The sequence below is a fragment of the Hyaena hyaena genome, unplaced genomic scaffold (genome assembly GCF_003009895.1).
Source record: "Hyaena hyaena isolate Hyena2069 unplaced genomic scaffold, ASM300989v1 scaffold_805, whole genome shotgun sequence".
Taxonomy (NCBI): domain Eukaryota; kingdom Metazoa; phylum Chordata; class Mammalia; order Carnivora; family Hyaenidae; genus Hyaena; species Hyaena hyaena.
Window position 1 is genome coordinate 388433 of NW_024081439.1, and position 50532 is coordinate 438964.

Sequence of the window (50532 nt, forward strand, 5' to 3'; positions counted from 1 at the left end):
TGTAGAGTATCATGTCATCTGCGAAGAGTGAAAGTTTGACTTCCTCTTTGCCAATTCTGATGCCTTTGATTTCCTTTTGTTGTCTGATGGCTGATGCGAGGATGTCCAGCACTATGTTAAACAACAGTGGTGAGAGTGGACATCCCTGTTGTGTTCCTGATCTCAGGGGGAAAGCTCTCAGTTTTTCCCCGTTGAGGATGATGTTAGCTGAATTGATGTCCAGTTCTTGAAAACCACTGCTCCATGAATTTTGTCTATTTTTTGGTTGTACCAAATGGGAGATTAAATTTGATTCCTGTTACTCCATCTTGACCAGATGCAGAAATCATATGAATTCTTTTCTGTAATCATCTTAAAATTTACTTTCTGCCTAATTCACTTCCTATTTACTGTTATATTTTGAGTATTTTTAAAATCAATAGTTTTTATTTCATTTTTAAAAAATTTTTAAAAATGTTTTATTTATTTCTGAGAGAGAGACACAGCGTGAGCAGGGGAGGGTCAGAGAGAGACGGAGACACAGAATCCAAAACAGCCTCCAGGCTCTCAGCTAACTGTCAGCACAGAGCCCTACGCGGGGCTCGAACCCATGAACTGTGAGATCATAACCTGAGCTGAAGTCGGATGCTTAACCGACTGAGCCACCCAGGTGCCCCAACAGTTTTATTTTAAATTTGTTCATTTATTTTGAGAGAGACAAAGACAGCATGAGTGGTGGAGGGACAGAGAGAGAGAGAGGGAGAAAGAATCACATGCAGGCTCTGCACTTTCAGCACAGAGCCTGATGCAGGGCTTGAACCCACAAAATCATGAGATCAAGACCTGAGCCAAAACCAAGAGTCAGACACTTAACTGACTGAACCAGCCAGGTGCCCCAATAGTTTTTAGTTTTTATATATTAGATCTATTGTTCTCATTTTTAGAACTCACTCTCATTGATTTTAAATTGGAGAGTTGTTTCTACAATCCCAATAAATCAGATCTTTTTCTTTTTTCTTTTGACATTTTGTTTCATATTTAATTCTGGAATTAATTTTAGTATAAGATGTGAGCCTCTAATTCTATTTTTCTCTGTAAATTATTAATTTACTGAAATAAGTGTTGACTAATGCCCATTTTTTTAATTCATGATGCTTCCTGTATAATATTTTATTTTTATATATTCTAGAATGTATTTCATTTACACTTGTTTTTTCTTTTGTTTTGTATATTTTAATTAGCATACACTTATATTCTAATATCTAAAAAGGGAAGCTACACCTCAAGTCTCCCTTTTTAAGGAATATTATTTTCATTTACTTATTTTGAACGTTAGAATTATTTTATCAAGACATCACCCTCTGCCTCTTCTCTCTCAAAATCTATTCAAGTGGGATTTTGGTTGGTATAAATAAATAACTTCAGAACACTTGATCTCTCCTTTAGGAGCATGGTATATCATCTCAGTTTTTAAAAACTTTCCTTGATATCTCTCATTAAAGTGACACATCAGTTAAATTTTGTGATTTCTTTTCCTTTGGGATCATAGTAGAATGTAACATCAGTGACAAGCGGTTCTTTGGGGAAATATATCTCACTGTGCTCTTCGTTCTCCTAACTCTCAATCCTGATCCCTCTTTCTTGTGCCTTTCCAATAGCAATGCTGATATTCACCACGATATCTTCTTTCTGTTTACGGTCTCCCTTCATAGATTTTTCTCTGTGTAGAGAACTCATGGACTCTCACTTATCTAGAATCTCTTTCCAGAGCCGCTGTCCAATCCTTTTTGCATTCAGACCTTGCCAGACAGCAGCACCCCCTGCTCTGGGTACACTGTGCAATTACTCTTCCCTCTTTTCTGTTCCATGTTCCTCAGTTTAGAGGGCTTCAGTGTACTCACATCAGCCACGCTGGAGCAAATTCCCTGGGGGAAATCATTTTATCTGTTATCTTCCTCTAAACATTGGTGTTTTAACAAGGAATCTCTCTTTTAATTCCTCTGATTATTCCAAAAATGAGTAGCCCTCTGTGGAACCTTCTAATAGTGCCGAGGGCAGACAGGGACAGTATGTGGGTGCTGCTAATATTTTCATCACATCACCCATTCTAGCTTTACATCAGTCAGGGCCAATCAGGAGATGGAGACTATTTAGTAATTTGAATAGGAATGTTTAATAGAAAGAAGAGTTAACTATAACAGAGCATTGGAGTAACAAGGGACTGGCTAGTCAGAAAGGAAGAGAACTCTAAGGGGTAGAGTAACCGCAGATAAGAGGAAGAGAGAATGCCACCTGAGCTGAAATAAAGCACCCGAGGAAGACGTCCCTCCCCAAACTCACACACATAACTGACACTCAGATCTTGTTGGAAAGGGCATAGCAGTGGCTCACTGGTGCTAAGCCAGAAAAACTTGCTGGAAATCTACCCTCCCGAACTTTCTAGAAATTGATGCCCCTTAAGGTGCCAGAGAAAATTATTCATGGGGGGCTGTTCTGCTGGAAGTGTTCCGCTGTGTGATGCCAAAGGGTGTTGGCCAGGGAAAGCTGCTGGCCACTAGGTGCCACTGACCAGTGCGCACTGCAGAAACCAGATGCTGGAGAAGCTACCGGTACTGCAGCAGTTTGGGGAAAGAAAAGCTAAGGCGAGAGTCTGAAGGACGAATCATACTGGACCCGCGAAGAGGGCTCCTTCTTCTTATAATGTCATTCTAGTGCCCTCTACTGACAAAGCTTAACATCTCCTGGTAGGCAACAGAAAAATAGTTCAAGGATCTGCCTATTTTTTCAGAGAGCAGCCAAAAAGGGTGAATGGGGCACTGAGAGGTAATAAACAGACAACTACCACGGGTACGTTTGTACAAATGCTCGTGTAAGTATATAGGTGACTTCAGCCATTTCCACCATACAATGGACATTCTATTTGCAAGCCTTTCAATGATCTTAGTTCATTGTAAGGGCTGAGATTTGTTGGTTTTAAGTCTATGAATTCTAGTGCTTGCCAGAATTTCCATTGCCTGTTCTCAATACATTCTTGTTAAATGCTCAAGTGCAACAGTCTGAGTAGACAATATAGCTCCGTGGTTGAACAGACCCTGGGGCAGACTTCTTGGGTTTAAATGTGATGCGGCCACTTACTGGCAGTATAACCTTGAGCAATCATTTAATCTCTGTGCCTCAGTTTCCTCTTGTTCTTTAAAACAAGAACAACGATACCTAGCTCACTGGTTCATTATGAAGATTTTTAATACAGGAATCTCCCACTTAACAGTAGTAATCCCTTTCTGAAAATCACATTTCTGCAGGAGAATCTGGAGCCTGTTTTGTGTTACTTTTTAAAAAAGAAAAATTTGAATGAATAACGATCAATCAATTCTAACCCCCAAGCAATTTCTGAAGTTGCAGCTAAACATAGTAAATCCCTACTTATAAATAAACCATCACATTAAGATGTAAAATGCTCAAAACCCCACTGCTGATCTTCAACAATATTGGCAGATGGTACCTGTTATGCCACACGGCCTCCTTCGCACTGTAATCATCTTTGTCTCTCAGGTTTGCTTCCTTCTCTACAATTTTCTTCAAGGCTTTCCCAACGTTGTTTAGAACTCAGTGTAGAACACTAGGCAAAAACAAGGGTTAAGTATGAAAGTCAGCAGGTCACAGGTGAGTGGCACTGAGCGGCAGTGAAGATGGACGCTGAGCAGGACTGGGAGAACTTCCCCGCCCCAGCAATCTCCTAAGGGGTTGTGCTTCTCCAGTTGACGGTAACTGCACTTTTCAAAAGATTTACTCTGGAATTTTATTTATTTTATTTTTTTGCCAATTGTATTTGGACTATAACACTTCCTGTACTGTTAAAAACAAAACAGCATTTTATTTTAAAACGTATTGAGTTTGGGGTTACGTAAATATAATCTCCCCCCCCCACCCCCACACCATCTGGAATGTGTGGAAATGAGAAATCCGAACTCCTTTACAGATTTTACGTATTAAAAACCAAGAAGCCTTCTATCAGGAAAACGCTAAGCTTAGGGAAAGACTTTATTTATTTAGAATATACCTGGTCTACAGAACAGGATACAAAGTTTTAGTGTATTTTTTTTTACAGTGGTTTTCCTCATATTTTATTTTATTTTTATTATTTTTTTACAAATAGTTTATTGTCAAGTTGGTTTCCATATAACAACCAGGGCTCATCCCCACAAGTGCCCCCCTCCATGCCCATCCCCCCCTTCCCCCCAACACCCATCACTGTATTGTTAGTCTGACTAATCAAGTTTGTCAGTAGTTGCATTGTCATTCATTAATTCACCCCTTCCAAAAGTGTACTTTGATCTCCTGCCCTGGGTCAGCTTTGCTAGCCTGAGGGATACAATGGTGAGTGAGCTATGGTCCCTACTTCGAAGGAGCCAACAATTTAGGTGGGGTGGGGGAGGGGGCGGCAGGGGCAGATTGCAGTAGCCGCCCGGAGGCGCCGCCCCGGCAGAGGCTGGCCTCGGGGACAGGCTGGCCTCGGGGACAGGCTGGCCGGGGACGGAGGCAGGAGCACAGCGCGTCCGCCCGGGGCCGTGGGAGCCAGAGCTAGGCCCGCGGGAGAGGCCCGAACCCAGGGGAGGAACGCGACGCTCTATTCGTTTTGCGATTGGAAGCCACGTGAAGGGTTAATCAGAGGGAGACTGTGTGACAACGTTTTTGAGGAAGATGTGGTGCGTGGCGTCGTGACTCCGACGCCGGTGCCTGGGGAGAGGGGACGGTGCTCTCAGACTCTAATTAGCGCCGCCGAGCGCGCTCTCCTGCTGCCCAGCCGCGGGCGCGGTTAGGAGGCCCGGAGGGACGCTGGAGGAACCCCCGAAACCAACTTTCCATAAAGCCGCACTGAAGGGAATTGGTGCAGGGAGGGAGTCAAGGTGGACTGCTCCCGGCTGCGGCAGCGGTCCGAGGCAAGGGCGAGCTGGTCAGGGAGGCGGCTGGGAACGCGCATCGCCCGATGGTCCCCATCACCCGAGCGGACTTCAACCAGACACTCACCAATTCCCCAGCTGAGGCCCCGCCCCGGAACTTCCGGCGAGAGGGCCCCGCCCCGGAACCTTGTGTCCCCGGAACTAAATGCCGAAGTTCTTTTTGTTACCACCGGTCGCGATTTTCTCACTGGTCGCTTCCGGTGAGGAAAGATGGCTGCGGCCGTGAGGGACTCACGTGTGGGTGCGGGGAAAAAGCTGAAAAATTCTCTAAAGAAGAAAAAGAAGATGAAAATGGTAGCCAGGGCAGTCGCTTCGGAGTTGGAAGAGGAGGGCAAAGACGCTACCGACAGTGGAGGTAATGCTCTAGGGTTGAACTGTGGGCTGCTGAAAAGAAAGGCCCGGTTGAAACTTGGGGCAAGCAGGGGATGCGAGTGGCTTTGCTGCTAGTTTTATCTCGGCGTGGCATCGGAGGGGAGATTTGGGCCCAGTGAGAAGACTAGGTAGCGGACGCTTTGAAACTCCACATCCTTTTACTAGATATTTCCACTGTCACTGTTACTAATTAAAGCGTATGCAACTGGTGCTGACAGCAGCAGAAAGGTTACAATGACAGTAGGCAAAGGGAAGGGGGGTTATTTTAAATTACGAGTGGGATAGGTTTCGCTCCTTCGTAGGGAAGGAGCGAAAGGCCAAAGAAGTTAGAGAGAGATAAGTGGTACTTGACTTCTGTGGTCGGTGCGTCACCCGGGAGTTCGAGACCTGATAGCAATGAATGAAACAAGAGTACTTGGTTAAAGTAGAATAAATAAAAGTATCAGTTGAACTCTCAGAGACGCTTGCTATTGAAAGAGAAGAAAGGTACTTTGAGGCCTTCAGCCCTCAGGTTGACCATGCTGCACCTCTTTAAGACCATCATTCTTGGCATTAACTTCTTTGGTTACAAGAAATTGCGACGGTCCCTGACCTTCTGTCCAGTTATTGCTCCTTCCTACTAGCTGGAGCTTTGTAATAGCCGGAGCTCTTCCTTTATAATGTACAGATTACGTGAGTTATCTCCTCACGATGGTTCATTGGGTCCCCATCTCAGAATAACATAATTTCCTACTCTCCTCCCTACAACTACTAACTGTAATCTAGCTACATTGATATCCTTGTGACTTAACACATCAAACAGGCTCCCACACCAGGGTTTCAGTACTTGCTGGGACTTCACTACCTAGAGTATTTTTCAAATGCTTGTGTGTTTCTCCCTCACTTCCTCTATCTCTGATCCAGTGTTTTATCTGCAAGACTGGTCTCTGATCCCCTTCCACAATGTACCGCCACTACTCTTCCTTCATCTTGTCTCCCTGCCTTCACTTTTTGACTTCTCATGCTTTTTCTCAGTGTTTTCCCAATCATTTGACATATTGTGTAATTGTTGTGCGTCTCTCCCAGCTGGAATGTAAGTTCCCTAAGAGTAGAGATTGCTCTTTCCCAGTACCTAAAACATGTCTGCTGCGGAGTGTGTTTTTCACAGAAATTTAAGTAATTGATAAGCCTGGATTTCCAAGACCAAGAAGATGAAATGGTCACTGTAGTCTCTAGGTAATTACACTCCTCATCTCCTTCCAAAGGAGTTGAGGAGAAGAGTCAATTTGTTGAGCAGCAATAAGAACTTGTGGTTCTGACCCTTCCTGTACTATAGACTAGTTCATGTGGGGTTGTCAGAGAAAGAAACACTACCTTTGAAGCAAAATATCAGTACTGCTTACAAATTCAGATGGAAATTAGTCTGTTCAAGTACTGAATAATTCCAAGTTAGAGCTGTTCTGACCTTTCAGTGTAGTATTGTCAATGCCAGTTAGGTTCTGAGGTTCTCTTGCTACTGTAGATCAGTTACTTTGTGGATTAAGAAAGGTTTGGGGTAATGTGGAAACCTAATTTTCTAATGTAGTTGGATAACTTACTCCATGTTGAGGATACAAAGGTTGAAAAATTTCTGCCGTAGAATTACAGTCTTAACGGAGATAGATATTAAACAAGACTGTAATACGATGTTTTGAGTATTATTAAAAGGAAGTGGTAGAGGTAGTTATTACAGTCATGATCCAATTAAAATGGTAAGGATGGAAAGAGAGAACCCCATATCCTGCAGAACCCAGCTTAGGCATTGCTTTCTGTCTTATACATATTACTCATAGTATGCTCTGTTATTATCTTAGCATGTCTTTCTCCTTACAGATATAGGTTCCCCAAATGCTGGAACTGTGTGCTATGTATCTTTATTTTCAAAGGGCCTTCCTTGCACATTTTAGTATTAAGTAGATTTTCGTTTTGAAGAAATGAATATGTGGCCTTTCATGTAGGCCTTAGAAGGATGAATAAATTTCTGTCTGGGGGTGGAGACGACAGTTTCCTCAGACATACAGGAAAAGTATGTACCATGGCACACAGTCTCTTAAAGTGCATGGGCTATTTGGGACACAATGAATTGTCTGCTATGACTCCAGCTATTCAAAGAAGTTATACTAGTGAAACTGGGAACAGAGGGTGAAGAGCCTTGTGGGTCATATGAAGGAAATTGGACTCTCCATTTGCAGGCAGTAGGGAGCTACTGAGAACATGTAAGGAAGAAAATGTCACATGTTTATAAATATGCTGCCGGCTCTGTGGCGACTGACGTGGAGTGCCAGAACCACTGATGAGCAGTTGCAAACCTGTGTCAGGTTTGCATGAGGACAGGCCTGTGAAGAGAGAGAAGGGACCTACCTGAAATGTTTCTCAGAAGGAAAACATTCAGTTTTCCAAATAACCAACCTGCCAAAAAACTCATAGCACCATAAATTTTGGGTGTACTCTACTGGTAGAGGAATTACATAGTAACAGCTTTATTTTTTGAGCATTTCTATGTACTGTTCTAAGTTCCTCATAGGTGTATCATTTCAATTAATTCTGACAACAAACCTATGAAATAGATAATATTATTCTTATTTTACTTACGGGAAACTGAGGCCCAGAGAAGTTCTAACTTGTTCATCCCAATACATAAGCTGATGGCTTTAGCGCCTACACTCTTGACCACTACACTTTCTCTGCACTTTCTTGTTCTGTACCCTTTAGATTTTGACTTTGTTGACTCCATCAGGACTTCCTTCAGGATTTAGACTGTACCTTTTACAGAGGTAAATTTAAAAGGCCTCTTATTTAATACATTCAGTAATGTAGGTCCATTGGTCATAAGATGGGACATCCTCCTTTTGTCTAATTCAGAATTTGTTATTTAATATAAGTATTTGCTATTTTCCTCTCATGAAATCAGTTACTTCTGGAAAGGTGACCCATCTTTTGTAGTTCAGATATTTATGTATGTGTGGCCTTGGCAGAACTAGTAAGTTTTCAAAAATTTCAGCTAATGGATGCTGAGAAACTTTAAAGGCAGAAGATTGAATTTGGCTTCAGACACATCACTGAATCAGGGTGCAAATTATAGGCTTATTATTAAAGTGAAGTGTACCGACTCATTTTATCAGGAATTGAATCAGAGGCTTCTCTTTGAATTTTAATTGGATCCTAAAAATTGATAAAGATGTGCCTTATCATGAATATTTGAAAGCAAATTCTTTTAGTAAGATGCCACTTAAATTTAGTAGAAAACACACAGGTATAACCCATGCATTGTTTGAACTTTTCCTTCTGGCCTTAATTTGTTTTGGCACATTATGTAAGAAAGGTAAAAGCTATCTATATATGCTTTTACCATTGTAAAACTCTTAAGTATTGTTTGTCAGACTTTGCAGAAGTTTCCTCGTTCTGATAAGAGTTTGTCAGCTTTAATAACAGCTGTATATGAGTTTGGCATACAACTTGATATATAGTACTCAATATCCATTTAGTTAGTCACTGAATAAATTGGAAGTTTCCCTTAATGTGATTTTTACACTTTTCTCTTGTACTAGTATTGCTGAGGGTAAAATGAACAGAAATTGTATATAATGTAAGTTTACATGACAGCAAAATGATTCAGACTGAATTTTAGTAAATTGTAATACTTTTCAGTAGGGTTTGGAAGTTGATCATAGTAGTATCACAAGTGATTACAAATCAGAGACATGTGAAAGGTAAAATATCAAGCATTATAAAGGGGATGATGACACCCTGATCTGAGTTAACCTTGAACTGCTCAGATTTATTGAACTGATACCTTGTTGCAGGTTCTGATACAAAATATAGTTGGTTCTTACCTTTGTATTCTTTTTTTTTTTTTACAAATAGTTTATTGTCAAATTAGTTTCCACATAACATCTTTGTATTCTTAAAACACACACAGGCACACGTAGCCTCCCTAGTTAGTAAATCAAGTGAGGTGAAGAAGTAAAAACAGAGGTTGATGGTATCAAGTATTATGAAGGGGAGTTTGATAACCTCTACCTCTGAGTTATCCTTGAACTACACAGATTTATTGAATTGATGCAGTGTTGGAGGTTGAGACACAATGCTAACTTTATTCTTATGCTTGTAGTCTTTAAAAAAAAAAAAAAAAAAAGATCCTGTAGTCAGTAAATCAACCCAGGTGAAAAAGAAACCTTGGTCATTATCCAGCGCCATGATGTGATCAACCCCTCCCTCATAACATGGGCTCATGTGACTATAACTTGGTAGAGAAGAATGTCCATTCCATATTTTCTGAGTTTTTCTGGTCACATATATGAAAAATGGCCATATGTGTCTAACAGAAGCCTTGATAACAATCCAGTTTAGAAGGTCCTAGGAGTTATTGCTTCATTTTTGATAAGCATAAAGCTGTATTTTAGATATAATAACCTAGCAGATAAATGTGCATTTCATCAAACTGTAGCTTACAGCCTCCTTAATCATGTAAGTTACTTAAAATAGCAAAGGAACATGTCTAAGAAATGAAATATATCATAGTCCTACTTGAGTAGTTTAGCAATTTATAGGACAGACTCAGGAAACAGACTGCACCCAGGTTCTGTGCTTCGGCTTGCCTAGATAGCGCATATAATCACATCTTTTAATTTGTCTTATAGTAGAACTTTAATTTTAATTTCCATATTTTTATGGAAATTTGGGATGACTTCATTTTTTTCCAAAGATAAGTGCTTTAAAATTTTTTTTAGATATCAATTTTGAAAACTCTAAATTTAGTAATGCAGGAAAGATCATGTGGCTTGAGCAGAACGAATGATTCACAGCTAGAATGGGGAGAGGTAGTTTCAAAGCTCTTGATAACTGGGGCAGTGTGCGTTCTTAGGAAGACTCAGAATGGGGATGACGAAGAGGCTCTTCTGGGTAGCTGAGGCTTAGAAACAGATTTTCTTAATGTTGATTTATTTTGAGAGAGAGAGTGCGTGTGTACAGGGGAGGGTCACAGAAAGAGGGAGAGAGAATGCCAAGCAGGGCAAGAGCCCAACGGAGGCCTAATCTTAAGACTGCGAGGTCACGATCTGAGCCGAGGTCAAGAGTCAGACGCGTAACCAACTGGGCCACCCAGGCACCCCTATCTTTTTAATTCAAGTTTTCTTAAACTATTTAATGAATATTTTCTGCTTTAACTCAGTACAGGTTAGTCTGGGTTGAATCTTAGGTTCAAAGCTTTCTAGTGCCTCAGGAGTCAAACAGTTGTATTGCTCTATCCGGTTAACTTTATAACTTCAGACAAAATTTTAACTTTTCTAAGCTTTGGAATCATCCCCTGTGTAAACAGAAGAATAAGAGCAACTCAGAGTGTTATGAGGATTAAATGGTAATCATAAAAATTGTTTTTAATAGTATCTTGCTCTGGGTGGCTCAGTGAGTTAAGTATCCAGCTCTTGGTTTTGACTCAGATCATGATTTCAGTTTGAGATCAAGCCCTGCATCAGGCTCTGTGCTGACATCAAGGAGTTTGCTTGGATTCTCTTTCTCTGCCCCTCACCATCTCTCTCTCTCTCTCTCTCTCTCTCTCTCTCTCTCTTTCTCAAAATAAATAAACGTTAAAAGGAATTTTAAAAAATAGCATCAAGCTCTAAATACATGTTAGCTGTTAGTATTGTCAATATTTTAGAGTACTTGAAAAGTTGTGGGACTTGGTGCAGCTGGCTAGCTCAGTTGGTAGAGCATTTAACTCTTGATCTTGGGGTCATGAGTTCAAGCCCCACTTTGGGCATAGAGCTTACTTGAAAAAAAAAAAAAAAAGGCATGGGACAGTGATGTTGATCACTTCTAAAATAAAGTCATAGGTAGTCTGCACTTGAAAATTCCCTGGCATGTGCCTTATAGGCTATAACGGAGACTGTAGGTAGAATTATAATGGAAGTAAAATTCGTCTTACCCTTTGTTTTTTGGCATCCTTTTTAAAGCTTTTGTGATCTTCCATCTCGGGTCTGTCTTCAAGGTTTTCAGTATTCTTGTTTGTCCTCTGTTACTCTCTATTATTTATTTCACACTGACTGTGTACCAGGGCTGTGTTAAGTTTTTTTCATGTGTTATCTCATTTAATCAACATAACAAATGAATGCTCTGTAGATCCTGTTTTCATGCCTATTTTGTTATAAAGAAACTGAGAAAAAGAGGAAATAATACTGTTGGAAAGTAGTGAAATCAGGACTTAATGCCAAGTCTGTCTCATTTTATAATCTGAGCTCTTCACTCTTGTGCTAGACAACTAGCTGGTCGTCTGAAGCTTCCCATTCAGCGTTTCACACATCTTGTAGATTGCAGCTACCAGAGGTGTTCCTTGCTTACTCATTTCTCCTTCTCCGCCACCACATTAAAATTCTTACCATGTGTGTCTATGTGTGTGGTAAATAAGCAACACTTAAATGTTAACTCTGGGCTAGGCACTCTTTTAAGAATTTTATATATATTAACTCTTAATTGTCATAAAACTGTACTAGATACTGAAGTAGATACGGTTTTATTGCCATTTTTACAGATGAGGACACTAAGGCAAAGAACTTAATAACCATCAGAAAAGTCACATAGATTTGTGTCTGGAGTTGAGGTTGAATTCAGGTAGCCAGACTTCTGTTTTCATACTCTTAACTACCACTAGCTGATCTCTACCAAGTTTTTATGAGGAATTCTGTTTGATTTAGAGTAAATTCTAAAGGTGTGAAGTAAGTTAAATGTTAATCAGTAGCCTTAATGCTCCCAGATGGTATTGGTATTTTCAATGAACAACCTTCTTGATCCAGTAGAGGAACTGTTTAAAAGTAAAGGCCTCAGGTAGGTACCAAGAGAAAAAAACAGGAGCAGTTTGGCCTCTTACTGGAAACACACACGTACAGTGCTGTAATTTTAAACCACTTGGTTTTAATTTGGGGGTTAATGTGCATATTTTATTTCTTGGATCGTAAATCAGACCTGCTTTTTTATAAACCAGCCAGCTTTTTATACTCAGTCCTTACTATCCAGTTCCTAGATCCGGTTTCATGCAGTCTGAACTTCTTGTCATTTCATAAACATTTCACCTTCTTTCACATTCCCATGCTTTTGGACATGCTGGTTTATGCTGCCTGGAACGCCCATAATAATGATGATTATAATAATTTGAGTTTTTATACTGGGCATTGACTTAGATCTAGGAAGTTTTTGGTTCTAGATTTAGTGATCCTACCTCTTTCAGTTCTGGTGGGTTGTGGAGTCTTACTTCCCTTGCCTCCTTCCTTCTCTTGTCATTCAAACCCTTGCTTAGAAGTGACTTTAATATCATCTTCGTAAAAGATACCCCCAAACAGTCACCCTTTTCCTCATTACCTTTTCTTTTTTAAAAGAACACTTATGAATTTTACAAGTTGTAAAACAAAATTTTGCAGTTCGTTAATGGATTTATTGACCCTACTAAACATATGACTTTTTCAAGGAGAGGAACCTAGTTTCAACTTTTCTCTTTCCCTTTCCTTCTCCATCAGTCATGAATGCCCAGGAAATATTGAAGGGCTGAGTCTTCTTAAAACTTTATCTCACTTTCTGGGCCAACAGCTAACTAAATGTGGGATCAGGGACAGATGGCAGATTTGAAAGGGAGCTGGAAGTTGGGGAGAAAGGCAGCAGCAGACGGGAATGCCCATGTCTACCGCGGCACTGCAGGGCTCTAACTCACTAGCCACACGTGGCTTTTTACATGTAAAAGAATTAAAATTAAAAATTCAGTTGCTCAATTGTACTGGCCTCATTGGAAGCACTTGACTAGACTCTAATGCCTAGTGGTTAGTGGGCAGCTCTGGTAATAGAATATTTCCATGAATGCAGAAAGTTACATTGGAACCTTTAGTTATTGCTTCCAGTAAGCATTCTTTGTAGTCCTTAACTTCCAGATTTTAAGAATAGGGTGTGAACTTAGAGTTAATGTTTAAGATAGCACTCAAGGCTTCAAAAGAAGTTTTTACTTATATGGTGCTGTGGATATAGTCACTTAACTTCTGTTGGTAAAGATCAGTTAGTAGAAAATTTTTTTAAAAAATCTCATCTTCATAGGGTACAGTGAAATTTTAAGACCCAGTTCTACTTTCTGATTTACTTTATCTTTGGTATCCTTGAAGTAAATCCTTTTTTTTTTTTTTTTATGATGGAGGAGCTCATTACATTGTCATTTTTTATTTTTATATAACCTGATCATTTCCATTTTTGCAGTCAATGCCTGACACCTCTGAGCTAGAACTTCTTTTAAAAAATCAAAAATTATGAATTAAGTGGATTCTTTTGGGATTGTTAAGTGGTTTATATAGGTTGTATAAAATGGTGTTATAAAACCTTTCATGGATTTATTGTGTGCCTAGAATATGCATATTGTGATAGTCTGGGTAAGAAACACCAAGAAAAATTGCTAAAGTTTAGAAGTAGAGAAATGTAGTAGCTTATACAGTTGTAAAGTCTTTTGGCTGCTTTCACAGTGCAACTGAAAATATGATATTTGTTGCAGTTTTTGCGTGAATTCATCAGCACAAAACACTAGATGTCAGTATTGTAGTTTTGACATTTTACCAGAAGCTGGTACAGACTTCTGTTTTTCATCACCCAGGTATTCTTCACTGACACAAACTTTTAAGCCACTATGCCTCTTTATATTTAGATAAATGTCTTACTAGAAGAAGCACTTGTCACAGAATTGGTTATTTTGTAATTAATATCTGTGCAGTGCTACTAACTCAGGAATAAAACCTGTATTTTTTTCATCCAGTTACATTCTCTAAACTTTGTTTCTCCGTGTGCTTTCCCGGGAACACTGGTCCTAGGGGATGCTTCTGAGGGAAAAACTCTGCGACACTGAAAACTGAGATCTAGCAGACACTCAGATTCATCAAATTGAATGATACTGCTAAAAGCTTGTGTTTGGCGAAATCTGAGTCCTTTTTAAAATATTTTATAAATAATACAATTCTTAAATCACCTGTATTTGTATGTCAAAGCTTAGAATCACACATCCAGCCTGCAGGATACAGAGAAGGCTTCAAATTAAATATGTGGCAAATGAGTTTCTACCTAAAAAAAATTTTTTTCCGGATAAAGAAATGTGTAGAGTGTCCTGACTCCTTATTTCAGCTCATGATCTCAAGGTTGTGTCGGGCGCCGCACTGGTCTCTGTGCCTGCTTAAGATTCTCTCTTGCTTGCTTGAGCGCTTTCACTCTCTCTCAAAAAAAAAAAAAAAAAAAAGTCCAGCATAGCATAGTATGGCAGTAGAATTATTAGCAATTTCTTCCATTGTCTCCTTTACTTTTTGATAACATTGATGCACTGTTATCACACTTTGAAGATACTTTATTTTTACTTATATGCTTGAGGTTCATTTTTTCCATATGTGTAAAATGTCTTAAATGTTTTTATTTTCCATTTTCTAATGTTAGAAATTTTCATCTGAACCATATTAAATAATTTAGTTTTATATCTTTTTTTTTTTTAAATATTTTTTTATTTATTTCTAGGAGAGAGAGAGAGAGAAAACAGTGTGAGCAGGGGAGGGTCAGAGAGAGAGGGAGTCACAGACTGAAACAGGCTCCAGGCTCTGAGCTGGCAGTCAGCACAGAGCCCGACGCGGGGCTCGAACCAACGAACCGCGAGATCATGACCTAAGCGAAAGTCGCCCCAAGTTTTATATCTTTTTCATTTCATGATTTCCCAACACTTAAATAAAGGTATTATGCAAAAGTAATAGCAGAATCACAGGTATTATAATGATTAGCAAAGTCGGATCTTTCTGGCACATCTCTCTTAATTCGTGGTTTTATAGAGGCGAGAGGATCACTCAAGAGTTAAGAGCTGACTATACATTCAGCTCCTTTTATTTTGGTCATGACAATAAGCTGAATTAAGGGGCGGGAAGCAGAAACTGTTTAGGAAAAACAATATGCATGTTAATAGAAATGACTTAAATAAGAAAGGTGAGAATTGAGTTGAGAGGCAGATTATTTTGAAGTAACAACAAAAAGCAATGAGACTTCTCAGAAGTAGAAGCGGACATTCTGGTTATGAAACTGCGCTACGGTCCGGGCAGAGGGACCCCGACGCAGTGCTTTGTTAGCTCCGCTTCTGCTTATGAAGAAATATTCCAAGTTACTAAGCTGTTGGATGATTTTCTCCTTTGAAGTGTTTCTAATAAGCTCCATAGGCTTCTGAAGAACAAAACGGAAGCTGTCCAGAAGGCTCTCGCTCCTGTCGCCGTAGGTAGGCCACGCTGGCGCTCCTGTTGGTCAGGTGCGGTGACTCCAGCGTGGAGAGAGCAGCAAAATTTAAGGTTCAAGAGCTTCTCAGCAAGTTGATTTTCAAGCAAGGCCACTGACCACACTCTTCTTTCTGCCGACCCTCTGACCCGTTATTTGAGTCTTAAAGATGAACAAGCTGGCAGGGGTGCCTGGGTGGCTCAGTCAGTTAAGTGTCTGATTTCAACTCCAGTCATGGTCTCATGGTTTGTGAGTTGAGCCCTGCACGGGGCTTTGTGCTGTTAGCAGGGAGCCTGCCTTGGATCCTCTGTCCCCTTCTCTCTTTCCCTCTCCCACTTACATTCCCTCTCTCTCTCTCTCAAAAATAAACAAACATTTAAAAAAAGATGAACAAGATGGCAAATAACCCATCTATACTTTTTGTGGAGATGGTGCATGATAAAATCCAGCAGTCCACTTTCGTATCTGCAACTAAGAACTTGATGTTGTCATCCGGTTACCATTGAATCTTCAGTATCTTGGGTTGGTATTACTTTATTAGATTATTTTTCAGAAATGTTAAAACACCTAATTTTATAATGTTACATGCAAATTCTATGAAAGGAGGCTGTGTTTTTTTGTCTTGTTTTTTAGATGTTTCTACACACAAATTTCAGAATTTTGAATCTCTGAGTCAAATCCCTATAGAGAGGTTATTCTGACTTCCCTATACCATGGAAACATTGTACCATTTCCTTGATGATCACAGTTGTTTGTTAATTGTTTTAAAAATATAATTTTCATCAGTCTCTTTGAATAGTTTAATGACACAGTTAAGGCCCATGGACTTGAGCGCACCCTACACTGCCCCCATGTCTGCACCTGCTGCCACCTTGATGGAGGTGGTGTGGGCTGGCGGATTTGTTTCTGCTACCTGGGTCCTGGGTGCAGAAGCCCAGCATGACTGAGCCAGGTCTTTGGAGGCTGATGACAGTAGGATGGAGGATCCTTTTGCCCTCTGCTGGTGCCGCAGAGAAGTCCCTGCTTGCGAGAATGCAGGCAGCTGGAGGACTGTTAGCTGTAGGAAGGATCTCGGGGGTCTGGCGTGGCCTCGGCAGCCTCCAGTATTTAAGTTAATTTGTCGCTACTCTTAGGTTCTGTAAGAAGCTATGGATCAGAAAAGGATCACTTTTCTACTGATGATGAAGCAATGGAAGCTGACAATGAAGATGAAGTTGAACCCCGTGGCAGTGAAAATGGAAATGCAGCGGAAGCTAGTGTTGGAACTAATGTGGGCTGGGCGGATGCAATGGCCAAAATTCTTAACAAAAAAACTCCAAGAAGCAAACCCACTATTCTAGTCAAAAACAGAGAGCTGGAAAAGGAAAAAGAAAAGTTAAAACAAGAGAGACTAGAGAAAAGAAAACAGGTGTGTCTTAAACCAGTTGTTCTGTAGATTAGATTGTTTTCCTCATTTGGTTGCCTGGTCCAGTTCCCATTCTAGTTTTTAACTTGCTTTTTACATAGGAGTGAATAACCAAAGTTTGTTTAGAAACTTCATCTAAATTACTCCATTGAGCACATTCACATTTTAAGCATCTAAGCAAAGAACTAGAAATTAAACTCCTGAGAAGTGTATCCTTTTAAAATCAAGTAAATTATACGTGCGGCAGTGACTCCTAGGTCTAAATATTTCAGTTTTGCTGTTTGTATCATCATTAGGTTCTGAACCAATACAATCCTGTTAGTTACTTTTTGCTAAAAACCTATTTTGTAATATAAATCTAGAGGATGTCATCCTCAGGGATTGGTTGCAGTTCTGAAAGCAGACTATTTCCGTGCTAACCTTGAATTAATTATAACTTGTTAAAGCATTGATGATAGAAGTTAGACTTACAGAGTCTGTTGATTAGAGGCCAGAAGTTGGACTTCAGTTTGCCATTGTGTATTATAAAAATAAAGAAACAATAATAAGGTTTTTAAATCCCTTGTACTTGATGATGTATTTCCATGTATAAAATACTTTTTTAATGAAAGAAAAATAACTTTCTATAATCGTACTGACAGTATAAAAGTACTGATTTCCAAGAGGTACTTCCTAGGTAAAAAAGAAAAATAGATTTGAATTGGCATCTCTTTCCTTTTAAGTTCATCCTCCCCCTTAGCTTGTTTCAAGATGAATTATTTCCTTTGTTTCTAATACTGGTTACTCGGTGCAGAAGGCTATATAGGAAAGTGGGATTTTTCAAGCCTTGCTTTTAGAAACAGAACATACTCTGTTATTAATTCTGCATTCTCATTTTGCTTTAAGATTAAGTTTTATCTCTAAATCTTAACTGATAGCTTTTCAACTGAAAATTTGAATCTTTATTTCCTGACAAAAGCTGAAGGAAACTTTAAAAACAGAATTCTTAATTCCTTCTAGGCCCAGTGTTCTAGTAAAAGTAAGAACATTTTGAAGCCAAGAGAGATGAGTCCCTTTACTCTGCTCCAGGCCAGTGCTTTGTAAGCTAGAGAGGATAGTGTCGGCCTAATGTATGAAAATGCAGCTGTTGGCACCAAAAACAGGACACAGTAGCTACAAGTGCTCTTATTACATATTTCTGAGTAGAGTCTAGGCAAATTATCATTATTTTGGATGTTAAATATTATCAATATCCAGAATATCAAGTTCTTATTTCTAATCATAACTATAAAAATATACTTCAAAGTTAAAAAGCATTTGGGGATTATGTATGCCTCAGGTACTACAGATGATTAAGAATCAACTATTTTAAACTTTTTTTAAAAAATTTTTAAATGTTTTATTTATTTCTGAGAGAGAGAGAGAGAGAGACAGAGCGTGAGCAAGGGAGGGTCAGAAAGAGAGGGAGACACAGAATCCAAAGCAGGCTCCAGGCCTTGAGCTGTCAGCACAGAGGCCGACACTGGGCTCGAACCCACGAACTGTGAGATCATGACCTGAGCCAAAGCCGGATGCTTAACTGACTGAGCCACCCAGGTGCCCCTCAACTGTTTTAAAAGTAAGATTTTTCAATTCTGGCATAATCTGATAGTGAATTTCAAGACAGTTAAAGTAAAGTATCTGATTTGGGGAGGAATCGATTCCTTTAGCAAGGAATCTGGCTAATCTTTTCAAGTGAGAGCAGGAATTTGATTTTACTATAATTAGACGTTTTCATTAATGCAAAATGAGACATTAGATGGATCTGGAAAAGGAATAGATAAAAGGAGATTTTTTTTCCCACTGATACCTATTACCACCTTTGATGCTCACCAGCTTCATGGTGATGAGCTCATGGTATTTAGTGTATTTGCTATTAGGTGATACGCTGGCCTGAGACCACGTATATGCTGATGGAGCATATTGATGTGTCCGCGTGTCCCAGGTGCTTGGGTGCGGAGTACTACTGAATATGCTGCTCTTCTTTTAAAAACTAATACAAATTCTTGGGGCGCCTGCGTGGCTCAGTCGGTTAAGCATTCGACTTTGGCTCAGGTCATGATATCACAGTTCGTGGGTTCAAGCCCCGCATCGGGCTCTGTGCTGACAGCTAGCTCAGGGCCTGGAGCCTGCTTCAGATTCTGTGTCTCCCTCTCTCTCTGACCCTCCCCTGCTCATGCTGTCTCTCTCTCTCTCAGAAATAAATAAAACATTTTTTAAAAATTAAAAAAAAATAAAAACTAATACAAATTCATAACAGTTCTGATACTGAGAAAGACAGTTTCTGAAAACTAAAGTGTTTAAACTTGTGGTTACTGAAGATGATAGTTTGGGGTCTTCCTGATGCTGAACCACTGATGGTCTGCTGGTGGCAGGTCGGGTGTGTGGCACTCTCACACCCCACCTTGCCCTGCCTGGCGCCGGCAGTCCCCTGCTCTGGCAGCTCTCCAGGCCCCTGCTGTCAGAGAGCCTAACGGAAACTCACTTTGTGCTTCTCACATGACATGCTGAGTGCTAACCACAGGCCCCCCGAGCTGAACCCCCAAAATGTGGGTTTTTTTCAGTCCCCATGACAAACTAAGCCAGAATGATTTATTACCTTTGTCCTTTCGCAGAGTATCATATCAAAGTATGCTGCACTTTCAAAAATGCCTAATAATCTTTCACATAACAATATTTATAACACAGCTTGATAAGAAGCGGGAATGGGAAATGATGTGCAGAGTAAAGCCAGATGTTGTCAAAGACAAAGAAACAGAGAGAAATCTTCAGAGAATTGCAACAAGGTAAGTCTGTTCTTGCCCTTTAAAAAATAAGTATACTGAAGCTTTGATAATGATCCATTTCAGACTAGACCTGATTGTTAAGCTCTGCCTTCCCTGAGCCAAGTGATTTATATCAAAACCTGCCTACTTAATACTGAATTCAGCCGACGATTTTGCAGGTCTCATGAGGCGAGAATGTAACATCCTCAGTATATATTTGGTTTGAACCTATTTCAGATCATGTTTTTTTAGTCACAAGAACACTAATTAGACATGCATTTCTCTCACGATGATTGTCTGAATTAATAGCACTAGGTGACTGGTTTTGTTACCTTGCATATGTACTTAAGGCATAAGGAATGATGCATGACAGCAACTTTATGCCGACCTTTCATTCTGCATTTTTTATCATTAGCACCAGACGTTTGTTTGATGCCCTCTGTGTCCAAAGATAAATAGAACCTGGTGGCTGCTGGGAGGTCCTGGCCTACTCTCCTGAAGGCGTTCTAGTGTGTTTGAGACTAGACGTATATCCTGTGTGCTGGGAACGCACAGCAGGAGATTGTCAGGGGACCAGGGGAAGACTGCACAGAGGAGAGAACATTTGAGCTGCTGCTTCAAGAACATAGCAATTATATGTAGGGGAATTACTCTTAATTTTCTAGCTACCTACATTTTGGGTCATTTGTTAACCCATATGGCTGTTCTGCGGTGAGATAGATAAGGGTATGAGCAATAGAGCCAGACTGCTAGGTTCCGATCCCAGTGCTGACTTAATCATCCATGCGTCCTTGTGCACGCTACCGAAGTTTTCTCTGTCTCAGTTTATTTACCTATAAAAACAGTAGAATATTATATCTACCCTGCAGGATTTCTCTGAGAAATAAATTAATAACATATAAAGAATTTAGAAAAGTGCATGGTTGGTGTACAAGAGTAAGTACTTCGTTAAATTTTATATCCTCGGCACCTCACTTTCCTCACTTGGGTCCTAGCTCTGCTCTGAAGGGTGTGGAATTTTATCCTCATATATAAGCTAATAAGCTAGACTGTTAGTTTCCTGGATACTGGCAGAAGACAGGACACTTCTGGGTCAGAGACAAAGGACTTTTGTTACTGTTGGCAAAGCAGTAGTCAGAGCATCACGTTCCCACCGGTTCCCTTTGTCCCTCAGGGCAACACAGGTGCCCTATATGGATGCTTGAGTGTGTGGTGGGTTGTGTTACAGGAAAACGCTGTACTTGAGAATGAATCTATTGCTTTTGTGGTGAAAGGTAACAAGCCTACTCTTTGTCTTGGGGGAGATGTTGCCTTGTCCCTCAGGGCTGCATACGGTACACTGAACTCTCAGCAATGACCTGTGTAAAGAACCGCCAGGGCCTCGCATCCTTGCAAAACTTAGCAAGAATGTACAGGGATGCTCAGGGCCATGGCGGAGTACCTCTCCCAGTGATTTAGAGCTGGAAAGGATGTTAATGGTTTAAATCAGTGTTGTCCAGTAGAAATATAATGTGAACCACATAAATATTTTAAAACTTTTTAGTAGCCACATTGAAAACAGTTAAAAAAAAAAAGAGAGAGATGAAACTCATTTGAGTAATGTATTTTATTTAACCCAATATACCCAAGTCATTTTTATTTTATCATATAATCAACATAAAAGAATTATTAATGAGACTTTAAAATTCTCTTTTTTCATACTAAGTCTTCAAAATTCAGTGTGTGTTGTAAACCTGGAGCATTTTGCAATTTGGACCAGCCAGTCCTTGTCATGGTTTACTAGCTACATGGGGCTCATGGCTGCTGTAATGGACACTGCAGGTCTTAACCTTCAGAATTCATCTTGGAATGAACTTCACTACAGAACATGTTTTAAATTAGTGTTTCTTAAAATAGGATTTTAATATTAGTTTTATATCGTAAGAATTGCAGATAATATAACTAAATATTTTTTAAGCTGCTTGAGTATAATTTTTCCCATTTAGATATGAAATGGAGATCTAGAAAACCTTCCCTGGAGTCAGATGGCTGGACAGCTAACTGTGGAGGCTGCTCTCTTTCTGTCACATTGTAATACCTTCAGTTATTGTAGAATTCTATTTTGAGAAATAGATATTTGTGTTAAAAGTAATTTTTAGTTCTAATTGCATAAAAGCTGATTTAGAAACATGAAAGCTGAAGAGAAAAACCACCTTTTTTTTTTTTAATGTTTTATTTATTTCTAGGAGAGAGACAGTGTGAGCAGGGGAGGGTCAGAGAGAGAGGGAGTCACAGACTAAAACAGGCTCCAGGCTCTGAGCTGGCAGTCAGCACAGAGCCCGACACGGGGCCCGAACCCACGAACCGTGAGATCATGACCTAAGCGAAAGTCGGACGCTTAACTGACTAAGCCACCCAGGCGCCCCGAGAAAAACCATCTATTAATCCACATATATTCTCTATTCAGAAATGTATATTCCTTCTTTGGAATAAATTTATGTTCATTTTTTAGATTCAGCTCTTTTCATTTGAGTGCCTGTAAATGCCTGCCTCTTTCCTAAGCAGTAAAAACATGTTCTATCTTCTATGTTTGTACTTAGTGTAACTGTTATTTAATGTTGTTCTGATCATTATCTGTTCTATAGGGGTGTGGTACAGCTATTCAATGCTGTTCAGAAGCATCAAAAGAACGTTGACGAAAAGGTTAAGGAAGCTGGAAGCTCAATTAGAAAACGTGCTAAGCTGATATCGACTGTTTCCAAGAAAGATTTCATCAACGTTCTGAGAGGGATGGATGCAAGTACGAGTGGGAAAAGTTCGACTGGAAAGAACTTGAAAGCCAAACAGGCAAGGCTTTTATATAGAATTCAGTCCATCTGACTTTTAGCTCTTCAACTAAAGTTTTGGGTTGAAAAAGCACACTACAGATTTAAAAGTTTGGATTCCTAAGTTTCACGATGATTTATTCAGTATGGAAGTTGCCAGTTAAAAGTGACATATGTACCCCTGCCGTTAGAGATCGGGAACCAGAGGGTTTAGAGATGGGGCTGGATCTCTCGCATCTAAAACCCTGCCCTTCGTGCATTTGGGAGAATAGAAACCCAGGTGAGGGATACAGCTTCGGTGTGAGGTGTTTACCCACAGAGGTAACTGTGATGGATGTACCTTCTAAAACATGAAGGATCGGAGCCTTGGGGACCATGGTGGAGAGCCATCCTTGTGCTGAGGCCGCTTGGTGATGTCTGGCCAGATAGGAGTATGGATGCTGTGTGCCTGCCTGGCACGATAACTGGGCTTCTCCAGTCCTTTTCACCCGTGGGCCCCAATAGTTTCCTTTTTAATATACTAGGTGAGAGGTTCTGAAATGTGCCGTACTCTGAACAGGGCTATTTGTTTGTTTTTTTGTTTTGTTTTGCAATGGCAGCAAAGTACAGGTGTACTCGATGGATTCATTTCTGTTGCTGAGAAAAAGTACACCCCTCAGGAACCAGGGGTCTCTGTTAGAAGTTGTTAGTTTTCTGTTTGAAACTCTGGCAAGAAGGGCATCCAGGAATTCCCTGCTAGCCTGGGGTTCAAGTATTGTTTCAAGTTCTTTGATTAAGTTGCTGTTTTGCCTAATTTTGACAGATTTTTCTAGGCTGTTTAACTTTATCTCCTACATATTAAAGGACCCAAATTGTTTTTTAATTATCTATGTAATACTGACGATCACTGGTGCTGCTATTTTAAAATGTTTGTCAGAATTAATTATAAACACGTGAATACTATGTTTGGGAATTTATACTTTTTAGTTAAAAAATCTAAACTGCTGTGTTCTCACGAGGGACATTTTACTCTAAAAATTGGAGAAAGACCCAGCAGCATTGAACAAGAGCTAGCGGGAAAATGGAAAAAGAAAGATCTTTATTTATTTTTTTTTCTGTTCATTTTAAAATAATTTTTAATAGAAGCATTTGTTTAGCTTTGGGATTATTTTTTTCATGACTTGTGAAAATACATGGAGGGTTCTTTCCAGTGCCATTGTTTCTTCTTTCTTACCGTTTGCACTTTTGCCCTTGACTTTGTTTTAGTCTACTTCACTGTCAGACCGGTGTCTTTGCTCTCAAAATAATTTGTTTCTAGAACTTCTTATCCCACCCTAACAGCACTTTGGCACATTTGTTTTAAAAATGTTGCTTTCACTTTGATTTCATATTTATAGAAAAACAACGAGACTCATTTTTATTTGGCTCAGTTTTGCACATGAATAACAAAGAAGTTCTGTAGTATTTCTGATTGGGTCATTTATTAATATCAAAAATATTTACTAGTGCCTGTTTGTACCCGGTGCTATCCTTCTATCTTTTAAATTCAGATAGATGACTTAAATGAGCAAATAAGATTAACAGATTCTACATTAGTATGTCTGGACTGCATGTTATCATCAGTTATGCTACAGTAAGAGGTAGTAAGTCAGATGCTTACCTACAGTAAGGTAAATTAAGTGGCTGTCCTGTTTGTGGGAGAAATTTTGATTTAACTGTAATGTTCATTTAGGACATAGATCAGCAAACCTATGAAGTTACTTGAAATAGGTGGACTTTTGAGAGGGAGAGAGAATCCCAAGCAGGTTCCGCATTGTCAGCGCAGAGCCCACAAACCGTGAGATCATGACCTGAGCTGAAATCAAGAGTCAGATGCATGACTGAGCCTCGAAGTAGGTGGACTTTTAAAGCAGTTGAAGAGAAGGAGGGAAGGTAAAGCTGGAAATGGTGAGCCAAAATGCTGTTCAGAAATGAGAAGTAGATTAATAAAATGGATAAAGGAGGATATTAATTAAGTAGAAAATAAGATTTTCCTTTTTTTCTCTCGTATTTTGCCTTTTCCTAGCACCATTATCCTAATAGATGCTTCTTCCCTTCTCAGTCTAACAGGAGAGCTTTTATGGAAGTTCTTTGTCCCTTTCCCAGGCATAATGGATCAGGACCCAAGCTTTTTATCCTGTATTCCTAACGTTATGAAATCTTTAAAGTTCAGAGTCGGTCCATGTATAACCTGGATTCACTGGCAGCTATCTGTCCAAACGCCAATCTGGAAATACCTTCTTTATGTCTTCAAGTCCTTAACCCTGTTATTCCTGTTTTTCGTAGTTGTGGCATTAAAGTCTATGTTCAAAAACAAAAATGAGCCAGTAGTTTTATATTAAGAAAGCTGGATAGAATTGTAATAATATCAACTGGAGATTGGATCCATTATATGAACATACATTCGGAGTGCTTTCATTTTTGTTTTCTTGCTTTATTTTATTCCTCGGAAGCACTTAGAACTTGGGCTGATTATACGTAGTAGTTGGAATGGTGACCCCTAAAATGATAAGTCCATGTTCTGATTCCCAGAGCTTATGACTGTATTTTATTTAGAGAAGGGGTCTTTGCAGACATAATTAGCTTAAGGATCTTGAGGTGATAAGATCATTCCGAATTATCTAGGTGGGTTCTAATCCAGTGTTAAGTATCCTTACAAGAGATGCTCAGGGGAGATTTGCCAGACGGAAGTGGGAGGAAGCAAAGTAACCACAGAGGCAGAGGTGGGGGTGATGTGGCCACACGTCAGACAGCATTCAGTATGCAGGCATGTTCAGTACCATCCCCTTGTACCTCTCAGTGTTCCTGAGGTCACGGCGTTCAGAGACTGCACTACCTGTCCGGGCTCGGGCCTGTCGCCTGCCTCTGTGAGCCAGGGAGGGAATTTAAAATTCCGACAGCTTCTTCACACAGACTGTCAGCCAATCTTGTATCTTTATCACACCCTCTCACCCCCACTTGCCCCCTCACCTCCATTTCCTAAGCATGGATCCAATTTCTCACTTAAACATTAGCTTTTTCTTCTTTCTGATTGGTTACCACTACTCTATCCAGTTTTCGTTTATGTCCCAAAACTTGTTGGCATATTGTGTCTATATTTATTTCCCCTTCTAGATTGTTTCCTTGTTTATTTATAATTTTTATACTTACCATTTTAAGTGGACTTTCCGTAAGAATTAGAGATAAATGCACGTCTGCTATTTAATTGGAAGATTTCCTTTTTATTTTAAAAGCAAAGAGGTTAATCTTATTCTAACTTCCTATTGCTTTAACGGAATTATTGATAGTCTTTAGTTAATTATAAGGGGCGCTTGGGTGGCTCAGTCGGTTAAGTGTCCAACTCTTGGTTTCAGCTCAGGTCATGATCTCACAGTACGTGAGTTCTAGCCCCATGAGTTCAAGCCCCAGGTTAGGCTCTGTGCTGACAGCCTGCTTGGAATTCTCACTCTCCCTCTCTCTCTGCCCCTCCCCAACTGGCACGCATATACACTCTCTCCTAAAATAGAATAAAAAACTTTTTAAAAAGTTAAAAATTAATCATAAAATATTTCACAAACAGTAAATCTTTAAATATTTCATAATAGAAAATTTTTAAAAATTTAATGTTTATTTTTGAGAGAGAAAAATAGAACGTGATTAGGGGAGGGGCAGAGAGAGAGGGAGACACAGAGTCTGAAGCAGGCACAGAATCTGAGCTGACAGCACAGAACCCGACGTGGGGCTCAAACTCAGGAACTGTGAGATCATCACCTGAGCGGAAGTCAGACGCTTAACTGACTGAGCCATCCAGGTGCCCCAGTAATAGAGATTTTTTACCTTTTGAAGTGGATTATTTAAAAACTACTTGTTTCTAAACATTTTTCTAAACTTGTAGCCTTACAGAGAGGAAAGTGTCCATGTAAAGCAGACATATGCATCTCCTGCATTTTTCTGTGTCTGCATCTTGGAGGCAAGCTTTCTGAGCATCCCTCTTCCTTTTAGGATCTTTAGATATCTGAGTTCATCCTCTGTCATGCGGGTGGTTAACACTGTGTCTTAGAAAATAAAGAAAAGAGAGTGTATGATTAAAAAAAAATCTAGTGTATGGATTTCATTTTTTAATCTGATAGATAAGCAGAATTATTAAGTCATTTCTTTACACATCACACAGCTATGACCTGCCTTTAAATCTGTTTTAAGAGTCGTATGTATTATGCACTACACATCTACATTTGATTTATTTCATTTTATGTCTTTATATTTGTTATTTTTGTGAACTACAACTTTAACTGTTAAAAGTCAGCTTGTTATGGTTAAAAACCATAATCTTCAAAGGCTTTTGATTCCTAGATAGGAGCAAAATTTTTTGTATGTTCCAAAGACTGCCTTTCATATTATTAGCTATTTATCAAGGTATTTTTAATCTTCTGACTCTGCTGACTTAGAGAATATTGTTGGCCTTGAATTTTTTAAATCTGTTTTTTCTTAATTTTATTATATGCAGTCATTATTTCTGGAGTAAAGGCTTTCTGGGAAAGCCTTCCTTAGAGGCCAAAAAGGTATAATTGCTTTTTAAAGATCATTTTTAGGGCAAGAGAGTTTGAAAAGACATAAGTTAAAAGATGTCAGACTGATATATTAAATTACATTTGAGTCATTAATTACTATACTTTATTTCTTGGAGCTGAGCCTGGAAACCGCAAAGTAAAACAAAAAGGTACTTGATGGGCTCATTTCAGAAGAGATAACAGCTAATATCTGTAAATCAAAAAGCCTTCACTAGAACTTAGGGTAAGTAGTATTTTAAGTATTTTTCATCTATTAAAAAAATGAGCTATTTCTCCCGTTACATATGAAAGGGTTAACTTTTTTTTTTGTCCTTAATAACAATTGAACATCTCTTTTGTCATGTTAACCCGGGCCGTTTGTACAGTGGATGTCCATTACTTTAATGAATGTAAATACATCACACCTCTGTCATTTACAAATGTAACAATCTATTTGTTTTCTTCTTTTGAATTCCTTATATTGCAAAGCTTATATGCAGAAGTAGGTCACTTGTGTTTGTGACTTCAGTGCCCTATGTCTACTTCTCAGTAATGCTCATTGTATTCTAGATTCACTAGCATGTCATGTCACCAGAAATCTTGTTAAATCAATAGTAGAGACATAGATAGTTTTTGTTTTTTTATTTCATGCATATTTTTCTGAGATAGGGCCATGAGAAAGAACACTGTCAGTGAAAGTGAGAGAACTTAAGAGCAATTCTCATCCAAAAAGGTAGAAATTTGTGGTGAAGTACTAAATGTTAAATTCACTGGAGGTTGGTTCTTTGGAGTAACTCAGTCCACCAAACATTTCATATGGAAGCAAGAAGAGAAGCCATTTGAAAACTGTTTAAACAGGTGTTCCAGGTAATACAGACGATATGTTGCTTGTGAAATTAGAAGATTTAGAAGTCAGAAAAATTATGATGGGAGGATGTTCACAGAAAACAGGACTCTCGAGGAACGTGCTTCCGGAGAACACAAGACACTTAGCTTTAATTTTAAAATGTCAAGAAGCAAACATGGTGAAGGCACTGATCCATTCATTGGACTAACCTAGTCTGTAGGTAAAGGTGCTTTCAGTATCTAAAGAAGCATTTTCCATTGTATGCTGTGAATTCTGATAACAGGAAAGGAAGCACCAGTGAGTGGTATTTCTGTTGAAATGTTTACCTTCAAGCTAAAGAATTTCATTTAAAAAGTCATAAATTAGAGCCAGTGTTCAGTGCTGCTGAAACTAGCCTATATTGAAACAGAGTCTTTGTAAACATTGAAAAGAAGTGAAATAAGTGTCAGAGAATGAAGTCATAACGAATAGACATTTTCACTAGTAGTAATCCCCGGGAAAGCAGCCGGCAGCCATTGTGCTCCCATAGGGGAGGAAAGCCTCCCAGTTCTCCAATTTTTCACATCCTTTATAATTTCCGTTCTTTCTTCTTTTTTTCTTTCATAGAGGTTGGAATATAGGGTGTTTGCTGATGGGTTGGGAAGCTGGAAAAGGGATTCTGAGGAAGTAGGTTGGGGTCAGATTCTTAAGTCTTCTGTCTTCGGTTAGGGAATTTGGACTTTATTCTGTAGGCATTTGGGAGCCAGCTGTAAATTTTCATCAGTAAGTGACCTGATCAGATTTGATTCTTTTTAAGGAAAAGGAGGCTGAAGGACGGAAGGACTGTCAGAAGAGCAGCCAGTGGGTGGTGGTTGCCATAAAGCAAGAGGGGGACACCTGAGCTAAGCGGTGGTGAGGAGGGGGTTGGTGCAAGAGAGGAACCAGGTTGGAGAGGCAGTTTCCAGGTTTAGGTTGACTTCATATGAGCCTGACCTGATGCAGGGCCAGTTGTGAGGCCCACGAGGTCTACAGCTTGGGAGATTCAAAAGTGGAGACTGTTTCACAAAATAAAAACTGTAAAAGGTGGAACACGTTTGAGAGGTAGAGTTTATTTTTTATTTTATTTTATCTTAAATTCCAGTGTAACACTATTCTGTTAGTTTTCGGTGTACAGTTAAAGCGAATCAGGACTTCCATACATAACCCAGTGCTCATCATAAGAGGCGTGCATTTTTTTTTTTTTTTTTTATGGTTTTGTTTTCTTTTATTTTTTTATTATTTTTTTTTTTTTACAAATAGTTTATTGTCAAATTAGTTTCTACATAACACTCAGTGCTCATCCCCAAAGTGCCCTCCTTCATGCCCATCCCCCCCTCCCCCCCACATCCATCAGTCCTCAGTTTTTGTCAGCATTCAAGAGTCTCTCATGGTTTACCTCTCTCCCTTTCCCCCACCATTTCCGCCCTTCTTCTCCCCCTTGGTCCTCCGTCAAGTTCCTCCTAATCCTCCTATACGTGCAAACATATGGTATTTGTCCTTCTCTGCCTGACTTATTTCGCTCAGCATAACACCCTCAAGGTCCATCCATGTTGCTACACATGGCCAGATTTCATTGTTTCTCATTGCCATGTAGTATTCCATGGTATAGATAAACCACATCTTCTTGATCCATTCGTCTGTTGATGGACACTTAGGCTCTTTCCATGTTTTAGCTATTGTGGAGAGTGCTGCTATGAACATTGGGGTACATGTGCTCCTATGCCTCAGCATTTCTGTATCCCTTGGGTAAATTCCTAGCAGTGCTATTGCTGGGTCATAAGGGAGTTCTATTGTTAGTTTCCTGAGGAACCTCCACACTGTTTTCCAGAGGGGCTGTACCAGTTTACATTCCCACCAACAGTGCAGGAGGGTGCCCGTTTCTCCACATCCTCGCCAGCATCTAGAGTTCTCTGATTTGCTCATTTTAGCCACTCTGACTGGCGTGAGGTGGTATCTCAGTGTGGTTTTGATTTGTATTTCCCTGATGAGGAGGGATGCTGAGCATCGTTTCATGTGTCTGTTGGCCATCTGGATGTCCTCTTTGGAGAAGTGTCTGTTCATGTCTTCTGCCCATTTCTTCACTGGGTTGTTTGTTTTTCGGGCGTGGAGTTTGGTGAGTTCCTTATAGATTCTGGATATTAACCCTTTATCTGATATGTCATTTGCAACTATCTTTTCCCATTCCGTTGGTTGCCTATTAATTTTCTGGGTTGTTTCCTTGGCTGTGCAGAAGCTTTTAATCTTGATGAGGTCCCAACAGTTTATTTTTGCTCTCGATTCCCTTGCTTTTGGGGATGTGTCAAGTAAGAAGTTGCTGCGGTGGAGGTCAAGGAGGTTGTTTCCTGCTTTCTCCTCTAGGGTGTTGATAGTTTCCTGTCTCACGTTCAGGTCCTTTATCCATTTTGAGTTGATTTTTGTGCATGGTGTGAGAAAATGATCTAGTTTCATTCTTCTGCATGTTGCTGTCCAGTTCTCCCAACACCATCTGTTAAAAAGGCTGTCTTTTTTCCATTGGATATTCTTTCCTGCTTTGTCAAAGATCAGTTGGCTGTATACTTTTGGGTCCACTTCTGAGTTCTCAATTCTGTTCCATTGGTCTATGTGTCTGTTTTTGTGCCAATACCATACTGTCTTGAGGATGACAGCTTTGTAGTAGAGGCTGAAGTCTGGGATGGTGATACCTCCCGTTTTGGTTTTATTTTTCAGTATTACTTTGGCTATTCGGGGTCTTTTGTGGTTCCATACAAATTTTTGGATAGTTTGTTCTAGTTTTGAGAAGTATGCTGGTGCAATTTTGATTGGAATTGCATTGAATGTGTAGAGTGCTTTAGGCAGTAATGACATCTTAACTATATTTATTCTTCCTATCCATGAGCATGGAATGTTTTTCCATTTCTTTGTGTCTTCTTCAGTTTCCTTCACACAGCTCCCTCGGTGGTCCCCCAGCAGTTTTCAGGATTTAATTTGAGGGGAGGGGGGAGTGGAAGGCAGGCAAGGGGGTAGAGAAGGATGCTGTCCTTAAATTGCCCCGGCATCACATGGCAGCAGTGTTTCACTCACACATAAAAGCAGCTCTGGCTGGAATGTGTGGAATTCTAGCTTTGTAAATAATTCAGCTTCATGTTTGTTTACTGAAAATGCCTAAATAGATGAGAGTTTAGACAAAAGAGAGACTCCAACGTTTGAAATGAGAATGAGCATGATTGTACACATTGCTATTGATGGGAACAGCTTAAAGCCAGTTTCTCAACTCCTTTTAAAATAGGCTGTTTAGCTTTAATGTAGTGTGGTTTCGGATTTGGACAGCAGTTGTAATCAAAGCAAATTTATGTTTGGCACAGTGGTACGTGCAGCATTTTGACATGGGGGATAAATGCATATGAGGGAAGAAAAGAACTAATTACATAGCTGTGTAGAAATCTTTAGTTACTGTTAGAGTACTCACGGTGCCAGACGTCTCCTGGCCCTGTTTGAAGAAATGTTCTGTTTGAAGCTGCTCAAATGGATGCTTGTATAGGATTTTCATCCATGAAGTTGAAGCTTTTTTTTTTTTTTAATTGTCTCGTGCATAGTGAGTCTTAACACTACATGCTTACATTTATGTGGTGCATTTTTAAAAATCAAAAGAATATTGTACTGTTTCTTGCTGAAAATCATCTATGGGTTTGTTGGGTGTTTTTGTTTTATTGTTTGATTTGGCTTTTTTGTTTGCTCTGTTTTTTGTTTTTGTTTTGTTTTGAAGTTGTAGGCAGCTGAGAATGTGTATGGGGATGCATGATGTATTACATGGTAGCAAAGGCCACAGACTCTAGAACCTGACTGCCTGGGTTGAAACCACTTGGTCTGCCATTTACTCTGTATGGGTTACTTACCCAAACCATGCCCCAGGGTTCTTGTGTATTTAAGATCATCATTCTAGTAGTAGTAAACATCTAGAGATAACTGAGCGTCAACTGAGTTAGAATAGGTAAAGTGCGGCACAGTGCTGGATAAATGTTGGCAGTCATTTTTATTTTCTGTTCCTTGTATTTATTTCTTCCTTTCCTAACGGATAATAGTCAAAAATGAATCTCAGTTGGAAACCAGTTTGAAAAGAAACCGTTACTACTTATGAATTATCAGATAATCCATAAATTATCCTATAATTTTATAAAAATTATGTTTAGATTTGGGAAGTTCTCTCTCATTTCTAGTGTATCTACTCTAGTAATGCATAATTCTTACAAAATAATAAAACTGGGTTTCAAGGACCTAGAAATTTGTCTACTTCCTCTTCCCCATTTTAAGTTATGCTTAAGCTAACTCTGTTACTGACAAGATTTTACTTACCAACGAAAGTTTGGTTTCTAAATGGGCGCATTTGTACTATGGTATTTGAAGGTTCTCATCTTTGTGAACACCGTTAGAAGATTACACATGTCCCTAGTTGGGGATTCTGTGCATATATGTGGTGACTCAGGGCATTACTAAGTAAGAGTGGTGGTAGAGGGATCAGGAGGGGACTTGCTAGTGTTTGTTTTGTTCAGGGTACTGAAAGGGGTTTTTATATAATTACCATTTTAAGAAGTACTAGAATTCTCATTTTTGAGGTGAGCAGCCCCAAATCAGAAATATTAAGTGACTTGCCCCTGGTCACATTGATAGTAATTGGTAGAATCTGGGTTAAAACAGTTTGTATTGCCCCAAAATCATTTCAGTCATTGGTGCCTGCTACTTAAAAAGATTTGAGGTGCTTCTAATCTGAAGCAGAGCTGAAAACCGTGTCTCCCCTCCCTCACCTAGATGAACTAGAAGAGGTGGGTCTGAATGTGAGCGACATGGTCCCCGCCAAGACCAGAAAGAGGATGGGAGAGATGGTTTGCAGTCTGTTTTTTCCCTGGGTCTCACATCCCCTTCATTGGATGGGTAGCAGCACATGCAGACTGATTAAAATATTTTTTTAATGTTTATTTTTTAGAGAGAGAGACAGAGCACAAGCAGGGGAGGGGCAGAAAGAGGGGAGACACAGACCCAGATGCAGGCTCCAGGCTCCGACCTGTCAGCACAGAGCCCGATGTGGGACTCTTGTACTGTGAGACGGTGACCTGAGCTGCAGTTGGACGCTTAACCAACTGAGCCACGCAGGCTCTCGAGACTGATAGATTTGAAAATCTCATTTCTCTCTTTTTTTTTTGGCAATTATTGTGATTTTTATTCTGCTTCACCACACTTTTATTTATTTATTTTTCTTTATTTTTTTATTTTTATTTTTTTTACAAATTGTTTATTATCAAATTAGTTTCCACATAACACTCAGTGCTCATCCCCACAAGTGCCCTCCTCCATGCCTATCCCCCCCTCCCCCCCACATCCATCAGTCCTCAGTTTTTGTCAGCATTCAAGAGTCTCTCATGGTTTGCCTCTCTCCCTTTCCCCCACCATTTCCCCCCTTCTTCTCCGCCTTGTTCCTCCGTCAAGTTCCTCCTAATCCTCCTATACGTGCAAACATATGATATTTGTCCTTCTCTGCCTGACTTATTTCGCTCAGCATAACACCCTCAAGGTCCATCCATGTTGCTACACATGGCCAGATTTCATTGTTTCTCATTGCCATGTAGTATTCCATGGTATAGATAAACCACATCTTCTTGATCCATTCATCTGTTGATGGACACTTAGGCTCTTTCCATGTTTTAGCTATTGTGGAGAGTGCTGCTATGAACATTGGGGTACATGTGCTCCTATGCCTCAGCATTTCTGTATCCCTTGGGTAAATTCCTAGCAGTGCTATTGCTGGGTCATAAGGGAGTTCTATTGTTAGTTTCCTGAGGAACCTCCACACTGTTTTCCAGAGGGGCTGTACCAGTTTACATTCCCACCAACAGTGTAGGAGGGTGCCCGTTTCTCCACATCCTCGCCAGCATCTAGAGTTCTCTGATTTGCTCATTTTAGCCACTCTGACTGGCGTGAGGTGGTATCTCAGTGTGGTTTTGATTTGTATTTCCCTGATGAGGAGGGATGCTGAGCATCGTTTCATGTGTCTGTTGGCCATCTGGATGTCCTCTTTGGAGAAGTGTCTGTTCATGTCTTCTGCCCATTTCTTCACTGGGTTGTTTGTTTTTCGGGCGTGTAGTTTGGTGAGTTCCTTATAGATTCTGGATATTAACCCTTTATCTGATATGTCATTTGCAACTATCTTTTCCCATTCCGTTGGTTGCCTATTAATTTTCTGGGTTGTTTCCTTGGCTGTGCAGAAGCTTTTAATCTTGATGAGGTCCCAACAGTTTATTTTTGCTCTTGATTCCCTTGCTTTTGGGGATGTGTCAAGTAAGAAGTTGCTGCGGTGGAGGTCAAGGAGGTTGTTTCCTGCTTTCTCCTCTAGGGTGTTGATAGTTTCCTGTCTCACGTTCAGGTCCTTTATCCATGTTGAGTTGATTTTTGTGCATGGTGTGAGAAAATGATCTAGTTTCATTCTTCTGCATGTTGCTGTCCAGTTCTCCCAACACCATCTGTTACAAAGGCTGTCTTTTTTCCATTGGATATTCTTTCCTGCTTTATCAAAGATTAGTTGGCTGTATACTTTTGAAAATCTCATTTCTCAAAACTGTTAACAAAGATAAAAACTTTACCATAGTAAACATTTCAGAATTATGAAACAAACTCATTTAAGAAATTCTTTGTAAGTTCACTGTTTGAATTGGCTTTCTATTCTTTTATCAAGGAATTAATTAAAATTTACTGGATATCAAATGCATCCTGTATTTAATCACTATTTGCCTAATAGAAATTTTAGAATCTCCCCCCCCCATTACTTTATGGAAATTTTCAAACAGGAAGAAAGTAATGAAAGACCAGTATTTCTATCACCTGGGTTCTAAAATTGTTGACACTTGTCTGTGTGTTTGTTTTTTAGAGCTGTCTGCCTGTCTTTATCTCCATCTAGTTTTTGTTTCTTTGGGGGTGATGATTTGAAGGTAATACCCATACTATCCTAGAAATTCTTTTTTTTTTTTTAAAGAGCTTAATTGAGATAAAATTCACATCTTACACAATTCGGAAGATTCATTTATAACTAAACCAGGTGCTTGCAGAAGGGATCCGGGTTCTGAATCCGTTTCATCATGTCTTTCAACTTTCTCCTCTGTGCCCTTTTACTGTAAGTGGAAAGTTGGGAGTAAAGGTCAGGATTCAAGTTAAACTGTTTTGGCACAACTGTTGCATAGTTGTGATACTTAAACGCTGTACAGCTAGTATGCAGTCCTGCCAGGAGACCTGTTACTGGAATGCCCCATACTAGTGATGGTCGTGTTTCATTTGGTTGAGGTGGTAATCGATGTTGCCTTATTAAAGGTGCGTTTTCCCCTCTCCAGTTCGAAAGTAATTTCTGGATTGAATAATTTGAAAGGAGCAAATACACCTCCCCCATCTATCTTTTTTGCCTTTTTAATTGATGGCCCCTGCTTAAAACAGGTGTATTACTGGAATTTGCAGAATAGTGACTTTCTCATTTATTTCTATTTACTTCTCTAGGGATAAATTTTAAGTTCCAAAAGATGAGGGTTGATGTTCCTTTCCTTTAAATTACCGCTTTCCAGAGTTAGGAGGTGGTTTAACTGTCATCTCCGGTGCCGGCAAGTGAACCTTGTCCCCTGCCCCCACCTTTCTTCTTTGTCTTTTTTTAATATCATGGACATAGGATGAATGTCAAGTTGCTCAGTATTTTAGAATCATTATGCTTTTTTTGATGTTTAAATTCACAAATGTGACGATGGGAACAAGTGCCAACTAGCTTCTTGTGCCCTTTTGACATGACCTCATTTTTCTTGGAGTGTTTTCTGAGTTTCTGGGACAATACAGTCTTAGACTACAGACCTGGCTGGAGTCACCCACTTTTCCAGGACCTTGAGTGAGAACCGTCCACATAGTTTTAAATCTTTTGTTGATTTCAGTAAGTAGATTGGTAGTATGCATATTTCTACTGGATAGAACTAACTTTTCTTTATAATATTTCCTAGTTTTACAGAGAACTTTCACAGTGTTTTCTCACTTATACTTTTTAACACATTTATCATATTAAAATATCAGTGTCTATTTTCTAGATGAATTCATAGCTCTACTAATTTGTTTATAAACCTGAATTCTCATTTATGTACTATGTAGCATAGCTGGTAAAAGAACAATGATAGGCTTTAAGAGACTAATCAGCAGAGTGTATTCTGAGTGTTTCAAGCTCCTAATTGAGTCTAAAAATACATAGAGCGCTTGTGCCAAAAAGGCTCCTTGAGGTGTTAACATTGGTCTTTTTGGCAGTTTAGTCAACTTCAGCTTATTAACAATTCTTAAGATATTATAAACAATGAGGAGAACCTCTATTGCATGAATGTTTCCTCAGATTTAACTCTTTGAAGCTAAATGTATAGATAGCAATTCAGAATAGAGGCCACCAAATAGAATCACTTTGAGCAAAGGTATAGTTATTGAGGACATAGTACAATCAACGGCAGCAAATGAAATTAAAATGAAAAAGTGCAGCAGATGAAAAAGAAAACTGCATCAAAAAAGCATTTTTTTTTCTTTAGGACAATCAGGCCTGAATTCTTGGCAAGCCACACAAAATTAAGTTTTCTTAGAGAACGCTATACATTTAACACATGCTTGGACTATACTTAAAAGTGACATAATTTTAGCATCTTGATTTTTATTTTTCCTTGGATATCCTACTAAATACTTCTCTAGTTTGCTTTGATTTTATTAATGACCCATTTAAATTTGTAAACTGTACAAGAATCTGGAAGCTATGTATAGTTAACAAAAACAAAGCGCACATGGGCTTGTTGCCTGGAATACCATTCTACTAATATAGTGAAAGCAAATTAAAACAAGTTTGTGAAGGGATGAAGAAGGCACAGATTGGTCAAGACAATTAGAAATTGCTTATTAAAAATTCTTTGAGAATCAGAAAAAAGTTGAGGGTGTACTGGTGTGGGATCATCATATAACCTTGACTCCACAGGTTCTTCATTAGAACTCTTACACATGCTACATTGAAAATTTCAGTGCTTCATGATTAACTTTTCTTTTTTTTTTTTAAATGTTTTATTTATTTCTAGGAGAGAGAGAGAGAGAGACAGCGTGATCAGGGGAGGGTCAGAGAGAGAGGGAGTCACAGACTGAAACAGGCTCCAGGCTCTGAGCTGGCAGTCAGCACAGAGCCCGACGCGGGGCTCGAACCCACGAACCGCGAGATCATGACCTAAGCGAAAGTCGGACACTTAACCGACTAAGCCACCCAGGCGCCCCTCATGATTAACTTTTCAATCCCATATGGTTAGTGGGATGTTTTAATGTCTGGCATGATGAGAAAATCATTGATGTCCTTATTCAGATTAAAAAGATTTGGGGCCACATTTCACTTTTGTTGATTTCTGCCAGAATGTATCTTTTGTATAAAGGGATTTCCCATATATCCTTCATTTATCCAGCAGAACTTTCAGATAAGCTTTAGTCACTAATCAGGAGATTGCTAACTACAATTATAAACAGCTTACAAAAAACTTGCAACAAGAAGGGTATTAAGGTGAATTTAGCCAGTGTGTTAAGAACTTTTTTTAATTTAGGTGAAACTAAATTAAAATGAAAACGACATTCTTCTCAGGGAAAGCAATGAAATCACAACTATTGCTGATTGCTAAATATAGATGTGATTATACTGTTTATTGTTTTAGGATTTGACTTTAATTTTCCCCTCCAAAATTGAAATGAGGTTAAGCTCTTAATTATTTGGTATTAGACTAATGAATAATTCCAAACCTCTGTTTTCAGTTTTCTTTTCAATAGCTGCCAATGTATGTTTGAACCTCGAAATGGAATGGAAGCTGATTAACATTTTTAAGGGTTGTCTTCATCTTCACAATTGACACAGACTGCTTCTGTATGATCTTGATTAAATATTTGTAGAAAACCAGGCCAATGAGAGAAGAGACTATTTTGTTTCCTTGCATCATGTGGTTTTCATTAAGTTTTTGCATTTAATCAGTTTTACTTTTCAGTTGATGGAGGCCCAGAGAGTTATCTTATAGGTTGCTTTGGGTCATTGAATTAGAACTGCCTGCAGCAACACTGACAAGCTTTACAAGCTGCTAAATTTTTATCATTCCAGTCTATGCTTAATGTTAATACAATGTCCATCTGATGATAGTAAATATGTGTGTGTGTGTGTAGTAAATATATGTATACAGTAAATATATGTATGTAGTAGATATGCACTATATCTATACCAAGGTTAAGGGAATTATCTTTGTCTCAAGTCCTAGACGTCTAAACTTTCTGATTTTCACTGTTGTAATCAATAGTTAACTGTGATTCAAATCCAGAACTCTCTTGGCTTTTCATTCCTGGTGTAAAAATAATCCATCGAATTACCTCTACCTCTGCTTTATAAGCAAAATAAAAACCCTAATTCTCATGATGTGTTAACACGTAATGAAATCTACTTAGGAATCACTGTAGGCAAGTTTTCCCAATGAATGACACGTTGGAAATTTCCCTCAACTTCCTTCTTTTCTTATATTTATCTCTAATGCACCTTTTCTTTGTGGATGCTCTAGGTATTCAGGAAATTTTTATGCTTAATGGCAAATCATCGTTATGGGAAAAAACCAGTAAATTGATAGTACGTAAATCTGTTGTGTAAAATAGTTTTCCCAAGTTCTGACTTTTATAGATGCTGTCTTAAACATAATGTCATTTTCAGTGTATTTTAGTACTCATTCAGCTATGAAATTTATAGGTTATAACATAGGTGATATGCTCATATATAGTGTTGTTATCGGTTCAGTTGTAGAGCAGTATAGTATTACAGAAAGAGCTTGGACTTGGAATCCTGGATTTGGGTTTGAGTATGGACTCAGCCATTTATTAACTGAACTTGAGTAAGTTGCCTCACTTCTTTGAGCCTTCACTTCCTTATGTAAGATGTGAGAAAGACAATCACTGTCTGGCTAGGAATCTTAAGAGACTTAGAAAAAAGGCAATATTATGTATGCTGTCCAGCATAAATAGCTTTATAGTATAACTCATGTTTTTAATATGTTTTTTCATTTGAATAAGTTGGAAAGGAAAACAGAATCCTGTTGTTAATTAGTAACACCAGAGGGTGCCTTAGGGGAGATTTTTGGGGAAGATCTTAGAGGAGGCTTGTGAAAGATTTGTAAAACTCACTGAGTAATAGTTTGTTTTCTCCTTTCTTGCTGTCCTGTTTTTTTCTATTTAATTTCTACTTATCCATGTGGTTTAAAAGGCCTCATTTTGCCAATAGGGTTATTTATTATAAACCAGTTTTCTGGGGGCACCTGGGTGGCTCAGTCCGTTAAGCATCTGTTTCGGCTCAGGTCATAATCTCATGGTTTGTGGGTTCAAGCCACATGTCAGGCTCTCTGCTGAGAGCTCAGAGCCTGGAACCTGCTTCAGATTCTGTCTCTCCTTCTCTCTGCCCCTCCCCCACTCATGCTCTGTCTCTGTCTCTCTCGAAAATAAACAAACATTAAAAATTGTTTTTAAAAAAATTTTCTGCTTACCTTCCATGACTCCTCCCCTAGGGCAACCACTTATTACTCCACTAGCTCTTAAATTGCATTTGCACATCTCTGTATACTTTTTTTGTTTTGATGTCTTTATTTTATTTTGAGAGACAGTGAGGAGGGGAGGGGCAGAGAGCGAGGGAGACACAGAATCCGAAGCAGGCTTCAGGCTCTGAGCTGTCAGCACAGAGCCCGACATGGGGCTCGAACCCACGGACTGTGAGATCATGACCTGAGCCGAAGTCGGACACTTAACCGACACACCTCTGTATTCTTATTCCTTTCTTGTTTGTTTCTCCTGAAGCCAACTATTGTCTTGATTTTCATATGGAACTTTCTTAGTTTATTTATTTTCACAATCCAGTTACCTCAGGTAAAACATCTATTATAGTTGTTTACCCTGAGATGCTCCCTCCTAGAGTCTTTCGTTCCTTCTCTGGGCTGACTGCACTCTTGGGCCACTTCACACTTGTCCTCCCAGGACTTAAGTGTTTTGTGATCCTTGGAGTTTCTCCTGGATTGGATTCCCTATTCCTTTCTTGGTTTACTCCCACTGGCCTGGTCAAGCGTAGCCCCCATGTTTGTGTCAGGTTAAGATGCTGGTACCACGCTGGAGCTTGTCGGTGTGCCTGGGGCTGAGTTACCGTTCTGGAGTCTCCGTCCCCCCTCGTGCTGCTGTGTGCCTTCTCCTTCCCGTGCTGCATCCCCTCCTGTTTCTCTCCTGTGTCTTGCTCTTCTTGGTTTACTCCACCTTTTTGTGGGGGACGTTCTCAGCGGTTTCCTAAGAACTGCCAGAGGTAAACTTTCGGGTGACTTGTATGTCCCAAAGTTCCTCTGCTCTGTCCTCATACTTGAGTAACAGTGTATCTGGGTACTGAATTTTAATTGGAAAATCTTTTCCTTCAGCATTTTGAAAGAATTTGTCTCTTCCTTTCTTGCATCCAAGATTGCTGTGGGAAAATCTGTATCTATTTTGATTCCTGATCATCTCTTAAGTATGTGACTTGTTTGTTTCCTTTCTGAAAGCTTATAGGATGTTCTGTTAGTATCTATAATTCTGCACCATGACCTTGACGTGCCTCAGGCTCTTTTCATCCTGGAAATGTGTGTCCTTTACTTTTGGGAAAAAATTTCTTGAAGTATTTAATTGATTTTCCTACCTTCCTTTTTTGCATTCTTTCTGTAAAATTGTTATTTTTGTATGTTGAACCCTCTGGACTGGTCCTCCAATTAATTATCTTCTGTTTTCCACTACTTTTTTTCTTTTTACACTGTTTTCCTCAGTCTTTATCTTCTCACCCTTGTATTGATTTTTCTGTTTCTGCAATCATGTTTTTAATTTCAAGGTCTTTATTATTCTCTTAATGTCTCTTTTTTATTTTTATTTTTTTATTATTTTGTAATGTTTTTATTTATTTCTGAGAGAGAGAGAAAGAGGCAGCGTGAGCAGGGGAGGGTCAGAGAGAGAGGGAGACACAGCATCTGAAACAGGGTCCAGGCTCTGAGCTGGCAGTCAGCACAGAGCCCGACGTGCGGCTTGAACCCACAAACTGTGAGATCATGACCTGAGCTGAAGTCGGATGCTTAACCTACTGAGCCACCCAGGTGCCCTTTAATGTTTCTTTTTTAAATAGCAAACTGCTTTCATTTTGTGGGTGTGCTATAATGTCCTGACTCTTTGAGAATATTCATGGTATTTTCCCGTAAATTTTTTTCTCTGAACAGTATTATTTTCCTACAAGTTGCTTTCTAAATGCTTATGTTTGTTATTCTCTATTTTCTTTCTGATAATCCTAAATTATCTGTTCCTGATTAGAACAAATAATCCCAAAGAGGTGATTGAAGTTCTGGACCATGTGGATGTTGCCCATGTGACATGAGCTTTACTATAGCATTCTCTCGATTGATGATTTATTAGCGACTGGCTAGATTTTCTCTAGAGTCTTCCTGATCTCCTGCCTGAAGGAAAGGGTCTGCCTGCCAGCCTTTTGGGAGCCCAACGGTGAGAAGAGGGCTGGGACTCCTTGCTGGGGGACAGGGCATGTAACTGAATCCCGTTTCTGGTGTGCACGAGTGCCTCATTGGTGCCACCCCGTCGCCTCTCAGAGGTTGAGCAGTCTTCCACCCAGCTCGTGTGCAACTGGGGGGAGATCCAGAGATCCCCTTCTCTCTCAACACCATCCAGTTCTCTTTATTTTGATCCTCCCATTCTTACCCTCACTTCCAGAAGTATCCAGTAGATACCAGTTCCTGGGGCTTTGCTTGGTTGGTTTTTTGAAGACTGCAGTGTAAGCTGGGTTGATTGCAGCTTGACAGTTGCAGTCTTCGGAGTCCGCTTTCTGGGGTTTGCCAAGGCAGCTTCTCTTCGTCCATCCTGCTTCCGCCTTCTACAGCTGCGCTGCGGGGTCTCTGCACCTTCTCCTTGAGGATTTTCTCTAAAACAACAAATCACTTTTCTGTTGTTTTACTGAGTTTTGCAGTTGAGCAAGACTAGTTGTTGCTGTGCAAACCGTCCCTTATGTGGCCCCCCCCCACCCCCCACCCCCGCTTCTTTTCCTGCTGTGTATTTCTTTAGCAAGTGTAGGCATAGAAAGTGAAGGGTCATCCCTTTGCCTTTAAGACAGAGTTTTCTTTCTGGAACCACCATCATGACAGATATTATAGGAAAAAAACCTGTTTTTAAAATGTATTAACGCACACTTGTTTGTACTAAGTTCTCTATTGTCTGGGGTTTTTGTTTTTTTTTTTTCCTCCATATTCTAGCTTCACAGAACAAAAATACCACTGTAATATGAGAGCTTGAATGATGGCTATTTAGAAAACATCCAGTGACGTGTCTTACATTGGATTTCCAAAATCTAAAATCTTTTCTCTCTAGCCATATAGTGTGTTTGGTCTTACAGTAGTGAATGAAACTCCTAAGAAATATTTGTTCTTTTATAGACGGGTGGTTCTTAGACTTCAAGTGTCAGAAGCACTGGATGGATGGCTTATTAAAAGAGACTGCAGGGTTCCAGCCTCCAGAGTTTCTTGAGTCAGGAGGCCTGGAATGGGGCCTGAGATTTTCAGTTTCTAACAAATGATACTGATGCTAATGGGGACCACGCTTGGAAAATTACTGATACAGACAGTACTGAATGCCTAAAAAACAAAAACAGTACCACCAGAATCCCCCAGTATAGCTTTATTTCATTGTTATTTTTCAAATTGGTCAATTTGAATCTACTGTTGTTGTTCTCTTTGCCTAAAATACACGTTTACATAATTGTCTTGCAAGACAAGCACGGTCTCAACATTTTAATTAAGGAGTCCTTTTCTTCGGTCCACTGTTGTTCCTTTCTGAACCACGTGTTTAAGGCTTTGTGCCTTCCCACCCTTCTGTCTCCCTCATCTCTTCAGGTGCTAACAGCTTTAGTGGTGCTGCGTGGTCGAGGAGTCCGTCAGTCCGGCAGAAGTTGGCTGTCAGGACGAGCTCTCCTGTAGGAACAGTCTGGAATGAGCTCAGCCATGTGGGGTCTGCCTTTTGGTTGGAAACATGGTGATAGCATGTTGGGTGCACTTGTCTAAACATGGAAGGTCCCCGCTGAGATGGTGCATGTTCATGTGTAAGCACCAGCATTAGTGTCAGGGTACGTCTTTACTGGTCAGCAACTTGCCTGTGGCTATAGCAGGAAGCATACACTTGTTTGAATTGACTTGGAAACTCTGAATGATTAATTTGGCAGGAGAGGGGTTTTAATTGTGTCAAAGTGGATCCTTCATGGGAACAACTCTTTGTCTTAATTAAAGTAAAAAGATTAGCAAACAAAACTTGAGTTGAAGCAAAGAAAATAAAACCAGCCTTTTATCAGTTAGGTAAGTTAATCTAACAAAATAGCTGTAGGGAAGTAGGTGTGACACTGTGGACCTGAGGGAAGGGAGGGCTTAGCGTACTCCATGAGGAGGGTTACCCGTTACCTTCTTACTTGATTGCTCCCATTGAGTGTGGCATGGGAGGCTGTGGAAGTGTTGCACTGTTGGTTTTTAACCAGCACAGCTATTTTTTGTTCTTTATGTTGGTTAAGTTATAGTGCAAAGTGTGCTTTTTGACTTATTGAGTCAGTTCTGAAATCTTTGCTCACATTTCTATGCTTTCCAACCTTCGGATTATTTTTAGGTACAAGCTCTGCTTGATTCTTTGATCCCAGGAAGAGAGGAGTAAGCCAGTAGGACATTTTTTTTCTGACTTGTAATAGTGTCCTTTGTTTTCCCTAAATGGAATGACTCTTTCAGGGCTATGTTTTTTAAAATAAAAGGTAGCTTCAGAATGAGATAAGTAGTCTCTTGTAACTTGGAATGTGTCTTTACTATCTTTTCTCTTAAAAATTGCATAACCCCCATAAAGATAACACTATTTTCTAACCAAATAGCATGGGTTCTTACATATTTAGGGAGATTTTTCCAACATTGTGTACTTTTGTGAACGGTATAAGCAGAAAGGCGTAGACCGTTAACTCCAGGAAGACAGGGACTTTGTTTTGTTCATCAGTGTACTTCCACCACTAAGAACAGTGCTTGATACACAGTTTTCAGTAAATGTGTGTGGAAGGAAGGAAAGAAATCCCAGAGCTTAGAGTTCTGCACATATTGTATTCATACCACAAGGTGGTACTGTTGTACCATGAAATGAAAGGCTGTAATTCTTAGGCTGTCATACAGTTTTACGTAAATCCTATAAATAAGCAAAATGAATTGACTACCTATTATGTTTATTGCCTGCTTCAGTTATTTATCATTTTAGCATGTGATTAGTCTTTTGATTACATGATTAGGTCAGGCAATGAGATCATAACCTAAATAAAGAACATTTGGTTCAAATTTTTATCAGATGTTTAATGAGATAACATCTATAAAAACCTAGCACAGAACCAAGTTACTTTCCTTTTCTTTCTTTTATTTTGGGTTAGAAGCCTTTGTTAAATGTCTATTTGTTTTAAACATTTTTCTAATAAATTGTCACTAAACATTAAATGATATTTAATCTTTTGTTTGCCAGTTTTTAAAAAAATTGGTGATAAACCTAGATTTTACTATATTCCCTCCCCCTGCAAAAAAATTATTTTGTTTCCAGCATTCTTTTATGGAGTTAAAATATTTTACTAACATATAGCTAGCTCTATTACATGTTTATGCAAATATCATAGTGCATAAGTTAAATCAATCTATAATTTGTCTTGTTTTCATTCCTGTTGTAAAACTGAGTGTTGCTGTTTGTTTTGTAGCTTGGGTTTTTTTTTTTTTTTCTTATGATTAAATTGCCTTCTGATATTTTGGTTCTGTAATTGTCTTCAGACTGAAGGGAAATCAGAAGAGGGCCCTGGATGGACAATCCTGCGAGATGATTTCATGATGGGAGCGTCCATGAAAGACTGGGACAAAGAAAGCGACGGCACGGGTAACAGTGGCCCAGAGTCTGGAAGCGACACAGACACGTAGGCTGTGGAGGAAACACATATCCCATCGTTGTATCTTCCCTAGAGAAATGCCTCATGCTCTCGGAGTTGGGCATTTATAAAGCTATCATTTGTAAGAAACCCCAAAGACTTTTACTATTACCAACTTGATGTTTTTCCTTTTCATGAAAACTCTGTGAAATTAAGTTTTCAGGCTATGTATCATCTTAAGTATTGGTCCCTCAAAACATTTGTAAAAAGAAGTATTTCTGACTGATCAGCAAGATGCACATTTTGCCAGGACGTTGTAAGTTTTACACAGTGGTCTGGACATTGGTGTTTTTTTTCCATGTTCGCCAGTTTCTAGAAATACAGTACTCTTCACAATTAAAAATGAACTCCTTGAAGTTACTATGTTTCAGCTTCCCAACTTAATAGACCTGTGTGACTGTGTTTTCGGGGGGGGGTTGTCTGGATTTGGGGCATTTGTTTTGGTGAGCTATTGAGGAAACTTATGTAGTGACGTTTACAGTGATAGTATTTCTGATTCAGTATGATGATTTCATTTTTAGATCTTCTGGTAGATAAGATTTAAGGAGCACACCGAATCTCCCCTTTTATATTATGTCCTTTTATAAGCTACGTAATACATATGTAATGATTTAGATTTATCTTAAGTGTTAGGTTACTTTTCTATGAGAGATTTACTGGGACAGAAATTCTCATGTTTAACTTATGTAGTGAGGCATAATTTCTTAGAAAGCATATTTAACATGTTTTAGCGTCTCCCCCCTCCCCCTTTTCCCTGTTATTTGGGTTAGCTCAAACTCTCTTTTTTTTGGTCTGACTGACCAGTGAAATAGCGGTTGGAGTGCCAGTAGTCTGCTTCAGAATATTCTGTTGGGTTGGAGATTCAGTTCCTATTGTTACCTTAAAAGCGATTAAATTGGGTGACTTAGTATCCAGCTGTTAAACAGAAAGGAAAGAGAAAGTAAGACTGTTGAATATCATTCCGAAATTCTGTGAGACTGGGCCTAAGATGGAAAGCTTGTAGAGAAATTATTTAATGAATGTATCTGTTCCTTTTTTAAAAAGGATCCCTTCCTTTCTCCATCTTTCCATAATAAAATGGTTCCCGTCTACTACTCACTTGCACATACCTGCATCCTCCCCTCAAAATTATGCTGGAGCAGAGATACTGATATTTTCAAACCCATGTGAGTGTTACAGGTATTACGTATCTAAGGTCAAATTAGTCCATGGCCTGGTTACTTGTTATCATGAAGGTGTACACCTAAGGTATCAAGTGATTACACCGGCAACGTTCAAACTGCATTTTTGTAATTATCCCAACTTTTGAACTTTGATATCTTACTAAATTATAGGACTATCATTTTGTCAGGGTAATTTAAATAAGTGTGAACAAATCCTCCTCAATAGTAATTAAGAGTGCTAAATATCACAGTATAACCTAACACATAAATATTTCATTATAACCTAATACATACATAATTTTGGAAAAGAAAATTGTTGCAGCAGTTAAAAGCTTTTTTTCTCCCTAGAATTAAAGGTTATACTTCTTTTCTACTACTAATCTTATGCTGGATCATATGAAAACTTTGCAAAAATTCTTCTGAATAGAATGTTTGGGTGATAGAAATGGGTAAATAACTTTTCATTTACTAAAACACTTTGGAAACATACACTTGGAGTTTTTGGTTTAATTTTTTAAGATTGGGCAAGATTTTTTAACTGAAAATAAGAAAGAGAATATATGCAGATTTTCTTCTTTTGGAAATTATTCCAAAATAAAAATGAGTTGCCAGTATAAGAAAAAATTCTATCAGTTCTGTTAGAAGGCTATAAAACATATTCAAAGTACATGAAATGATTTCTATCATAAAGATGGGGGGAGTTTGATATATATTAGTAATGGTGCCTCTTGGCTGTACGATATGTAGGTACATATTCATGTACCATTGTATGTGAATGTAAATCCAAGGATCAGCCTATTGTTTTAGAAATTAAGTATGTATCTGGAGATGAATGTTTTAAATATTCTAGCTCTGTCATCTCTACCCTAAGTATTTTACCTACAATATTTAAATTCTCACATCAGCCAGATAAACCTACATCTTCCATCTTCTTATATTGTCTTTGAGTTAAGGGGGAAAAAGAAAAGAACTGCATTTCTGTAACCCTAGCCCCGATTTATCTAAATATAACAACAATATTTGGATTTTATTTTTCAATATTTGGATTTTATTTTTGTTAACTATTTAGAATAGTATAATAGTAAAAAGGTTATTTTTGTTTAGAAAGACTATGGAAAATAGTAACCAGGTAACTTGCAACTAGGTATCATCTTATCCCCTTATCTGGATATTTAGAAGGCTATGGTGAAGGTTCTCAATATTTAGCATAGTTTGTGTTGGTTATTAATTGTTTTTAGGCACTGAAATCTCCAAGTCAAAATTAATACCTGTTTCTGACTGAAGAAACGTAGTAGTTTAGTAGTTTAGCACTTTCGCTTGGAGTTGGAGTACTGGGTTTATTTTCAAGTTCCCTAGAATTCTACATAGATCAAATATTCTACTCATGGAAAAGCATACCTCAAAACCCTTTCGATGGGAGTTCAAAGCTCACCTTCAGTAATCAGAGCCGAAAATGACTCAGTAGGAGGTTCTGGAAGGTTTATTTGAGGGTAAGTCCAAATTCTTTAAAATATTTTGTGTGTTTTACAAGGGAGTGAAAAGGGAATGTTTATATTCTGGAAAACCTCATAGGACTCTCTTAATCACTGTGGTTTGCATTTATGAATATATTTCATATTCAGTGGCCGCCTGTGCCGGTCTTCAGGCCATGAGAGTCCAGAACTTCATTATACAACCATCTGATTACAGTTCACGGATGCCTAGAGATGTCCTAGTTAAAGCTACAGTAGCAGACATGTCCTGAGGTTGAAGTGTGAACAGCAGCATACACAGACTGATGATATAAATTGTGTGGCTAAGGAGTTAAAGGAATGGCCCAAGCCATGCCTGGAAAGGAATCCCCAAAGAGCATCAGTATTTCTATAGGAGACAAAAGAGGTGGTCAAATAAATACGGTGATACTTTTACAACCTTTGGATAATTTTTTGCTCACTTTTTTCTTATTTTTTGTTATTTCTATTATAGATTTTTATAAATATATGTGCTAAAAAGCCATAAGTGAAGTGGGATGTAAATTTTATTTTTTCAGTCTTTGTAATGACTTTAGAGTACCATGATCGTGTTTAGTATGTTGATCTGTTTGTGCAACATGAATTTCACTTTTGAAAATAAACATTTGAAAAATTACTAGATACATTTTGGACCTTTGTAATTGTTTTAAGTTTATTTATTTGAGAGAGACGGAGAGGAGAGAATCCCAAGCAGGTTCTGCATTGTCAGTGAAACCCCACGTGGGGCTCAAACCCACAAACCATGAGATCATGACTTAAGCCAAAGTCAAGCGTTGGACACCCAACTGACTGAGCCACGCAGGCACTCTGGAACAAGAATGTGTGTCTCTCTTTATGTGTCTGTCTTAGCCTAGGTTACTCGACCAGAATATCAGACTGGGTGGCTAAGACAAAGAACATTTATTTCCCGTTGTTCTGTAGGGTGGGAAGCCCCATGATTGAGGTGCCAGCAGATTTGATGTCTGGTGAGAATCCTCTCTGGTTTATAGGCGGCTGGCCTCTTTCAGTGTCTTCGCTTGGGAAGGCGAGAGATCCTCTTTTCTCAGTCTCTTTTATAAGGGCTCTAATCCCATAGATTAATCCCTCGTGACCTAATTACCTTCCAAAGGGCTCCACCTCCAAATACCATTACATTGGGGATTAGGGCTTTAGTATATGAATTTGGGAAGACACATCTTCAATCCGTAGCTGTGTGTAAAATAGCAAATTGTACATTTTTAACTTAGTTGTAGAATAATTCTACCATTGTTTCTTGTCTTAAATGTAAAACAACTAGAAAGTTGTGACATCTGCGTCTCCGTTCGATATGCTAGTGATAGGTAGAGAGACTGTTAAGCCCCGCAGATAGGAATATGAGGACTATTTGAGGTGAACTTGCAGTAAGAACAAATTTTGGAAACAGGAGGGAGGACTATTCCTTGCCTACAAAAAGCTCTCTCTTTTTATCCCCAAGAAAACAGGAGTCTGAATTTTGCCAGGTGGATGGATGAATCTCAGTGACTGTTGCTGCAAAGGTAGGCCTGGTGACCCTTTGACTGGGTGAGCTTCTCCTGACGCCTGCTTAGGCATATTAGTCCAGAGGGCCCAGGGACAGATTTGGAAGTAGAATGAATGGTCTTCGAGGTTCATGATAAGACATTTAGAGGAGTGAGAAAATACTAAGTTGCAATGAATCTAATCAGAATTTTACAGATGGAAGGTAACATCTAATGCCTCTTAAATACTTTTAGATTTTCTAAAGAGTGCTTGCTACCTTAGAGAACCACAGTAAAGATTTTTCATCTAGCCTATAAGCATAATTTCAGGGAGTTACATTGTAGGGCTTTTTATCTAGGTGTGTGATGAACCTTTTGTGCTCACGAGCGGTCTTCAGAGATAGTCACAAAACATGTTTTGTCAAGAATCACTAGTCCAGACTGCTCACCTCTTCCCTCTTTTTTGCCCCTCCCTCCAAAGGCAGGGGTTCACATTGAGCTTTCTGCTAAAATGCTCTTTGTAAGTAGCATTTACAACCAAGGATGTAAGCAAGCAGGTGTGTTAAAGAAGTGAACATAATCCCTTGTAATTTCAGTGTTCAAGTCAGTACAACAGTCCAATAGAAGTGTTGTGATGCTAGAAATATGTTAAATCTCCACTATCCAATATAGTAGCTTAAGTGGTTACAGAGTATTTCAAATGTCACTAGTGATACAAAGAACAGTTTTAAATTTTACTTAATTACTTTATATTAGAATTTCTTTTTAATGTTCATTTGTTTTTGAGAGAGAGAGAGAGACAGAGCATGAGCAGGGGAGGGGCGGAGAGTGAGGGAGGCACAGAATCCGAAGCAGGCTCCAGGCTGAGCTGTCAGCACAGAGCCTGACACAGGGCTCGAACTCATGAGCCATGAGATCATGACCTGAGCCAGTCAGACTCTCAACCCACTGAACCACCCAGGCACCTCATTAATTACTTTAAATTTTAATGGCTATGTGTGGCTAGTCAAGGTCTAAAGAAAAATAAAGTTACAGAGCATATATTTAGTCTGATAGTATCAGTAATCTTTGAAACCATGAGTACGAGTTCTGACAAACTTTTATGCATACAATTTAAGTACATACAAATAATGGTGTCATTTTATTGATTGAATTCTTGTCAGTTTCTTTTTTTTCCCTATTTGTATTTTGAAGAAGATATTTTTTTTTTAATTTTTTTAATGTTTTATTTATTTCTAGGAGAGAGAGAGAGAGAGAGACAGCGTGAGCAGGGGAGGGTCAGAGAGAGAGGGAGTCACAGACTCTGAAACAGGCTCCAGGCTCCGAGCTGGCAGTCAGCACAGAGCCCGACGCGGGGCTC

At 39.1% G+C, this 50532-nt stretch overlaps 1 protein-coding gene across 1 annotated transcript; it reads left to right on the plus strand.

Annotated features, from left to right (window-relative positions):
* The first annotated feature begins 5150 nt into the window (after window positions 1-5150).
* Window positions 5151-48320, plus strand: RRP15 (ribosomal RNA processing 15 homolog). Its single transcript, XM_039219298.1, has 5 exons — window positions 5151-5295; window positions 16715-16989; window positions 19693-19790; window positions 22394-22595; window positions 44872-48320. The coding sequence occupies exons 1-5, from the start codon at window positions 5151-5153 to the stop codon at window positions 45013-45015; spliced, it is 864 nt and encodes a 287-aa protein (XP_039075229.1). The 3' UTR covers window positions 45016-48320.
* The last annotated feature ends 2212 nt before the right edge of the window (window positions 48321-50532 follow it).

Coding starts and splice junctions, on each gene's coding strand:
- RRP15 (XM_039219298.1), top strand. CDS start 5,151: ATGGCTGCGGCCGTGAGGGACTCACGTGTGGGTGCGGGGAAAAAGCTG. Junction 16,990..19,692: donor GACTAGAGAAAAGAAAACAG/GTGTGTCTTAAA, acceptor TTTATAACACAG/CTTGATAAGAAGCGGGAATG. Junction 22,596..44,871: donor AGAACTTGAAAGCCAAACAG/GCAAGGCTTTTA, acceptor AATTGTCTTCAG/ACTGAAGGGAAATCAGAAGA.